General features: G+C 36.2%; 1 protein-coding gene across 1 annotated transcript; it reads left to right on the top strand.

Annotated features, from left to right (window-relative positions):
• The first annotated feature begins 625 nt into the window (after positions 1-625).
• On the top strand, positions 626-56,951 carry TMPRSS11D (transmembrane serine protease 11D). The gene is made up of 10 exons (XM_046656706.1): positions 626-695; positions 20,211-20,332; positions 22,505-22,623; positions 34,882-34,949; positions 40,530-40,687; positions 43,965-44,003; positions 46,891-47,068; positions 50,596-50,855; positions 52,256-52,398; positions 55,415-56,951. Exons 1-10 carry the CDS (start codon positions 688-690, stop codon positions 55,574-55,576), a joined length of 1,257 nt encoding a protein of 418 aa, XP_046512662.1. The 5' UTR covers positions 626-687; the 3' UTR covers positions 55,577-56,951.
• Positions 56,952-57,194: the final 243 nt, after the last annotated feature.

Raw genomic sequence — 57,194 nt, forward strand, 5'->3', positions numbered from 1 at the left:
AGCATTTTCTAATAGTCCTTGGCTTGCTGTGGCAAGGAACGAGGTGTATGATGATATAACACAGCACGTACGTCACATTCTCTTGAATTAAAAATAATGACTTTACAGGGGCCCCCCTGGTGGTGTAGTGGTTAAGTTTGAGTGCTCCACCTCTGCGGCCCAGGGTTCGCAGATTGGGATCTCAGGTGCAGACGTAGCACCGCTCATCAAGCCGTGCTGTAGCAGCATCCCACACAAAATAGAGGAAGTTGGCACAGATGTTAGCTCAGCAACAATCTTCCTCAAGCAAAAAGAAGACTGGCAACAGATGTTAGCTCAGGGCCAATCTTCCTCACACACACAAAAAATAATAATAACTTTACAGCATGTGGAGTAGTTGCAAGCTTTCGCGCAATACCTATGACCTGTTATCATGTTTAATCACAACTTACCAGAATAAATGAAATTCCTACTGATTTGTGAAATTCCCTGTCCATTTCTGACTCCGTTTCACAAGTCATCGTATTGGTTCAAGTTGTTTCCTTCAGACTTGTTTAGCAAGTTAGATTTTAATTACATGTGATTTCCTCCTTTGCCTTCAGCCCTTTCATAGATCACACATAATACATAAGAGTCATCCATTTGAGTGGAAATCTCAGAGCAGCTGGACAGGCAGAAAAAGATACCTCTTCATTATCCAGGATTAAAATGTATAGGTAAGTCCTGTTTTTGCCTCTGCAGTTTTGGAAGTTTTACTATATTGTAGAGTATGTGAAAAATACACAGAAACTTAAGAAACATTGGCTGTGTCTAGCAATCTTCTAGTTACTTTTCCAGAAACTTCACTAAAACTCCTAGATATGGATGAGATAACATGCTTGATATTGTGTAATTAAGGTGCTTGTTGTCTGACTGAATTTTTTACGAAATGAATAAACCTAAAGAGATGGCTTAGCATTATGAAACCATGTCTTTAACTAAGGAAGTGTTTTTATTTTCTCATGTTTAACTTTTCAGGAAGTTATGTGTAGATTTTAAAACTTTAATTGGTAAAAATGTTTTAAAATTTTTTGAGGATTCTGTGTTTCTACTCCCATCACAGTATCATTCTATTAAATACGCAATCCTGAAATCCTCTTTAAGAAAGTAAAGGCAGTATTTGTCTACATTTTATATATTTAATGGCATCTTTATTTTCAAGTAAATTCTTGTTGATACTTAAGAAAAAATTAGTATTTGTCTAGTTTTCTTTTCAGTTAATGAATACTTATTTTCATACGTTGTCACATAAAAAAAGCAACAAGTTGTAGCATAATCCAGAATCAGTACAATCTGAAAATCATTATATAATCTGATGTGTTTGCTGTGTCTATGAGCATATATAGCATTCATTTTGTTTTTCTGTGAACACAGAAAAATATGATACTGGTAAGTCATTTTAAAAGAGGGATAAATAGGGACCGGTCCTGTGGCCGAGTGGTTAAGTTTGCGCGCTCCTCTCCGGTGGCCCAGGGTTTCGCTGGTTCGGATTCCGGACGCAGACATGGCACCGCTCATCAGACCACACTGAGGCAGTGTCCCACATGCCACAACTAGAAGGACCTACAACTGAAATATAGAACTATGTACTGGAGGGATTTGGGGAGAAAAAGCAGAAAAAATAAAAAGATTGGCAACAGTTGTCAGCTCAGGTGCCAATCTTAAAAAAAAGAGAGAGAGAAATAAAAGCATGGACAAAGTGTTGGCTATGTTAAGTGTAGTTGAATCTATTTTAAATCTCCTGAACTTTAGAAAACTCAATCAAAATTCAAATCATTTTAATAAAATATATGGAAAATTATGTGCATTTGTAAATATATATATATGAGTGAAAAATGGGTAGCAGTCTGTTTCTGACAATAAACAATAATTAACAATTAACAATATTATAAATAAAACAAAATAAACTATTTCATATTCATATAATGGATAGTTTTAATACCTATTAAAATAGGTTAAAATCTATGAAGTAACATATACTGTGTCTGCTCTCATTTTACGCAAAAACAAATCAGAAAATTGTATTTAATCACCAACTATCACTTTGTAAAGCTATTCATGTGAAAAAGTTTAATCAGGAATATAAAACACTAATCACGTTTGTTGTGTTAAGGTGGGAAGCTTATGAATTATATTTTTTCCATTATTCTTAAACTTTCTATAACAATGTAACATTGTTTTGGTAATCACAATACACTTTGAAATGTATTTTGCTGAAATGCTTTTAATTTTACAAAGAAATTTGCTTGATTTTTAAAAAATTAACCCTTACAAGCAGCTAAACGTACATCAAAATGTCATTCAAAGGAAAATAAAGGAAGACATGTAAACAACACAAACACTGAGAGAGATGTACAATTTCAGAATGCTTTGAATCAATCTATTTTCTAAATTGAGCCAACCTTATAAGAAATATGACAATCAGACCTAAACTTCCAAAGAACTCTTCTTTGGAACTTTGGTTTCTATGGATCACACTTTGAAATATTTTATTTCTTAAATAGGCTGCATCTACTAAAAATCAATTCCTTTATTCCTTTTTCCTTTTTTGTTAACCTAAAATATATATAACTCTCAATTAGTTTTGTTCATTGGTTGGTTGGTTGGCTTTTATCAGAATGTGATCATTACAGTTACCATGTCAAACTGATGAAATTTTCAAAATAACTTGTGGACTCTCATTCAACAAAATTTGAGAACCCATGACTGGGAAACAATGCCTTCCATCAACCTAAATTGAGAGCAGAATTTTCAGTGGGAAGAAGAGAGCATATTCAAATGGCCTGGGGAGTTAAAAAAAAAAAATAGAGAAATTTTTATTCTGACAATCTTACTTCTAAGCCAGGACATCTGTTGGAGTTTAACATTGCGAGGAATGAATTAAAACATACAGTTTCCTTCTCTGCTGAAATATTCCCATCAGCATAAAGACATAGCATACTATCTCCAATTGAAAAAGAAAAATCTCAAAACTCCACTATTTTCCAATTCCTCCATATGCTTTAAGGGAGCAGGGTATCCAAATTGGGTAGAGAAAGGGAAATGGAAAGGTGTAATATATTTTTTAGATAATTCTAGGTCAATTTTAGGTAGTTTTAGGTAAATCTCCAGAAAATTCTGAGATACCTTTGGTTGAGAATGGGCTCTCTTGGATGGTTCAATTACTTTTATATATAAATTAAATTCCCAGACCTCTTCCAGGTTGTCCTTTCCTGAAGATTCCAAAGATAGTATGTTCCTTTCTTTACCCACCTTGTTCTCCCTTCCTCTCAAGGAGGAAATCCTACCACAAGGTTCAGGAACCTGGGCAGCTGTGATATCATGATATAATTGTTATTCATTTCAAATCCTTGGGTATTCCAGATGCTCTCGGGTCCACCATGAGAGTGTCTACGTCCATTCAATTACATGAAAAGTGTGAGATGAGGTTTGGAAAATAGGATGAAGAGTTATAAGCTGGAATTCAGAATATGGTTTAGATTTAAGGTAAATGAGCATATCTCAGCTCAGGAACAGACAAGTCTTAGCAGGACCCCTCCCACTATAGCAAATCTTATTTCCATTTTCTTCCCTTTTGTCTGTGCTCATGAGACAATTTACTGACTACAGAGACTTGTCAAAGCCAATCAGGTGCACTGCCTCCTAACAGCCCAAAACAACATGAGACAAAAGTGTTGGGGGGGGGGGGGGGGGGACTCATATCTGTCAAAAATGCATTCCAAACTCTGTCTGTTGTTTCAACCTGGTTTATGAATTGTTATTTTAACTTTCAGAAACCATGCTTAAAACTGTAAATATTAGGCAAAAGATATATTTCTTATTAGAAATTAGGCAAGTAGACACCAACTTATCCATACAGTCACAGAGCCCAAAACAGTGCATTTAAAGTACAAGCTTTCGCCCACAAAAACTTCGGGCCACATGCAAAAACAGTTGCCACATTTGGACAGAATGTTTTTTAATGGTGGTATAGGCTGGGGCAGTGGCGACAGCATTATAATACACAGGAGGATAAGCTGCAATCAATCACCTAAGAACACATATTTTCTAGCAAACTCTGTTATGTCCACTGCCAATTTGGCCTCTGGAAGGCACTCCTAAGATATTTCCCCTGAAATATGTTACTTTTCTAACTCTTATGCCACTCCAGCTCCCAAGATAGCTATGGTTGATATCCCTAAAATAAGTCTTGAGGACAAGAATCAATACCTACAATTGTAAGGGGACCTAAGATACCCAATCCAATTCCTTAAGCAGTATTGCACCAACGTGAAGGACCCCATTTTCTTGAACAAAGAAAACTTGCCTTGATTTCACAGTTTTTCAGAGTATTCCTTAAGTTTAAATGTAGCATGCACTCATGATATGTAAAATAAAGCATCATCCCAAGTCTAAAACCATTCATTGGGTAACTATCTTAAATGATTGAAGATAAAACTGACTTTGGAATAGTTTACATTGATGACTAACTCAGCAGAAAGAAAATGCCAGATTCTGTTGAATATTTACAATATCCATTTGCCAAAGTCATGAACAAGTGTATCAGTGATTAATAAAATGATATGCGAGCTCAGGCTTCAAGGCAGTGGACTAAAAAGAGCCACTGAAAATATTTTTTCCAGCCTAGACAAATTTTATTCTGACAATATTACTTCTTAGCCAGGATATCTGCCTGAGTTTAATATTGCAAAGAATGAATTAAAACATACAGTTTTCTCCTCCCTTGATCCATACCACCTCTCTAGCTATTGTCTCAGTTCTCATTTCCTCCCCTTAACAGCAAAACTCTTCTAAAGGTTTGTCTAGACCCACTGCCTCCATTTCTGTTTTCTTCTCCTATTCACCCTTCTACTTTTTAAGGTTTTTATTGTGAAATATATTACACATAGAGATTAGTTTAAAAAATGAAACCTTGAGGTACTTAGCATTTTTTAAGAAAAATAATAGCACCAGTAATTTAGAAGACCCTATGGGCCTCTCCCCAACTACATCCTGTCCATTAACTACCCTTCCCCACCATGCACAAAGTAACTGTTTTCTGGTGTGGTAACTAAATCTTCTTGATTTTCTTTATGGTTTTACCACTCATGGATAGATCCATAAATAACATATCATTTAGTTCTACCTACATCTGAAATTCATATAAATGGGATCAAAATTATATTTTATAAAGTATGTAGTAATAATTTATTCCTGTTCACAGCTGTATGATATTTCATTATAAGAGTATACTATAACTTACATATTCACTCTTCTTATATCTTGCCGTTACAAATATGCAGCTCTGGACATTTTTGAATGGGTGCAATGGTACAAACATGCAAGAGTTTCTCTTGGGTATGGATTTTCTGGGTCACAGAGCATGTGCATGTTTATCTTTAACCTATTCTCTCCTCTTCCATTACAAATATGTCCTCCCCACAGCTCTGAAATAGCTCTTGTGCAACTCTTCAGAGATCATTCCACATTGCAGAATCCAATGGTCATGTCTCATTTTACTTAACAGCTCCACGGCAGATCATTCCTCCATGAAACACAGTCTTCACAAAGCTACTAAAACACCATTTTCTCTTTATTGATTCCCATCTCATGGGTCAAGCTTTCTGAGTTTCTGTTACTGGATCCTTCTTATTTTCTTGTTGCTCAAATTCTGAGTAAGTTGAGGTACAACTTCTCTTCAGTAGCTGTACTTACTTTCTGAGTAATTCCATCCAGTTCCATGGTTTTCAGTACTATAGAAGCTGATGGTTCCCAATGGCAGCTAGTGGTTCCTCAAGTCCACAGTCACTCACTAAGAAACCCAAGATGCTCTTGCTTAAAAGCAACTTTTAATTTAATATGGAAAAATAAGCCATTTTGAATCCTACATATCCAAGCACTTTATTTATACCTTTTTTAGGTATTTACCTTATTAATCCTTATATTATACTTCATTCATTTATTCATTATTCGTTCATTGAAAAAAATACCTGCTTTTTGAGTGCCTAATTTGTGTGAGCAACTGTTAGGTGCTAAACACACAAAAATGGATCAGAAAGGCCTGGATCCTGCTCTCGTTGTTTATTGGGAAGACAAGTACTAAAAAAGTTAAACAAGCAAGTACCTATCTAATTATAGTCATAGTAAGTACCATGAAAAAAACGTTTAGGGGCTTTGGTTAATTAAGATGAACAGAAGCAACTGTCACCGAACACATTTATTCTATGGAAATTTCAGAAAGCAAAAGAATCTTCCTGGCCAGGAGATGAACATATCAGTGATTAATATGAAAATATGTAATCTCATTTTGATTTATTTAATAAGGTAATACTAAAATAAGCATTATAATGGAGGAAACTCTCTAGGAGTTTATGGAAGGCTTCTCCGAGGAAGTATTATTCAAGTAGAAACTTAAATGCAGTCAGGAAATAAATCATGCTGGTCTTTTTGAAGGCCATATTAAAGAGTTGGGATTATATCCTAAAAGAAATGCAAAACTGTTAAAGATTTGATGAGGGCAGAGACATTATTATATTAGAATTTTTGAAAGATCATCTGTCTCTCTCTAGAGAAGGATCCCCGTGGAGAGGGGAGATACCCACTGATGAAGGAAGACTAGTTGGAGGCTAGTTCAGTATTTCAGAAAAGGAGTGAAGATGGCTTAGACAAAAGAGGTGGGAGTTGCAATAAAAGTTGAGACGTATCTAAGAAGTAGAAAGGCTGGGACTTGGCGCTCAATCGGATATCAGGAATGAGAGAGGTGTGTCAAGTATTGTTTTCAGGTTTTCTACAGGAGTAACTTGGTGGACGTTGGTTTCATTTACTGAAAAGAAAAATGCCATAAAAGGGACTATTTGATAGGGCAGAGAGAGGTTGTGAGTGTTAAAAGGGAGGAGGCAATCGATTCAGCTTCGGAAACATTAAGTTCCAAACACTAAGTGGGGACATGTGAAGAATGCAGTCGGATATTTCAGTCGGAAAAATCACGTGTAGGTCAGTGTTTCTCCAAGTGTAATCTTTGGTTTATCTCTATCTGCACCCCCTAGGATACTTGTTAAAGCTGCAGATTTCTGAACAGCAAAACCAGACCTACCTAAACTGTCTATATGGGTGTTGGATGCAGGAAATTTTCTTTTCCAAGCTTCTCAGTTGATTCTTAGGCACGCAAAAACTTGAGAACTTAGATGGAACTTAGATGGTTGTCTTAGATGGTAACTGAAGCTCACTGAATGAGATCAACCAGAGAGAAAAGATATTACTCAAGACAGAACATGGAGCAACACCAGGCATGGTTGAATAGAGGAGAAGCAGTCAGCAAAATACATTTAAAAGGGGGAATCAAAAGGATAAAAAGAGTGTGGAATCATGAAAATCAAAAGAAAGAGAGTGTTTCAATAAAAAGGAATGGTCAAGTGTGTAAAATGCTGCTAATAAACTAGGTCTTATCCTCCCTCAGAAAGACATGAGTGCCTTAAGGCAAAGACAATTCTTTGGTCACTTTTTAAAAGTCCCCAGTGCCTAGCAGAATGGTATAGTAAGTACTCAACAGCTACTGATTTTTCCAACATTCATTCAACAAACTGTGTATTAATAGAGTATCCATCATGTCCTGGGTTGCAAAAAACAATAAGACCTCAGAGAAAGAGCACAGATAAAAAAAATCAAGAGAGCTTTCTGTGCCACCACTTAATCTCTCTGCACATCAGTTTATTCATCTGTATACTGGGGAAGTTGGAATGGATATTCCTGGAACTCCCTTCCATTGCCAACATTCAGTGATTCTGTGATTCTACAGAATGTTATCACTCATATAAAATGCCACTATAAAAAATTATATTATTTACAGCTAAACCTGGGTTCTACCTAAAAGAGGATTGTAGAATTTACCATTTATTGAACACAGGCCAGAGTTCTAAGTATTTTACAAACAGCATCCCATCTAATTCTCGTGACCCTCTGAGGCATCTAATTGTGCCCATTTTATGAATGAGCAAACTAAGCCTCAGGGAGGTTTTGTCACTTGCCAATGGTCACATGGGTCTGTCCAATTACAAAATTCAAGATTATCATTATTTTCTTTTTAAGATTGGCCCTGAGCTAACATCTTTTGCCAATCTTTTTTCTTCTTCTTCTTCTTCTCCCCAAAGCTCCCCAGTATGTAGTTGTATATTCTAGTTGTAGATCCTTCTGGTTGTGCCATGTGGGACGCCACCTCAGCATGTCTTGATGAGTGGTGCTAGGTCCGCGCATAGGATCCCAACCAGCAAAACCCTGGGCAGCCAAGCAAAGTGTGCAAACTTAACCACTCAGCCATGGGGACAGCCCCAAGATTATCACTATTATACTCTATTATCTTTCTATATTACTTATACAGTAATTAAAAATACAGGCCCGTGGACAAAACTATGTTTCATAGGAATATTTATATAAAAATAGAAGAAACTGAATAAACAGATGCATTTGTTCAGAAGACAAAAAGAAATCCCTCATGTGTGTGGCTCTTCATGCCCATGTTAGAAGCCATGGCAACATTCACTGAGTTGACAGAGCCTCACTTCCATCATCTACTTCATCCTCTCACTGTGCAGATTCACTTAAAGAACAGAAGATTGAAAACTTTGGGAGATACAGTGGAGAACTAATCACAGTCAGCCCCTGCCCTCATTTATTGGACTGATCAAGCACTGACACAGGGCCAAGTGCCAAACATTATTCTAGCTGTGCTAACAAATCTTTAACTCATTTGTCCTCACAACCATCTGGAGTAGGTACTATTGTCACCTCCATTACACAGATAAGGAATTAGAGGAGAAGATAGGTGACTTCCCAGGTTCACATAGCAAATAAATGGCAGAAGTAGAATTTGAACCCAGTTAGTCCAGCTTCAGAGTCTGTGCTCTCAACTGCTGCCTCTCTCATGGAGCTGACAATCTGCTGGGGAGCTTACAGTTTATTGTTGCGAGGATGGAGACACAGATATGGAATATGTAAGCAGACAGACTTTCTCAAGGAATAAAGTGTTTGCGAAAGTTGAGAGCGTGTCGTAGAGGTGAGAGAATCCACCTAATAGAGTAATCATGGAAGTGAGAGGGAACCATCCTTGTGAAGGAGGGAGGAGGAAAGAACAATGTGAAGGTGACAAGGAAACTCACTGATTCTTCATTTAATAACAAAGGAGGAAACTGAAGTCCAGAGAAGTGATTTGCCTCATGTCGTACAGCTTTTCTGATCACTTCAACCATGTTTTACTCCTACCATGAGTACTCCTTCCCAAAATAAAAGAGATATCTGTGGCATTTTTTCTGAGCTTCGAGGAATACATTCTATTGTATAGGACTCAAAAATATTAGTATTGGTGATCTTGGAACTCTTCATTTCATTATGACACAAAATCATCCTGGTAAATGATACTGAGAATCTCAATTCTTTCCACTGCTTCTGTAGGCAATTTGGGCAAGAAGCCACTAGGATTAAATTCAGAAGAGGTTGAGTACAAGACGTTATTTTAAAAATATACTGACGCAACTAAATATTACTCAAGAGCATTTGAAACAACTAATCTTGGGTTTGGTCCATGATTCATTAGAAGCCACCTTTTTTTCCTCTGAGAACAATTATAATTTACTGGATATAGTTAAATAGAACTAACAGTGATGATTCCAGTCTCCACTCCTCCCCTCTAAGTTACTGGTAATAACAATCAACCAGTTGCACTGAGAGAATAGTTACAGGAAATTTCTGGATTCTCTATCATGCCTGCGAACTTATTCCCTCCAGTTTGTGCTGAAATGTCTTTCTTACTTTAGACCCTTTACTAATAGATTTTTACTTCTTTAACCTATGCGTTTAATAATATACGATATTTCTTTTTTCTTTGTTCTGCCCTGTCATTCATAACACCTCCTTCTCCACCTCCCTAAGTAAACAATGTTAAAAACCTAGTATACATCCTTCCATACAAATTAAGCAGGATTGTTTCCTTGGCAACTGTTAGAATCTTTTTAGATTTGGGTCTATATATAACAATCAAATCAAACAGTGGAGGATGAACACATTTGGGGCAAAAAATCCTACCTTGTGCTTCTCTGGAATGTGAAGCACCAAATTCCTCACCTCACTGGGACATACATTTTTTAGAAACAATGAAATAGCCTGACACTTTCAATTTAGTATTAAAAATCAGGTCACATTGAACTGGGAGTAAGGGCCCCTGAATCCTTTACTCATTTATTTTCTGCAGAAAGAAAACATATTTATTTCTAGATTAGGGTCAGTATAGTTTGACACAGCAATAAATTAAGGTTTGGAGCGTCTTATAATGATCTTAGAGCAGAAGAGGATTGTTTGTGTACTTGGATTTTAGGAAAGGGAAAAGGAACTAGTATGCCTTCAATAAAATTACTCTTTTGTCTGGGAGCTACACTGATCTAATTGTACCCAAAACCTTTGTTACATAAAGTGTGGTCCTTGGACCAATAGCATCAGCATCACCTGGGAGCTTGTTGGAAATGCAGAATCCTGGGCCCAACTCCAGATTCACTAAATTAACCCTTGCATTTTCACAGGCAATTCATATATCCATTAAAATTTAAGTACTAAATTAAACAAACTACAACTAAACTAAACAGCTACGAGATAGTCTCTCAAGTATCCAAAATGAAGAGAGAGATAGAGCAAGAGGTATTTTCATGTATTTAAATATGAATAAACATGTCCTGTAAGATGGGCATGTGAAGGATGTCCCATCCCTCTCCTGCAGAAACACTAATGCCTTGGGCAAGGTAGAACTCACAGAGCAGCATTTTCTCAACTGAGTTCTGGGAACACTATGTTTCTCAAAATGTTAGGTGTTTCAGAAATAAATGTTTCTGTGCTCAAATAAGTTTGGGAAACACTGCTATCTAGTCAGTTCAGACTGCATAAGGAAAGGAAGAAATAGGAGAATTGGAGAATGAGCAAAGAACGAATGGCTTTTTGTCAATTGGAAGCCTGAATTTAATATCAGTTTTTCTCTAGGACTTCTCAGCCTTTTTTGCCACCCGACCCATGACAGGTGACAGTAATATATGTGACACACTACCGTGGATCTAATCAGGCTTGTAAGCAGTTCCCAATGCACTGCTTGTAACTCCACCCAAAACAATAAGAAAACGCAAATGAGTGAGAGGAATTTTATACACGAACTATCTGCCCTAAATTGTGTAAGAAGTAAATCATTTCAAACCCCTGACTCTTTAGCTATTATTTGTAACAAATTGCTTGCCATCAACAATAATACACCACTGTATTCCAACACCTCACTGAGAATTGCTTTCTAGGAAACAGCATTGAAACTTGAACTGAATGGATTATTGAGTCCTTTTCTGTTGCTGTGAGTTCAAGCCCACCCTCATTATCAATTATTCACTGAGAGCTTGGTAATTTTTTTATTGCAGTAAGTTAAAAATCATTAAAAGATAAATTTAATTTTAACAGCTTTGTTGAGATGTAATTACATACCATAAAGTTCACCCGCTTAAATGTACAATTCAGTGGTTTCCAGAATATTGATAGAATTGAGCAACCATCACCAAAGTCCAATTTCAGAACATTTTCATCATCCCAATAGATACATTTAACTTTAAAAATTGATTTTAAGTACTCGTTTACCAAAGAGCATTTTGACAATAAAATACTACTTCTTTATACTGTCATGAATATTTCTTTGTAATTTGCAGAAAGTTGACAAAATAATGTTGGTACTAATAAAAGTTAAAGATCATCTTTAGTTAAAAATAAAGAAAAAAGAAAATGAAGGGAAAGAAGAAAGGAAAGAGAGAAATAAAACCCAGTTTTTGAAAACTAAATCCAGATAGGAAAAAATGCTATTTGGAGGAAAATAGACAAGGAAGCAAATCTTCAACTAAATGGTTCTTTCTTGCTTGGAAACTAATCTGGGCTCAATGGCTCCGTCAATAGCTACACTTTCTAGTACTCAGAAGGAATACTACCACTGAACAGCAGTGCCCTCTAGAGCATGCTAGGCTCTCCCTAACATTAATCAGCAAGGAGATCATAACCTGTGTTGGGACTTTCTCTGTTGCAATTGTTGGTGTTGAAATACTAGGTACATATTCTTTGACAATGGTAGAGTCAACAGTATTGCTCCCATCATTTTGTGGATTTAGTGACTCCTAGAGAAATATACTTAAAATATCACCATCATGAAGTTCCAGAAGAAATATTTGCATCTTTTCTGTTGTTTTCAAACAGATTCAAGGTAGGATCACCTTCGTAGACAATGCCTCCTTCTACCGTAATGCTACTGTGTTTGTTTGCACATTGAAAATGCTCCACAGTCTCTATTATGGAAGCAAGACGCTACCCTTTGGGCAGCTGCAGAATTCCAGCAAAGATGGACTTCCTTATAAAGGCCAGGGTATATTAAGTGTAGCAGAGCAGTAACCAGAATATGACTCTATGTCTTTAACTGACCCCTTGTCAGTCAGTCATCTTTGGACATCTTCTATTCATAATTATACATGGCTGATTCTACAACATAAATCCCCTAACGCCAGTTCTCTTTCCACATCCCCTGAAAGGTCTTCTACAATGCAAGAATTAAACACCATGTTCAGAAGTTTCAAACCAATTAAAGGAATATTTTATACCTTAGATCCTTCATTTCAAAAACATGACTGATATTAGAACAAAGGAAATCTCATAAAAGAAGAAATGATCATTTTTAATTGGAAAAATTTAATGCCTACCTTACTTATTGCAGAAACATAAAGTGAACTTTATTGACCAAGAATACATTACAAAACTGGAAGTGTTTTTCAATTTAGCAGAGTCTAAATAAATTAAGATTTATGCACTGTGATGAAGCACAATCTACAACATTTTCCTTCTCTAATAATTGTTAATACAGCCTCAATCACTGGAACCCAGTGAAATGTTTTTTTAATCAGGTAATGATTGCTGTAAATCATCTTGAAATACATTTCAGTGCTATAACAATAATAATAAACTGGAGAAAGAATGTCCATGGCCTTCTAGTGTAGGAAAATGATTCCTTCAAGTTCAGAACCAATTAAACAAAGTATGAATAGAGCACCATTAGGGAAGACATTTATTTTTCTCCCAGAAGTAAAGGTGAATTTGGCCTATTGTTGCCACATCCTCTCATGGTGTTTGCTCTATGACCTAGATCTGTTAAAAAGAGCCTGAGTTCCAGAGTATAACCCAAGTCCTAGGAAGAGAAAAACTTAACTAGCCTTTGAAGCAATTGAGCCCACACTCTTAGGGGCAGCAGGTTCTCAAGAACCACCATCAACTCCCAACTCAACCACTACATACACATATACATCCTGATTAGTCATTTGTCTGTATCAACTTGCAAACTTTGTAAGAAGAATTTGAATTCTAGATTGGCTTTCCCTACCAGTAGCACATTCCAGAACTTCAACACATCATTTCAAGTTTGCTATATATAGTTGTGCAGTTTGTGCAATGCACAAAAATGCATGGCTCAGGGGAAGACTGGAAGCTGAGACAGAGTCTATGCTCCCTGCCAAGCTGTCTGTCCCAGAGCGAAGCTGCATGCAGCCCACAGAGTACCCTTTTATAATTGTCTCTGTCTCCCAGAGAAGTTGTCTTTTCCTAATTCTTACAAAAGCATTATACAGGTTAGCTCTGGTCTCTCACATCTTGCCCAGCCTCTGTATCCTCAGGAAGCATAAAGTGATGTATATTCTCAAGAAATATAAACTTATTTGAATGCTACCCAAGATAAAAGTAAATAGGAAAGTAAATCATTGAATTAAAAGAAAGTAATGTAGTGCCTTCTAAAGGTACACACACATAAAGCGTTACGTATTCGTGATTCAAGGATAGGATTCTTATCTTCCATATGAACCCAGAGTTTTCAGAATGCATCATGGTTTAATAAAACAAATAGATTCAAGAAGTCTTAAAACTGTGGCACTGGCTCTGCCACCAACCACTTGTTCAATCCTGAATAATCCTGTGTGTCTCTCTTTCCTTTTACAGTGCACCTAAGTTTATCAAGAACAAAAAAACTTAAGAATTGAAAAAATAAATAAAAGTGTTAGACTAGATCAGTGATTTGCTGGAAATAGGAGAGGATCCTTTTCTCCCATCCCAAATTCAAACAGAAAAGCTACTCCATTTTCATCTGTTTTCCATTATTAAGCTTCTAAGAAAGACCTTGCTTGAACAAAGTGTTGCTCAAATTAAAAAACATTAAACCATTGAATCAAATAGTCCCTACTGCCTGCCTAGTGGAAACTGTCTAGCGCTAATGAAACTGACTAAATTAGAGTAAGTCCCTTTACTTTGGAACTGTTTCGCATCTTCTTAATAACTCCAACATATAAAATAAACACACAACACATTCAAATATATGTGTTTATGTACCCTGTAAGGATATAAGGTCGTTAAGATCTGTAAAAATATTTTTGAACTTTTCATTTCTGAGCATAAACAATAAGGTAGTAAGTGTGATAGAAATTAATAATAACAACATGATGATTAACAGAAAATCTCCTCCCATCTGATGTGGACATTTGCAATTTGAGCTTGACAGACCTGGACTCACATTCCAGCTCTATCACATACTAGCTGAGTAACTAAGCCTCTGTTTCATCATCTGTAAACTAGGGTTATTTACAAGGATTAAACTAAACGATGTAGAAAAACTCAGCACAGTGCCAGGTAAGCACTCAATAGATGGTAGAGATTATTCTCTGATCTATATTTTACTTGTCAGTATTCAAAATGAGAATGCACAGCATACAATCCTATATGAAGTCCCTCCAAATTATAGTAAAATTATTTTTAAACCCCTCTTTGCCGTGTCATTCAGTTTTGCCATAAACAATGCCTGATGTGGACTCTGTAATGGGTATTGTGTGAGAGATGGGGCATACCCAACAGACAAGATGCATCTCTCCGTTTCACAAGTTACAGCTAAGAGGTTGGGTGCAGGCAAGAAAATCATTGTTTACCAGATGAAGGGATAAGGACTAGACAGTTCATTGGACATTATGAGACCAGATGAGGGGGAGCTAAAGGAGGGAAAAGAAAGATCCTTGAATTGTCTTAAGAATAAAATGGGAGTTTGCCAGTAGCTGAGGAATGATGATTTTTCAGGCAAAGAGTCATCACACACAGGAGCGGCTGTAATATTTAGTTTGACTGAGGTTAAGTGGGCAGGTGAGGATGTGGCAGAAGATGAAGCTGCAGAGGAAACTGTGATGGGCTTTAAATGCCATATGGAAGGTTTGGATGCCATCCTGAGGATCTTGATGGCACTAGAGATAAATTTCAAATGAGGTAGGGGAAGGGGAGGGTGTCAGAACCTAAGATTTAAATTCAAAAAATTCCTGGAAGCATTTTAATGAGTTGATTGCAAAGAAGTCAAAATCTTGGATTCAATCTAGATTCCTTTTTCCCCCCACATGTCATAAGCGAACCATCAGCAAATCCTCTAGGATCTAAATTCAAAATATATCCAGACTCTGACTGCTTCTCACTACCTCCCCTGCTACCACCTTTGTCTAAACTACCATCATCTCTCACCTCAATTATTGAATGGACCTCCTAAATTATCTCCCACTCCATCGCAGGCCCATTACTCCCCCCACATCACCCAGAGTGACCCTATTAAAGAAATAGATCTGATGTCACTCCTTGGCTCAGAACTCTCGAAGAATTTCTATCTCACTCAGAAGAAAGACCAAAGCCTTACATGCAAACCCTATGATCTGTCCCCACCACTGACTCACTACTCCTTTCTGACCTTATCTCTCTCTAATACCCCCCACCCCTAACTTGCTGGGTCCACTTCAGTCCAGCTGCCACTTTGCTGTTCCTCAAATTAACCAGGAAAGTTCCTGGCTCTGGACCTGCTGTTCCCTCTCCCTAGATCATTCTTCCCTGGTATCTTCACGGCTTATTCAACTTACTTGCTTCTGGTGTTTATTCAAACGTCACCTTCTCAGCACAGCCTTTCCTGGCCATTTTACCTAAATTTTCAGCACTCCTATACACACTCCCTTTCCCACCTCCTCATTTCTTACCATTATTTTACTCATTTATCTTATTCATTTCTGTCCCTCTCCCCCCCATCATTAGGACTGCTAGGATTGTCTGTTTCTTTTCATTGTATTCCCAGCACCTAGAACACTGCAGGCACTCACCAAACGTCTCTTGAATTAACTGATTAGTGGAAGAAAGGAGACAACTTAAGAGGCATTTTAAGCAATACAAGTAAGGGGATAACAGCCAGAATTAAGAAAGAAATACAGGATATAGAGAAAAAGACTTCGGTGGTAAGAAGCACTGTTTGGTGACCTCTTGAATGTGGGAAGTGACGAAAGGAGACAGGTATAGTTAATTCCTGGGTCTCTACCTTAGGGTACCAGGTAGATGGTAGTGACATTCCCAATATTAAAATAGTGGGGAGTGAGTGCAGCCTGGGGAAAAAGATAGCACGCTCAGTTTTCACTTGAACTGTTACATTTAAGGCGGTTGTAAAGCATCCATAAGATGTCAATGGATAATCAGAAATGATGGTGTGGAGCTCAAAGACAGAAGTCTGGGCTGAAGATCTATCTTAAGAAATATTATCTTATTGCATGCTTGCTGAAACCATGGCCTCGGATCACTGAGGAAGAATACAAAGGAGGAAAGGACCAAATCTTTGTTACTATGAAACCTGAAATCTTATTTAAATGGACACAAAATTGTCTAAAATTTCTGTATAAACATAACACGTGTATTTGAATTTGCAATTATTCTGTCACTGTTTTGCTCCATTTTTGTAGACAATGGAAAGTTATTGCCAAATGGCTCTATTAACCCACAACCATGTATTGGTTGTAATTATATGTCAGTGGCAGAGGTTAATTAGTATTCCTACATAAATCTGATAATGGAAGGTGTACTTTCAAGTTAAAACTAAATCAAAAATTCTTTTATTGCACACTTACTACATGTAAGACAAAGTTCTAGCACTCAATTTAATAAGCACTCAATAGATGTTGATTATCTTTGCTTCACCCAAGTGAGGTCGGAGAGAGAGGAGTGCCAAAGCTTTCTTGGCTCCTGTCGGTTGAGGGAGGAGGTTATGTGAGAGGAAGTGCATGTTCTTTGATTCAAACCAACCTGGTTTCCATTTCCAGCTCTATCACTCCTGAGTAATTATGAGTTATTTACTCTCTGAGCCTCAGTTTCCTTATCTTCAGAACAAGGATCATAATACCTAACTTACTTTACAAGACTATTATGAATATTGGCAATATACAAGTACAATGTCTGATGCTTAGGTTTTCATAATAAAAGTATAGAATAAGTTTTCCAACATTCATGTAATTTTCCACCTCAATGAAAGAGAAAAAGAGAGAGAGAAGCTTGTTAAACATGTCACAACTGCATATTTGTTTTGCTGTTTAAACGCAAGCACCAAAATTCTCAGTGATCAGGATCCTGCTTTAAAAGCAAAATATATTCTTGCGCAGATCTCTATTGCATTATAAATCAAACTTCAGACAGTGTTCACAAACATGTTTTCTCTAATAGTTTACAAAGTAAATACTGTGCACAATTTAGTTTCTGTTGGCATAAGATTTATAATCAGCTACATACAGAGGTTCAACGATAAGTTGCACTACCAAAAATAGAGCAGATATTTCTTCAGCTGTTTCTACAGGGTGGAACAACCCATTCTTATGCAATTAATTATGGCCTGTCAGCGTAAGGTAATTTGGGCTCCACACCCTTTGTTTACTGAGTCATGTTTCATGGTGCTTTTCAGTCATTGAATTCAAGAAGTTTTCCTTCAAGTGAAGCAAAGTTGGCTCTAAAGTCATTCTCATGGGAGGCTCATCTGAGCAAAAGCAAATGCTGACTCTCGCCTTCGGTTTTTGCTTTGGGGGGTTTTGGCATTAAATTTCGTTTTTTTTAGTACTTCTCACTCCACACTCACAAACCTTGACACATCAGTTCATCTCTGGAAAAGCCAGCCTCCGGTTGTTGAGGTGGAGGAGCAATCAGTTCAAAACTTATTTAGGTTTTAGAGTTTACACTTGCCTGCAACCCTGTCTTCTTTTGGCTCTTACACTGCTCAGCAGCCACTAATGTTTACTAAACTCATACATGCCAAACACTGTGCATTTGTGATCACACGTCATTGGCACAACAACCCCAAAAGGAAACAGATGAGTAAACTAAGGCTCAAAAAGTTAGTGAATGTCAAAGTGCCAATTTTCTCCAACGTGAAAATTACTCAGAAGTGGTTCCCAAACATTGGATTCTGGACCGGTGCCAGTGAAAGTCAGTTTTCACTAGCATACCAAAATGAACAAGTAAGAGCAATGTAGTAAAAAGACATTATAACGCTAAAGCTCAATTACTCATCTTATTATTCTGAGATTATGCCCTTCCGACTTTTATACATTTAAATGCCCTTTTATTAAATGATAATGTTTGATCATGCTCAATTTTTTAAAATTGTGAATCTGCCTATTCAACAAAATTAAGTTGGAAAGTCTCTGTCCACCTCCAATAGTCTTCTGAACTGTTACTGGTCTCAGAGCTACAGCATACAATGCGCAGGTGATTACACTGTAAAATACCAAGAGGTGCCCCATGATAGGTATGTGAGTCAGGCAAAGCCCAAACAACACAGGCAACCCTGCTGTGAAACCTAAATGTCCAGGAACCACTGACCTTCAGAGCATTCCCTTCATAGTTATACCAGAATGTCAGCAAAACAAATAGAAAGAATGAAAGACCATATTCTGACTAAAAGTAACCACTTTTCAGCTCTAAGTCTTTTAAATCTAAAACACATCCAGGAATTAACACATGCAATAAATATTTATAAATATCATAAATATTTATGAACCACTTAAATATGCTAGGCACCCTATGAAGTGTCAGAAATACAGGCATGAATATTATCTTGACTTTCAAGGTTTTCACAGCCTAATAGATAACCTATTTAATAGGAATATATACTTTAGAACACTTAACCCCACTGATCTTTAAAATAGCCTTGTGACGTAAGTATTATTATTCCCATTTTTCAGATGAAGAAAGTCTCAGATAAATGACAAAATGATCTCTAAACACACAAAGGATAAAACAGGAATTCACACTCGGCTCTTCTGGCAACCTCCTCAGTTTGAGTGTGTGTGGTGCTGGGGAGGGAGGCAGCAAAGAAGATAATAACCCGGGCTCTATGCTAATATAATACCAGATGCTGTGTTAGTAAAAGTCTATTGCCTTACACTGCAGTTGATAAATTTGTGGGGGAAAAAATGATAAATTACACAAATCCTCTGCTGTTGGTGCAGTTCTAATTCATTTCAAGTAGGAAATCTCCTGGATCTCAGCTCTCAGCCTCTGGCTACATCCCCATTTTTATTAATATGGAGAATATTACATTGAGCAATGCTACTGTTCTGGCTCCCTCTACCCCTCTTCACACCCCAAATGATCTATCTTCTGTACATCCCTGGGGATGGTGCCCAGAAAAGGGAACTTACTACAGTAGCGTCCACATAGAGTCTTAGAAAGAGTTGTAGTAAAACAGAGAAAAATTAGTTGTTATTCTGGAGAACATCATCAACTGGTAGAAGGAAAAGCAATTGTAAACCATAGTTTAGATTTCCTTATCCTTCTGTCAAACTACCTAAATGTCAACACTTTTTTCAATTTTTTCTTTTAAAGATTGGCACCTGAGCTAACAACTGTTGCCAATCTTCTTTTTTTTTTTTCTGCTTTTTCTCCCCAAATCCCCCCAGTACATAGCTGTATATTTTAGTCACGGGTCCTTCTAGTTGTGGCACATGGGACACCACCTGAGCAGGGCCTGATGAGTGGTGCCATGTCCCCGCCCAGGATCAAAGTGGGTGAAACCCTGGGCTGCCGAAGAGGAACACACCAACTTAACCACTCGGCCATGGGGCCAACCCCAATGTCAACACTTTTGTGTTGAAAAGAATTTGAAAGAAAAACCATCAAAAAGAGTGTTCAGTTCAAGTTCCTTTCCAGATCTAAATTCCTATCAAGAATTATTCAGTTTCCACTATAGAGAGCCATATGCAAGCTAAGAGACTTAGAAAGGCAGACAATCATCACGGGCACTGAAATGATGGTTTTTCTGAGTGAAATGCATGGCTTTGATCCTTTTCTCTTGTCTTAAGGCCAGCACGGGCACCATCAACCTCAAGATTCCTGAATCCATATGTAGTGTGTCTTCTTGTCGTCGCTGGGGTGGTGATCTTGGCAGTGACCATAGCTCTACTTGTCTACTTTCTAGCTTTTGGTAAGTAACAGAAGATTAAAAGTACCACCTTTCAGACTAAATAACTAAATATACTTTAAGATTAAAAGTTTGGCATTTTCTCTTTTATTGCCACTTTTATTTTTAAATATAACATAATCATGTATCTTATTCATTATATTCCTAACTATATGCTCATGTCTATATTTTCCCTCAATCAATATTTTTCTCTTGTCTTTTTGGCCATTTTAGTATGATAAATATTATTACCTAGGCATATATCTAGCCAAAGAAAAAACTCTTGATACTTTTCTGATGTTAGGATTTGCTCATTTTGCTTTTTCATTAATACCATGAGTTCCTTCTTCATTTAATAACCTGATAAAATTTTAAAAGTGAAATATTACAAAGAACCTTAAGTTTAAACATTTAAAAGTTGAATGTACCTAAGTGTTTGTTAACTCACGATCTGTCTCCTGAAAACAGTCTTAGGAGCAGAACAGTTACAATAGGAGATGAATTTGCAGTGAAGAAGCAGAAAGGGGTAAAAACAAACTTTAACAAAGATCCTGTTCTTTTATTATTTGTTTCTCTCATTTCTTTTAATTTTTTTTACTAAGTCACAAAAAAATAGGGAAGAATGACAAGATACAAATAATATAAAGAATATATATACCCTGCTCATTCATTAAAAACTTTCTTTAACATCTCAGTCAGTATTCTTTCAGATGTTTTAATGTAGATAAGATGTGTCAAATTTCACTAAATGATATATGGTATAACCTGCTTTTTTCACTTAAAAATACATTTTGAGGTTATTTTTATTTCAGCTATAAATTTTAAATTGTGTGTGACTGTGGAGAGAGAGAGAACATAATTTATTGTACGTCATATTGTAAACAGGCAAAGATACTTAACTACGCAAAGGTTGAAAAACTCCCAATGGTGCAATAAAATTACGAACATTAGGAAAAACAGTAATTAGGAGTAATCTTTTCTGCCGATCAAATTACAAATATCGTGGCTAAATTTTGCTCTCAAATCACCTGGAGTCGACTATGTCTAAGGTGAATTACAGAAATAGGAAAAAGAAGCATCAAGTTCCCCATTAAATTTATGAGTTTTTACTCTTAATGATACTGTATAGTCATGCATTGCTTACTGATGAGAATATGTTCTGAGAAGTACATTCTTAGGGGATTCCATCATTGTGCAAACATCATACTTACACAAACCTAGATGGTATAGCCTACTACACACCTAAGCTACATGGTACTAATGTTATGGATCCACCACTGGATATGAAATCTGTCACTGACCCAAACATCACTAAGTGGGCATGACTATATTGTCACACTTAAACACAAAGGGAGGAACCTAGGTAAGTAGTCTTTGAACTATATCCCAGTGACCACTTATGGCCCTAGAAAGACCTGTTCTCCACCACAAAGAACTACACTATCTTTCTCCCAAGATCTCCAACTCTTTCTTCTGTTTGAGCTATTTCTCTGCCATAAATTCTGTATATGAATGATCTAAAGGAAGCAGAGATTTTTTTCCTGAGACAAATTACGTTAGGTTACATTCACGTTCATAAAGTTTCTAAGATGAGTGCAAGTACGTTTTAAAGATTTTTATTTCCTTCACAAAGCTGAGTATGTCCACTGGAAGACCCTTTTTGATGGAAATAATTCACTTTGGACAACCAAATTAGATATCTTGTCAGAAGACTTATTTTCTAGCTTAGTCCAGAAAGACTAATGACAAATCACTAATTCCACTATAAAGAATATTATTTGAAATAATTTTTTAAACTATTCAGAATTACATGTGGTTATTCCTTGATGATAAATGGATAATAGCAAATTACAAACAATCATTAATATTTCTTGAACGAATAAATCTGAAAACACAAATCTCCCTAAAATATAGTAAGAATGAAAATTATGATACTTTTGAATGATTTTTAATTTCTCAAATAATAATGCAGCTCTGATTTTTATACATCTTTAACAGTTACAGCTTTGCCAATCTTCTTAAAAACTGAAAGAAAAATAATTTTATTATACTTACATTTATATTAAGTTTAGAGTTTTCTTTCTTTCAAGGCAAGCAAATTATTAAAAATTGTGTAATATAGCATCTCATAATCCTAAATAAAGATTAAAGTACTTAGTAACATGAGACTGATTCTGCCTTTTGTTTGTTTTACAGATCAAAAATCTCACTTTTACCGCAGCAGCTTTCAAATCCTAAATGTTCAATATAGTGATCAGTTAAATTCACCAGCTACACAAGAATATAGGACTTTGAGTGGAAGAATTGAATCTATGGTAAGTTAATATTTTATCCATATTTATTTTATGGATCATATATTTGATTCCATCATAATGAATATGATAATAAAGCTAATATTTGTGATATATTTGTAATTGCTAGATGCTCTACATATTTCCCTCTCTCAAATGGTGAAAGATTTGATTCTTTGTGTTTTTTCCAAGTTAATTTGCAGGTATACTGGTTCTTATTCACATTTCAAGTCACCAGTGAAAAGTATTAGATGGATCATGAGTAAATTTTGTATGACTATTATTTCAAAGACTGAAAGTTATTGTTTGTGCAATTTAAGCATTTATTACTGCTCACCTTGAGAATGCCTTTTTAAATCCTTTTCATTTTGTCTTCTTTCCTCCTTCTGCATTCAACCAAACACACACTTAGAAGATGTTAAAAGGTATGTTTGTATATCAATAATGCATAGTCTGGACATCACACCAAAGTGTGTTCAATGATACACATAGAAAATATACAAAGCAAGCTTGTATTTCCCCTTGAAGAGGCCAGGGTACCTACCAGAAAACCTACCAAAAGTGTACCCTTAGCATTCTTTCACCACCACAAAACAGAGTCTGCCCTTCAGCCGCACAGAGTCAGAACTGACCAGTCTCAGGGTTACTCACTTACCCTTACCTTTTTTAAGAGTCCAAAGAATATAAATTAATCCAATGGTTCTAAAATTTTAGCATGTAACAGAATCACCTGGCAGGCTTGTTAAAACACAGATTTCTGGGCCCCCATGTCAGAATTTCCGATTTAGTAGGTCTGGCGTTGGCCCAAGAATGTGCATTGCTAACAAGTTCCCAGGTGATGCTGACGCTAATGGTCCAGGGACTACACTTCAGGAACCACTATGGTAATCTATAAGAGTTATCACGGCTGGGGGATGGAATCATTTGCTTATCTAACATTTTTCCTCAGAAGAAAAGATTACTGGAAGCCAAGTTGTTAGACAACTGCTTGGTGAGCACGGAATTAGAGCAAGGGAAGTTAAGTATATCATTTAAGTGTTTAATGAGATCAGAATAAACAGCTGAATCAGAATTATTTTGGAAGAGAAGCTAGGCCAGGAGGCAGAGGTAGAGTTAACAGTGGGGAACAGCAGCTTATTATGTCAGAAGTGGGAGCCTCCTGCCCCTGCAATAAACAGTTATTAAGCATCAATCCTGCCAAATGCTGTAGACATACAACAATGGAATAGATAGTGGATCCTGCGTTTGTGGAGCTTAGTCTAACGTGGAAGATTAAACAAGCCTACAGATACTCACAATACAAGACATATAGGGAGGATGTGACAGAAGAGCAATGCAGACAAGAGTTTGTGGTGAGAGGATAAATTATATCCAATCATGGAGACCAGAGACGGCTTCTTATAAAAGATGACTTTTCAGGTTGGCTGTAAGAATGAGTACGGCACACTACCGCCAAAACATAAGCCAAGGCATTTAGGGGAGAAGGTGCTTAGCTAACAGGTTTGGACTTTATTTTGTAGGCAAAAAGTCTTGAGCTGGAGACAACATGATATGAACAGTCTTCAACAGATTCATGTTCAGAAATGTAAAACTTAGATTATAAAGAGAAGAGCCTGCACACAGACTAGCTGGAAGCTTATTACAGTGGTCTAGAAAAGAGCCAAGAAGTTAAGACCTTGAATTAGGAAATATCCCAGAAAATGTGGAATTGCAGATAAAGCTTCCACATCTTGCTCACCAAAGAAACTCTTCTCCCCAACTTACTACTTTCTCCTCCCAAAATGTTCTGAAAAAAGCAACAGGAATATTTAGTTATATCATTTGTATGATGAGACAGCATTGTTTGGACTTCAAACCAATGGATACTTTTAAATTTCTTGAAGAAGCTACTAGAGATATAGACCCCATACTTCATTTTTTTGAGCTTCACTTTATTGTGCTTCATAGATAGTGCATTTTTTTTATAAACGGAAGGTTTGTGGCAACCTTGTGTTGTGCAAGTCGATTGGCACCATTTTTCCAACAGTTTTTGCTCTCTTTGTATCTCTGTGTCACATTTTGGTAATTATTGCAATATTTAAAATTTTTCGCTATTATTATATTTGTTATGATGATCTGTGATCAGTGATCTTTGATGTTCCTACTATAATTGTTTTGGGGTGCCACACACTGTGCCCATTTGAGGCGGTGAACTTAAGGGATAAATGTTATGTGTTTTCTGATTTCTCCACTGACCAGCTGTTTCCTCGTCTTACTCTCTCTCCTTGGGCCTCCCTATTCTTTGAGACATAAAAATATTGAAATTAGGCCAATTAATCAATTAATAACCCTATTATGGTCTCTAAGTGTTCAAGTGAAAGGAAGAGTTGCACATCTCTCACCTGAAATAAAAAGCTAGAAACGATTAAGCTCAGTGAGGAAGACATGTCAAAAGCCAAGACAGGCTGAAAGCTAGCTCTCTTGTGCCAAACAGTTAGCCAAGTGGTGAATGAAAAGGAAACGTTCTTTAAGGAAGTTAAAAGTGCTACTCCACTGAACACACAAATGATAAAAAAGCAAAACAATCTTACTGCTGTTATGGAGAAAGTTTTAGTGGTCTGAACAGATCAAACCAGCCACAACATTCCCTTAAGCCAAAGCCTAATCCAGAAGAAGGCCCTAACTCTCTTCGATTATATGAAGGGTGAGAGAGGTTAGGAAGCTTAGAAGAAACATCTGAAGTTGGCAGAGGTTGCTTCATGAGGTTTAAGGAAAGAAGCTGTCTCCATAACATAAAAGTACAAGGTGAAGTAGCAAGAGCAAGTGCTGATGTAGAAGCTGCAGCAAGTGATCCAGATGATGTGGCTAAGATCATTAATGAAAGTGGCTACATCAAACAACAGATTTTCAATATAGATAAAACAGCCTTATATTGGAAGGAGATGCTATCTAGGATTTTCACAGCTAGAGAGGAGAAGTCAATGCCCGGCTTCAAAGCTTCGAAGAAGCTAAAGCTACCGGTGACTTTAAGTTGAAACCAATGTTCATTTAGCAGTCTGAAAATTCTCAGGTCCCTTAAGGATTATGCTAAACCTACTCTGCCTGTGCTCTATAAATGGAAACAACAAAGCCTAGATGACAGCACATGTTTATAACATGGTTTACTGAATATTTTAAGCCCACTGTTGAGACTTACTGCTAAGAAAAAAAGATTCCTTTCAAGATATTACTGGTCATTAATAATGTGCCTGGTCATCCAATAGCTCTGATGAAGATGTACAATGAGATTAATGTTGTTTTCATGCCTGTTAACATAATACCCATTCTTCAGCCCATGGATCAAGGAGTAATTTCAATTTTCACGTCTTATTATTTAAGAAATACATTTTATAAGGCTATAGCTGCCATAGCTAGTGATTCCTTTCACGGATCTGGGCAGTCAGTTGAAAAGTTTCTGGAAAGGATTCGCCATATCAGAGGCCATTAAGAACATTTGTGATTCATGGGAAGAGGTCAAAATAGCAACATTAACAGGAGTTTGGAAGTTGATTCCAACCCTCATGGATGAGTTTAAGAGGTTCCAAGGTCGAAGTAACTGCAGATGTGGTAGAAATAGAATGAGAACTAGAATTAAAAGTGGTCGAGCGTGAAAATGTGACTTAATTGCTGGAATCTCATGATAAAACTTTAACAGATGAGGAGTTGCTTGTTATGGATGAGCAAAGAAAGCAGTTTCTTGAGATGGAATCTACTCTTGGTGAAGATGATGTGAAGATTATTGACATGATAATAAAGTATTTAGAATATTACATAAACTTAATTGATAAAGCAAGGCTAAGGTTTGAGAGGATTGACTCTAATTTTGAAAGAAGTCCTACTGTAGGTAAAATGCTATCAAACAGCATGCATGCTACAGAGAAATTGTTCATGAAAGGAAGAGTCAATCGATGCAGCAAACTTCATTGTTGTCTTATTTTAAGAAATTGCCATAGCCACCCCAGTCTTCATTAATCACTGCACTGATCAGTCAGCAGCCATCAATATTGAGGCAAGACCCTCCACTAGCAAAAAAATTAGGAATTGCTGAAGATTCAGATGATGGTTAGCATTTTTTAGCAATAAAGCATTTTAATTAAGGTTTATACATTGTCATTTTAGGCATAATGCTATTACGCACTTAAAAGACTCTAGCATAGTGTAAACATAACTTTTACATGCACTGGAAAACCAAAAAGTTTGTATGATTCACTTTACTGCCATATTGACTTTATTGCCCTGGTCTGGAAATGAACCCACAATATCTCTGAGGAATGTCTGTATTCATAATGAAGTCCTCACACCCACACAAAGACAGCTTGTAATGTTTCAGCTGTGTACCCAGCTTAATAAAGGGAGCAAACTAAAAGGGTGTGTATCAAGAAGAATCTCAGCTTCATGATAGGGATTAGAATCCAGGTATTTGTCATTACAGCAAGATGTCAGAACTGTCTTCAGCCCCAATTAGGTCACTCAGTTCTTCCCAGATAGATTAAGCAGGTTAGGTCAGCTCATCCTTAATAGAGCATATGTAAAATTGCAAAAGGCTAATTTGGAGAGAAACGGCACAAAACATAGGTTCAGCAATGTGAAGAGGATGAACTAAATAAATTTCTTTTGAAAAATACTACCAGTACTTTTGGAAGATATTCAAAAGTCTTTAGAACACAATTCCAATTAAAAAAATTATAATTTAGCTTGTAATTCTTAAACTATTCTCAAAAATGTTCAGTAAATTATAATGCACATATAGATCTCATCAAAATGAAAGTAGTTTTAGTATTGTCTCTTGCTATAAAGATAATAAACAAATAGGCAGAAAATTCAGGGAATTCAAGAAATATAAAGAAGAAAGAAATATGCACTAAATCTCAACACTTAGATATATCCACTATTAACATTTTGATGTTTCAAGTACCTTTCTATGCAAACTGCATACATCCTACAGGCACAAACATAAAAGTTTCTGTCAGTGGAATCATACTATATATGCTGGTTTATTATGTACTTTTTTTTCAAATATGTCAGAGGTATTTAAATATCAATAAATTTAGAAATATATCATTTTAAATAACAAAGCAGTATTATAGAGTGTAGATGTACAACATTTTATTTAAGCACTCCTCTATTGACAGTTTAAATTGTTCCCAGTTTTCCACTATTATATTCAACATTCTGATGACCACCTATGTTCACACATTCTTGCACACGAGTGATTATATTTTTGGGATATATTCCCGAAGTAGAATTACCAGAGTATAGGGCCAATGCATTTTTTATTTTTCTCTAGAGATTTTTAATTTTTTTATATTTAATAAGGATTTTATTTTAGACGTATTTTAGATTTACAGAGAAGTTGCATCACCAACAGTATATAAGTACGCGTAGGTATGCTTATTTCCCTACTGCATTAACAGTAGGTGGTGTAAACCTTTTTAATTGTTGATATTCTGACAGGAGAGAAGTGATATCGCACTATTATTTTGATTCGCATTTCTTTGATTACTAGTAAGATTAATGTCTCTTCATATATTAGTAGATCATTTTTATTTCATTTTTTAAGATATGAAATTTTCATTTCATTTTTATAATTTCATTTCAATTGCTTGGTCATGACTTTGCCCATTTTCTTACTGGAGCATTGGTCTTTTTTACATGAATTTGAGAAAAACTCTTTCCATATTAGAATATTAAAATTTGTCTATAACTCATGTTGCATATATTTCTCTAATACGTGACTTGACTTTCAACTTCATTTAAAATGTAGGGGTTTTTAAATGCCAAATAGATTTAACTTTTTATGTAGCCAGAATTATTAATCCTTTTTATGATTTCTCACTTTTGTGCTAGGTTAAAAATGACTTTCTCCACTCCAAATACTCTTCAAAATGTTCACTCACATTTTCTTTTCATAATTTTATTATTTCCAGTTTTTAGAATTTTATCTTTGATTCATCTGTAATTTATTCTTTAACAAGGTAGAGATCCAGCTTTTTTCCCCCAAGTAGCTAGGTGGTGGTACCAAAACAATATGTTAAATAGTGCAATAGATTTGTTTGTCATGCCACCTTTATCATAGGCTAAATTCCTCCTTTTCTTTTATCTGTACTCTAGTCTTTTTCACTTTCTGTACTCTACTCTTTTTAATCTTTGCTTGCACCAATACTAAGCTATTTAGAGTACTGTTTATATTTTTATAATGTTTATATATTTATAATACTGTTGCAAACAGTATTACTGTTTACATGTTTACAATATACTTAAACATCTGGCAGAGCAAGATTTGCCTTGAAATTCTTCTTATTTATGATTCTCATGGTTAATCTCATTTATTTATCCTTCTGTAAAAACCCTTTGAACATTTAAAACACTATATGAATAATATTCTAATATAGTGTTTTATAGTTTACAAAGCACTTTCACATACATTATCTAACCTTCAACTCACAACAGCCATATGAATTAAAAAATTATTTTTATAGGTGGGTAAGCAAAGGTTGTGAGATTAAAAAAACATGTCAAAGGCCATTCAACTAGAAAGTGGTAGAGCCAGAATTCAAACTAAGTCTCCTGACTCCACATGCACGAATCATACCATTTCCCAATGATAACACGAGTACTATTATTATCCTTGAACCATAGACAACATTGCTGCACTTAAGGAGCAATGGAATTGTCTCAGAACTTTCCACCACATTAAGCAATTCACTTCTCTGTTCTGGTTCTCAGTTTATTCATCAATAAAATAAAATCACTGGACTAGATGATTTTTATAGTACATTCTAACTCAAAAAAATCTATGATTTTGTGATTTTAATGCAAGATATCCATGCCACCCGTTCACCTGTTTTTCTTATCCTGCCCCTCTGGCCACTCCTTCTCTGTGTCCTTTCCAGGCTCACCTTCCCCTACGCCACCACTAAATGTTGAAATTGCCCCAAGGCTTTAATCTACACACTCCTCTCTTCTAACACTATTTTCTATCTCTAGATGATCTTACCCATGACCATTATTTCAACCAACACTTATATACTAATGAGTCACTCTATCCCCAGGCCAGACTTTTTTTCTGTACTTCAGACATTTTCACCCACGTACCAGCTTGATATCTCTCTATGGATGTTTTAGAAACATCTCAAATACATTATGTCCCAAAATCAAACTCATAGTCTCCCCAGACTATCTTCACTTTTTTCCAATAATCCTATCCCCATTAATATCAATATCATATATTCAGTTTCCTAAACTAGAAACCTAGAATTCATGCTAGACATACTGCTCTCTATCATACAAGAATCCAATCCATTACCAATCCCTGTAGGTTTTATCCCCTGTATTTCCTTCAAATCCATTCATTTCTCTGCATGTCTGCTACCACCATGTCCAGCCAAGCCACCACCTCTACTCTGGGGTACTAAAATAGCATCATAACTAATTTGCCTGATTTTGTCCCTAAAATTGATTATCCGTATGCAGCAAGAGAGATTGTTCTCAAATTGCAATCTCTGATTACATTATCCCTTTTGTTTAAAGCACTTCAGTGACGTCCCATTATTTATGATAAAGACCAAATGCTTCACACACTAACAAGACCTGCATGGTCTAGCTTTCCTACCACCCTAGCATCCTTGCTCTCTATGCTACAGTTGCACTGGCCTCCTTTCATTCCTTAAACACAAACTGTTCACCTGTACCACAGGACTTTGCCTGTGCCATTCCCTCTACTTGTGAGGCTTTTTCCTTCCTCTTCAACCAGCTAACTCTGATTCTCCCTGAAGATCTCAGCTCCATAAGCATTTCCTCTGAGAAACTTCTCTAACTCATTGGCTGGATCAAATTCCTCCACTATATGGTTGCACTTATCAGAGTTATAATTTTACTTAAATGTGTATGATAATTTGGTTAGTGCCTGTCTCCTCCCAGTAGATATAAGCTCAATGATGGCAAGGATTGTTTATTTTCTCTCACTATTGTATCCCAGTGCTTGATGGAAGGGCCGTGGAGTACAAGAGGTACTCAAAAACTCCCATTGATTGAGTGAAAAAATGAACAGTACCATTTGGAAATAATGAAAGCACCTGTTTGCAAAATACATGTATCAAAACTATGAATGCATTCTGATTGAATGGGTCTCTCCAAATAAAACAAGACATTTCAATCAGGATTCCTATCTGGGATGAGCTGAATCATTCAAATGCCCCTTTGGTTAGGGGTGGTATTGCAACGGAAACTGCATATGACAGTTGCCATTTTTTCCAAAATAAACCTAATGACAGCCCTATAAACAAGCTAGGATAGAGGAAGAAAAAGAAAGCAGTATCAATCTGAAATTAATCTTATCACATCATTTATACCATCAGGGCTTTTGGGTAAAATTCATTTCAGGCACTTCCATTTAATAATCATTGATTGCTGCCTAATGCCTAAAGGGGAATTTAGCACATACCGGGCATTCAAATATTTGTTGAATGAGTGAATAAATAATGCATTCTCTTGGTTCCTGTGCCAAGTCCTAGGGACACAAAATAAACACATCATTGCAGTCATGGTGAAGCTCACGGTGCTCTCCAAAGCTGGGTTGTGCATCCCAGGGAGGGATTCACAAAAATTTATTGGAGTGATGGAAGAAAATACTCAAACATCACTCTGCATGTATTTTTTCCCTTAAAAATTTTTTTTAAAAAAGGAAGAAAGAAACTTAGCTTTGTTACTATTTGCAAAAGAATTGATATTGCCACCTTCATTTGGATTTATGTTAGCTGGTCCCACACAATGTGTGTAATGATATCTTGAGGGAAAAGGAGGAGGACAATAACACAGTAAAGCTGACTGGGCTTCAGCACACATTTCCCTGCTTTCAGTCGACCTCAACGATGTGCAGTTTTCATTGGATGAAAGATTATATTCTCTAGCTCTAAAAGTAAACTAAATCTCCCCCAAATTAATCAGGGGACTGAGAAGAAGTCTGCAAAACACACAAAAAATTAAAAACTGCAATTTGAAGATAACGCTAATACATAAGCACAGTAACGAATAAGCAAATGAACAATAAAATGATTACAGAGCTGACCCTCTTCTGCTCCCAGCTAGAGCCATATTACCAGGTGAAGCAATACCTTAAGGAAAGCCATATGCTTCTTAAGAGAGATTTATTACACACACACACAGCCTGTCCCTTCAAGGTATAAATGTGAGAAATTAACCACTTTTTAAATAAAACATCCCATGGAGAGAAGACTGAAAATATATGTTTAGCAATGTGTTCATCGTTAGGTGACTGAGTTTTTTTTTTTTTTTTACTGTATGTTATCTGTAAAAGTGTTTAGACATGCACATACAAAAATTTGGGGGAAAAGATAAACTATCATGGTTGGTTGATTTTGAACACCCTTCTTTTAAAAAAGTTTAAAATGAAACACTTTTTTAAGTTTTAAGAACTTTATTTGGTTCTCCCAATGATGCCCTTCATGCATTTGGACCACATAATTGTGTGGAAACTCCTTCAGCACTTCAAACCAAATGTTTAAACTAAACTTAGAATCATAGCTTTGAGTCATTTTACCACAAAGCGTTTCAAAAATTATAAACTCTATCCAATCATATTAACAGTGAAAATTTTATTATTGAAAAAATAAATGGAATAAAATATGTTTATTCTGTAACTCAGTCTTTTTTAATTTCTAATATTTTCAAATATTTTATGATGTACATTGTTAGTACAGTATTATTACATGTATATAATTTATAAATAAATATACATGCTTTGGCTACTCATGCATAAAGCGTTTTACCAATAGGAGTGTATAATGAAAAATATTTGGAGACCATTGTAGTAATAGATAGATCATATTTACCATATATTTTATGTTTTTCTTGAAAGCTAAGCTTTCCCAATCCTCTAATTAAACAGAAAAGAAAGTTGTAATTGGCGGGTGATTGAAATCACAAAAAAATTTATTCCTATTATTCATCTCATGAATAATATGAACAAAACTGTATCTATCAGGTAAGAAGGCACTGAAAATAAGGAGGTGATTTATCTTCATGGGTAGCTAATGAGATCTTTTCTCTCTAAAGATAAAATATTCATGACAATTATAGACAATCTATATGTAATGTTTTACCCTTTATGTGACCTATTCTATTAACAAATTTAATGATATTCGCTTTGTTAGAATTTACTGAAATCATCTATATCTCACTTCAATTCTCATAAATTATGAATATTACTGAGGTATGACGATTCTAGACTACTCTAGAATACAAAGATACTATTGTCACCTTAAATCAGTAAGGAAATATAAAATAGTTCTCTCTTTTTTCATTGTTTACTTGATTTTTGTCCACTGTCACAAAAAGCTCAATATCACAGGTTACAAAATCAAATGAGCGTGAAAGTAAACTCCTTTGACCCTTTGAACACAGTAATAATTTTGAAGGAAGGGAAAGGGCCAAAAAGTTGACTGTAAAGCTCACTAAAAGTAGATGCGTAGTTTCTGGGAGTTATAGCAGTTAGTTGTGTACAGATAAATTTTTTTAATACACTTTTGACTGCTCTCCTTTTACAGATGGAGAAGGTGAGAGGAAGAAAGGTTACAAGGTTCATTCAGGTTCTCATAGCAAGCTAGCTATCTCTGTGTTCTCCATCTACTGCCCTTTCCACTATCCCATTAGCACCCTCTTCCAGCATCTGCTAATTTTCTACCAAGCATTTGACAAGTGCTAATGAAAGAATCAGTGGCATTTTTACCCACTCTGTGAAATATGGAAACTTAACAACAGGCCTCCTCTTTTATCCCTGTTTATGGATATCAATCAATTAATCAACTCACTTTCTTTATGTTGCTTATTACCTTGATCTTCACAGTTTTCCACATAACAAAAATGTCATAATTAAAACGGACTTTTAACACTTTGTTCCAGTGTAGGCTATGCTGGTGCAATGCCAAATCATGAATTAACATACAACTACAAGAAATATTTATCCAAATTTTAGCCATTCCTTCAGCTTTAGGTCATTTTCTTTTACTTCTGTTAAAGTCAAGTAAAATTAAAGTTAAACAATTTTACTAAAATACCTCCTGTAATACACTATATGAATAAACATATTAAAACCCATCCTCCTACATAGTTAACTGAAATATAGCTCACCAAATGACAGCAACAGTTAATTCTAGATCATAGAATTTGGTGTCATTTTTTGCTTTCTTCTTAATACTTAAGAGTATTTATTGAATTTTTAAAATAGGAACATTAATTATTTCCATGAAAGCAATAGTCTTATTATTCTTAAAAACCTTCAAGGCCTTTTTGGAAAGAAATAAAATGACCATTTTTTCAAACAACTGGTTGGTCTGATATCAGCCTATAGGAATGGATATCTTAAAAGACACCGTGTGATATAATACAGATTCCACAAACTTCACAGTTTCAAGAAGAATTGGTTTCAAATCCTGACAATGTAATATTCAGCATACTACTTATTAATTTCCCCATCTTTATCTTTTCATGTCTACCTCGACTTTGTTGCAACCTCACAGTACAAGCCAATGGAATCCACTTTCCTTTATGAAACGTCAATACCTCAGACCCTGCATCTTGGAAGAGCCGTTACAATTACAGAACCAATCTTAGTTCACTGTGAAGCTGATCCTTATACCTCAAGAGGACCATCCTTGCCGAGACTGAGCAATGATTCAGGGAGATAGCTAAGGTTAAGATAGCTAAAGAAATTACCTACTGATGTTAAAAAATAACCTCTGATACTCATGCGTTAATCAGAAATAACAAGGAAAAGACTGTCCTTTGCTTCTCCTTCTCATCATACTCTCCACTGCTACTCATTTTAATCTGGTTTTACTCACTTTAAAACAGTTGTGAGGGATCACACAATGTAAGTTATACCAGTGGATTCCCCCGGTGTTGGCTTGGCTCCTGCCCCAACCACCTTGGAAACAGTCACCAAATCACATAACATGAGTTCTCACTGAATAAAATATCTGACGCGTTTGGAATGACTTCTAGCGAAGAGAGATCCTGTTCATTATTGTCTCTGTTTAATAGATGAAGAAATAGACACTGCAGCAAAAGATTACATAATGAACCTAAATCAATCCCATATGTACTGAGATGGAGTTGAACTAAACTGAACTGAACTGAAAACTCAAGTCTCTATTCCTCATTACCATAAGTCCCACGTTGTAGAGTTGGGAGGAAGGAGAGGAAGAACTACAATTACAGAGAGGTCTTTTTCCTTTCTTTCTACAGATTACTAAAACATTAAAAGAGTCAAATTTAAGAAATCAGTTCATCAAAGCTCATGTTGTCAAAATCAGGTGAGTGGAACTGTATCAAAAAATATATAAGCATAGATACAATTTGGCATATTTGACTTTTGTTCACAGCATGGATGATGAACGAGATGTTCACAAAATTTGTTGCAATATTATGAAGATAGTATAATGAACAGCTTAAAAAATGCTAAAGCAAAAATACAAATGAAACATGCCACATGTGATTTACCTACTAATGTAAATAACCATATTACTTCAATTCTTGGCGGGGAAAAGAGGAAAGGGGAGAAGAGAGGCTGGTGAACTGCAGTAACAGGGCTATCCTATTATACAAAAACAGTGGATACCATTCATATTCCAGTCTATGTAAACAGTGCCTCCTGAAGTCATGCAATGCTGTGGTGCTGATGTATTAATCCAAGATCAGAGCACTATAATCAACATCAAAAGTAGCTTCTAGTTTTTGTTTGCCTGGAATACTATAATGTAAAGAATGCTATGGCTAAATCCAAGCATGTCAGTCATGAATTAACAACAGAGGGAATAGTGGCACGCGTGCCAGCTATTTGCCATTCCTGCCTTAGTTGAATATGTGTCTATCAGTGTGATGTGATAAGACAGGCCCTCTCAACTAAAACAGTCACCCTCACTCACCCTACTACAAACATCGCAAATGCCGACATTGCTCAATCCTTCAAGTAATATGCAAAAGTTATGTGGAAGGGAGAAGAATTATATTAATTCTTTCTTGAATACTAACACCACAAGAAAATTAATTTTTCTTATTCTCTGTAGTCACCTAGTAATTACCCAAGAGCACAGAGCTCTGGTCAGGTAAGTTTTGTTGAGCAGTTAGAGGAGTAGGAAGAATCCACAGGGAGAGTATTTTGCAAAATGTATTTCAGTCAGTTCAGTACACATTTACCTTAGTACTTTCTTGTGAACTCTCTGTATTAGCCAATAGCTCGCAAAATTTGTAGGACTGAATGAGCCATGTACATTTTCTCTCCTTTTGTTCACTTCCCACTTACCACTCGATCCCCTGCATTCTCACTTCTGACCCCACCGAAAAATGCTAATTGTTCTTGCCAAGTTCAACAATGACAGCCACATCACAGACTCCAAAGAATTCATGTCAGTCCTCTGTTTGGACCTCTCAACAGTATTTGGACCTGTTGGACTTTGAATTGTCCTTGAAATAGTGCCATCCTGTGGTTTCTATGACCATAAACACCCTGATTTTCTCTTACCTTTCCAGTTACTCCTCAATTTCTTTGCTAGTTTTTATTCCTTCTCTGTACATTTCTCAAATGTTGTTGAATGTCAGGCTGTGCTATAAGCCTTTCATCTTCTCAGTTCTTATTCTCTCCTTTCAGCGGCTTCCTTGCCACCTATGTGCTGATTATTCTCAGAGTTGTATCTCTGGGCCAGTCGTCTCCTCTTATCTCTAGACATGAATATACACAACTATGTGGATATCTTGCAGACAACTCAACTTTAATATGTCCAGACCTGAACCCATCCTCTCCCCCACCAAATATGTTACTCTTCTAATGTTGCCTACCTCTATCAATGCCATCACCTTCAACCCAATTTCTCAAGAAAGAAATATGAGAATCATCTTTATTTCCTGTCTCTCCTTCAACCCACGGATCCAATAATCTAATCTTCACAATTCTATTTCCTAAATATCTCTAAGATTCATAACTTTTCTTCAAACACACTGCCGTCAACCTTCTCTCTCCTGGAGACTCCTTTCCTCCAGTCTTGCTGCACTTCACATTCTACATAGCAGCCAGAAAGATTTTTTGAAACAACAATCTAAATATATTATTCCCTTAGTTAAAATCCTTCTAATGGCCACTCCTTACCCTTATTATACGTCAAATATTACAAATAAATAAATATATATTCTCTGTATATATATTATATTATATATGTAATCGTGATACATATGTAGTGGATATGTATATATATAGATATACATGTATATGTGTATATACATTTACACTGCGACATTTACACTGGTGGGTAAAGAACAGGGTGGAGTGTAGTGTAAGATAAGCCCAGAGACAGAGACGGTGGGAGGAAGTCAGATACAGGAAGGTCTGGAGAGTAGCGAAAATTTTAAAACAAAGTTTACTAAACACTCCTTTATCTGACATCCTCCTACCATCTCCATCTCTGGGCTTATCTTTCACTAGTCTCCATCCTGCTCTTTACTCACCAGTCCTGTTAGACTACTTTGAGTTCTTCATTCTCCCTAATCTCAAGACCTTCATTTAAGCTATTCCCTCTGTCTGAAATACACACATACACACATGCAAACACACATCCCACTTTTTCCCCTTTCCTTTGTGTTTTAAAATCTAGTGTGTTAATGAAAAATTTGAGGTATAGTAAGGCCAACAAATTAGGAGATGATTACCCTTGAAAAGACAGTTTCTAACTCACAGTTCCCAAGAGGAAGGGGCATGACTCTCTGATAGAGTTGCTATGAAGATCAAATAAATTAGTAGGTGTAAAACACTTCGTCCTGTTTGAGCATCTGTTTATGTTTATCATTCACTAAGGATCCCTCTTCTTTGAATTACAAATTCATATCTTTTCCATTTTTTTCTATTATTTGTGTTGTTCTTATTGATCCATAGGAGTCCTGTATGAATAGTAGGTACCAATCATTTGTCACTTTCTGAGTTGCAAACATATTCTCCCTGCCTATAGCACATCTTTACACTGTGTTTATGGCATCTTCTGTTGTGGAAAATCAGTTGCAAAATGTCATTTAAGAAATCCTTCCTCCTCCTGTATATAAAGACATTCTCCCATATTTTCTGGTAGTTTTAAATGTTTGCTGTTCATATTCAAGTGCTTTGTTTGTGTCCAGTATAAAGTAGAGATCTAATTTATTTTTTCCATATGAGTCACTTTCTTTCAGATTTGTAATTCCACTTCTATGATATGTTGTTTACATATATCTGTGAGTCAGTTTCTGGATGATGAATTCTGTTCCTTCCTATTAATCTTAATAATTATGTCATTCACATAAAATCTACCACTATGGCTTTGTTTATTTCTCCTTGTTCAATATATTTTAAGGACATATTATCAAGTGCCTATATGTTTAGAATTGTTATATCTTCCAAATGAATTATCTTTTATCAAGGTATTAATCTTTTTTATCTCTAATGTTTTTTAATCTTAAAATCACTTATGTCTGATACTATTATGGCTACATTGACTTTCTTATGGTTCTTATTTTCCAATATATCTTTATCCACCCTTTTATTTTCAATATTTATCTATACTTATAGGTTAGATATTTCTCCTGAAGTAAGATGACAGCTAGATTACATTTTCTAATGCATCCTGATCTTCTTTACCTTCAACTGGAATTTACATTTATTGTGATGACTGTTACATTTGGATTTATTTTGTGTTCTATATAATTTTGTGTTCTTTATCCTGCTTTTTCTATGCTTCTTTTTCCTACTGTCTTATCCCATTTTTTGGTATGATTGAGTTTTCCTCATTTTCTTTTCTTCTTTGACTAGTTTGAAGTTCTACATCCCATTTATCTTATTTTAGTAATTATCCTTAAAATTTAAACAAAGAGAGTTGGCTTAATCCACTACCCTTGCTTTCAGATAATACAGGGAACTTGAAACTCTTATTCATGCTATTATTAATGATGTTTTAAGTTCCACTTTATTTGTAATGACTCCAAATTAGCCATCGTAACTGTCAATGTCTTTTTAGATTATCAGTTTTCCATTTTCTTTGCTCCTATTTCTTCCCGTACCTGTACCTTACACCCCCCTTCTGGGTTCAATTTCCTTCTTACTGAAGTACTTCCTTTATAAATTCTTTCACAAGAGTACATAAGCAATAAACTATACATTTTTTTGTTTTGCTTTGATCTGAAAACTGTCCTTATTTTAGCCTCATTCTTGACTAACACTTTAGTGTGGATATAAAATTCTAAGTAGATAGCTATTTTTTCTCAGAACTTTGAAGGTACGATTATATACTGCCTTTCATTGTTGCTATTAAGAAATTGCCCTTCAGTCAAAATGTTCTTTGGTAGCTAATATTTTCTCTGTTGTTTGAAAAATCTTCCATTTGTCTTTGGAGTTCAGAGTTTTGTGATGACATACTATTTGTGTGTGGGTTTTCTTTTATTTAGTATGTTTCAGACTCATTGTGATCTTCATCAATTCTAGATAATTCTCATTATCTTTTCGAATATTGCAACTCTTTTATTTTTGTGTGATCTTCTTTAGTATTGTATTAGGTAAACATTGAGCCCTTTCCTGTCTCTTAGCCTCTATTTGATTCTTTTCATCTTTTTATCTGTTTTTTTACCTTCCATGTGATTTCTTCATCTCTGTCTTCAGTTTTGTCTAATATTATGTGTAACCCATCCATTGACTTTTTTTTATTGAGGTCATATTGGTTTATAATATTGTGTAGTTTCAGGTGTACATTATTTATCAATTTCTGTATACACTGCATCTTGCTCAACACGAATAGTCTAGTTTTTATCCATCACCATACATATACACATACATACATCTTTACCCCTTTTGCTCTCCCCACTCCTTCTCCTTTTCCCCTCTGGTAACTTCTAATCTGTTCTACTTATCCATGTGTTTGTTTATCTTCCACATATGAGTGAAATCATATGGTCTTTGTCTTTCTCTGTCTGGTTTATTTTGTTTAACATAATACCCTCAAAGTCCATCCATGTTGTTGCAAACAGGATGATTTTGTCCTTTTTATGGCTGAATAATATTTCATTGTATATCTATATATCACATCTTCTTTATCCATTCATCGGTTCTTGGGCACTTAGGTTGCTTCCAAGTCTTGGCTATTGTGAATAATGCTGCAATGAATATAGGGGTGCATAAATCTCTTTGTATTGTTGATTTCATGTTCTTTGGGTAAATACCCAGTAGTGGGATAGCTGTATTGCATGATATTTCTATTTTTAATTTTTTGAGAAATCTCCATACTGTTTTACGTAGTGGCTGCATCAGTTTGCATTTCCACCAGCAGTGTATAAGGGTTCCCTTTTCTCCATATCCTCTCCAACATTTGTTATTTTTTGTCTTGTTAATTATAGTTAAGTATAAGGTGATATCTCATTGTAGTTTGTTTTTTTCTGAAGATTTGTGAAGTCTAATAATAGCTAATACTTACAGTACACTTACTGTATGCTATGTACTCCTCCCAAAAGTTTTGCATATATTAATTCATGTAATCTTCATAACAACCCATTTTAATGTGAGTAGACTTAGATACAGAAAGGTTAAGAAACAAATAACTTACCCAAAGTCAAACAGTAGAGGGTAGAGTTGGTATTCAAACTCTGGCATTCTGGCTTCCAAGCCAGCTATATTGAATGGTGGGTACAGTGTACTATGCACTGAAATCAAATATTTGCGAGACAGCATTGTGATATGTCATTACATATGCAAACAGTGTTATGTGAATATGTTCTAAAGTTAAATTCCTCGAGTAAAAATTTTTTAATCTTTAATCAAGAAGAGTATATAAATAGAACAGCAGAAAATTATCATAATTACCCATTTTTAAAAATATCTTTATGGTTTTCAGGCAAAGTGGTAGTGGTGTGATAGCAGATACTGTCATGAAATTTAAATTCACTAGACCAAACAGTGGAGCATTAATGAAAAGAAGAATTGAGGCTGTTTTACACCAAGTACTGAATAACTCTGGAAACTTGGAAATAAACCCTTCAACTGAGATAACACGCAAGTACCATTTTTTATATACCATTTTATTTCAATACATCCCTCAACTTAACCAGTTATAATTCACATTTTAATTTAATGAGACTGACTTTATGAAAACAATATATTATAAAGCTAGATAGATATAATATATAGCTCTCTAATATGAAACATTCCGAAGTTTATAGAATCATTTAGCATTCATATAGGAAATTTTATTCTCTAAAAATTCTTCATTAATTTCCCCTTTCAACACTTCTTTGGAAGGATGTTGTTGTGACTTGTTCAATTGTAGGTATGCTATCAGAATGGTAAACAGCTGCTCAAGGTCAGAGAACAATTTAATTTATGATTCACCTCACCCAGAACAGATCATACAATCAGAAGGTATCCGGTAAATACTTGTAGAATAAACAAGTAAATTAGAAGACTTAGGATTTTCCCTGTCTCCTCTCTGACTATCCTCTCTCCTTCTGCCTGTCTTGAATCAGTTTCCATGTTTTCCCTCCTTATCCTGTCACTCTGGTCCAAGCTAACATCATTTATTACCTGAACTACTGCATTAGCCTCCTTACTACTTCTTATATAATTTCTTGGCCCCTTCCAATTCGCTGTCCACATATTGATCAAGGAAATACAAATACAATCTTGCTTAAAAGTCTCCCATAGCTCCCCACCAAAATATCACCTGCAAGTGGGATATCATATTTTCCGGTTAGCCCAGGACAGTCTCAGTTCATGCCAACTGTGCAAGAACCATTATTAATATCGCTCCCTAAGTGTCCTGGTTTGGACAATAAATAATATGGCCATCTCATCTAAAGCACTGCATGATCTGGTTCATACTTAGCCTGCCAGCCATTTATTATAGCACTCTTTTCCTCATTCACCATAATCTGGCCACACTTTCATTTTCTCTATTTGCCAAGCTTCTCTCTTTCCTGCCTCAGGGTCTTTGCATACGTTGTTCCAGTTTCTTATAACACTCCCTAGATCACACCCTCACATCCATCAGGTCTCATCTGAATCACTCCTTTCTAGTGTAAGCCTTTTGTAATTTCATTTCTCAATCCTTTACCTGTGTCACAGACTCCTTCATAACATTTATCACAACTGAAACTACAAAATTATTTGCGTGATTTTTGTATTGTTTATCTTCATCCTTAAGCTTTCTAAAGGCAAGAACAAGTCTGCCTTGTTCATCCTACTGTCCTTCTACCACCCAGTATTTAGCACATAATAGATACTCCATTAATATTTGTTGCATGACTAAAAGAAAGGAATTACTTAACACGTACATAGAATTTAAGGACACACCTCTAATTTTGTCCTGTACTGCCAGTTTAATAAACTGTGATTCCCTCGTAATAAGCTCAAGATTAAAGGATTTTGGTAGCTCCCACAGTGGACTGGTATTCAATCAGTAGATACCGGTTACAGCTGTACTATTTGTTAAAATATTGAAATGCCTTCCTATCTGTTGGTAAACAACTCTGCACCAGCCAACAGAGTTGTTTCCCCAGCCCCTGCAAATCCGCCCATCCCTACCCTGTCCTCTGCAACTAAAGAGTTAATGGTTAGCACAACAGGGGCCTCCAAGACTGCTGCAGTTCCATGGCTGGCTGTGTCCTTTCTGACTGGCTGATGCTCATGTATTTGTTTAATACTCACAACAAATACATCTTATAGATATTTTTATTGTCCCCCTCAGAAAAGATAGATAATTGTCCAGGGTCATGCAGTCAGTATGTAGGGGAATCAGGATTTGAATTCAAGTCTCTCCTGTTGAAAGAACAAAAAGGTGTGATCAGCTCTTTTTATTTTCTGCCTCCAAAAGGATGTTATGGCTCTTCTGACACTTACAAAGCAGATGTGATACCCAAATCCTGTGAAACTTCCGGCAACAAATAATTTTGCATAAATTGATTTTAGAGAGAATGAAAACCTGTCTCAGCAGTTTAGATTTATCTTATAGGAAATAAGAAGCTGATTTCTCATTAAAAGATTTCAAGCAGGAAAGGATATCATGTGACATACATTTTTAGAAAAATCAATCTGGTAAAGTAGAGGTGGACGCACTGAGAAGCACAAAAGTGGAAGCAGGGAACCCAGTATGAAGGTTATTGAATAGTATAGGTGGCAAATGTGAAAGCATGAACTAAAGTAGTAGCCAAAGGGATGGGGAGAATAGGCCTAATTCAAAGGATAGTTAGAGGCTAGAAAGTACAAAACCTTGAATCCAATAAGATGTGGAAAAAATGAGAAAGGAGGATTTAGAGATCATTTCAGATTTCTAGCTATTGATGGAAGTGGTGCCATTTACTAAAGGAAATATAACATAAATAGCAAATTTTAGATAAAATTTGGTCAGACTGAGTTTGAGCTGGCTGTAGGACATGCAGAGAAAACTGTCTGGCAAGCAGAACGTAAACTGGAATAGACAGACCTCCGCTATCTGACCAACAGATTCTCTTTTCCTTCCCACCATTCTACTTTCTCTCCCACCATTTCCCTTCATGCAACACTTGCACTAGCTCTACCAACTTTATTGCTCCACAAATATTATACACCCCCACACTTTTGTGCCCACTATACCTTCTACCTGGAATGCCTTTTCACCTCTCATCTGCCTGAGAAATTCCTTTTAGGTCTTCAAACTACAGTTCAAATGTTATTCTCACCAAGATAACTTCTGGAATCTCTCAGAGAGCAGTAGTTACTCTCTCCCTTCTCTTCTCCTCTATACACTTAAATTTATTTGAATGCTTCCTGATTAATTTCTACCCGTAAATTGTGTGAGGGCAAACTCCCTGTATTTTGCTTACTGTTATACCTGCACTACTGAGAATAGTATCAGTAGAGTAATACAGATATACCTATCTACACACATATATATATATTAGATTAAATGAAAAATTAACTTCTTTTGTAGCATTTATCACATCGTATCTCAATGACTTGCTCATGCTACTGTTTTCCCAACTAAACTGAGTGACTTGAGAACAGGGATATCTTTTAAATATCTTTTAAGTATTTTTTTGTGCCAGATGAGAAATTCAAGCATGGACTTTAGTTTACATAACAATAAATTGGGGGAAAATTGTAAACAAAGATTTCTGGGCCCTAAGACTCAGAAACTCTTTCAGCAAGTCTGGGCTAAGCCTAGGAATTTGTTTTTTAGCATCTCTCTAAGTGATTTTAATCATGGTTATCTGAGGACTACACTTTAAGAAATTAAGGTGAAATGATACATAGTCCTTATTGTATTGATCTTACTCTCACTTTTCTTTAACACCAGAAATTACTGACCAGGATACAGTAAATATTCTCACTCAAGGTAAGTTTTAAAATTACTTTATAAATATAGTTAACCAAAATATAAAGAGTAAATGTTCAAGTCATTCGTGCTCTTTGCCAAGGCAGTGCCTATTGAGGTGGTATTTTTATTCGTAGTTCACTCATGGGGGTTGCTGTGGAGATAAGACTCTGCTGATTCCATTGGCCCATGGACTGATGGCCAAGCTAGCCCATCCTTTTAGAAGAAGGAAGAAGTAGCAATGGCATGCCACTCTGTATCAAGTTTGAACTCATGAAAAATTTGTGGCAGCTTTGGGAAGTTTTTCCTGCCCTGGTTCCATGATGGCATTTCTGTAGACTTGCAAATTATGTTTGGTGGCATCATTTATATGGCTTCTCCTAACCACTAGAATAGCTTGTTTTGTTTTGGATTTTGATTAATCATAAAGTGTAATAAGAAAAATATAAAAAGTGTTGTCAGTTCTATGTCTATAACCTGAAGGAGAATTCACTGCTTTCCAATGTCATTCTGTATACTCTCAGGCAAGGATAGCAGAAACATAATCCCTAGAAAACAGCAGTTTACTTCTCTGGCTGATAAAATGTAGTTAGAAATCAGTTTGATGTACATCAGTGGCTGGCCTATCTCAAATACTTAAGTGCTGTCACAAGGTAACGCTACTTCTGTGGGTGTTTTTCTACTTCATTCTATATCTAGTTCATGCTTCTTTTCAATGAAAATGCACTTAAGTAATTTACTAGAGAACTTGGTTGAGGATGAAGCAAAGGAAACTGTTTCATGTATATTCTTAATGGAAGTCTGGTGCTCCTCACCTAGGAAGTCTGTTAGAAAAACCGCTTTGGGATGGTTGTCCTATTGAAGGAGTGTCACTGCTTTAGAGCCAGTCCAACAATAGAAATTGTTGGTGATGATTTACCTCTAGTTTCTTAGTAATCAACTAAACAAGAGTAAATAAATCATGGGAATGGGAGTTGAGAGGAATTAAGTGATCAGCCCACTCTCTGCCCTCCCCTCCCGTTTCAGCTAGCAATTGGAGTACTCATAGGCTCTCTTGAGATGTTTAAATAAACCTCATCTAGATACTTAGAAACCCTCAGCTACCTTCAAGAACATTCTGTGGACCTAAAGTAACTCCTTTTCAAGGACACAATTGGTAACATAGAGTTAGTTATAGAGGTGAACATAAACCTCCATAATGACCTGCATTACCACTATGGAGTCTTCTTTTTTTTTTTTAAGTTTTTGGTGAGGAAGATTGGCCCTGAGCTAACATCTGTTGCCCGTCTTCCTCTTTCTTTTTCCTTCCCCAAAGCCCCAGCACATACTTGTATATCCTAGTTGTAAGTCATTCTATTTCTTCCATGTGGGATGCTGCCACAGCATGGCTTTATGAGCAGTGTGTAGTTCTGTGCCCAGGATCCAAACCAGTGAAATCTTGGGCCACTGAGGCCAAGTGTGTGAACTTAATCACTTGGCCATGGGGCCAGCTCCCAGAGTCTTCTTGATAAGAACAGTTTTCCTCCAACTGCAATGTGCACATGAATCACTCATTAAAATGTAGCCTCTAATAAGTTCTGAGGATTTAATGTACAGCATGGTGACTATAGTTAATAACATGATATTGATTCTTGAAAGTTGCTAAGAGTAGATCTTAAGCACTCTCATCACACGCACAGAAAGAGTTAGCTATGTGAGGTGAAGGATGTGTTAGTTATCATCATCTTAGTAATCATTCAACAATGTATATGCATATCAAATCACCATGTTGTATACTTTAAAAATATACAATTATATTGTCAATTATTCCTCCATAAACTTGGGGGGAAATGTAGCTTCTGATTCACTCTCTGGTGTGGATCTGAGAGTCAATATTTCTTTATTTTGTTTAGCTTTGAGATGTAATTGGCAAATAAAATTGTAAGATATTTAAAGTGTACAACACCATGATTTGATATATGTATAGATTGTGAAAAGATTCTCTGCATCTAGTTAGGTAACACACCCATCACCTCACATATTTACCCCCCTTTTTTTTCTTTGGTGAGAACATTTATTCTACTCTCTCAGAAAATTTCAATTATGCAGTATAGTGTTATCAACTATAGTCACCATGTTATACATTAGATCCTCAGATCTTATTCACCTTATAGTTAAAAGTTTGTATCCTTTTACCAAAATCTCCCATTTCCCCAATCCCCCAGTCCCTGGTAACCACTTTCTACTCTCTGTTTCTATGAGTTTGACTTATTTTTTTTCTTTTAAGATTCCACATATTAGTGATACCATGCAGTATTTGTCTTTGTCTGGCTCATTTCACTTAGCAAAATACCCTCCAGGTTCATTAATGTTGTTGCAAATGACAGGATTTCCTTCTTTTTTAAAGCTGAACAATATTCCTTTTTTTTTTTTTTTTTTGTATACACACTACATTTTCTCAATCAATTCATCCATTGACGGACACTTAGGTTGTTTCCACACAGCATCAGTATCTCCAATAGGCTCCCAGGGGATGCCCATGATGCAGGTCCACAGACCATACTTTGAGTAGCAAGGCTATAGAGAAGATGGAAATTTCCTAGTGAACCCATGGCCTGAGCTAGTACATCCACCACTGACCTATCTTAATCCTTACTCATTCCAGAGAATTCTGAAGCTGCTCCAGATTTTGAAGCCCACATGCCAATTAAATTCAGAAATGTTCTCTAAAATGCAGTCCATAGTCAATGGTAGTCACATAAATACTCTAAAAATACAACATATTGATCATGCTTTTGGAAAGATTAGCATGTCCTGGGGAAGAATACAGAAAAGACAGAAAAGTCGTAAATGTTGGAGACTTTTACAGCATCTTCCAAATGAACGAATTATGATCTACCTAGCACATTAATCCCCTTTTCTCATTTAGAATGTGGGGCCCGTCCAGACCTAATAACATTGTCTGAGGAGAGAATCACAGGAGGCAGTAGGGCTGAGGAAGGAGACTGGCCGTGGCAAGTCAGTCTACACCTGAATAATGTTCACCACTGTGGAGGCATCCTGATCAGTGACATGTGGATCCTGACAGCAGCTCACTGCTTCAGAAGGTGAGGCCATAGCTACCCCCCATCTGGGAACATCTAGGACACATACATGGGACTCCACGTATATGCCCAGGACTGAACATGATTGGATTGAGTTGGAAATAATTCAATGCAAAAAAAATAATGATTCTTTTCTTCCTATTCCTGATAGCAAAAATAATTTTCCTCCTTCAGCTTGCTAATTTACTCCTATTTCTCTGTTTCAGGTTATAATATATCATCACGGTAAAGAACAAAGATTTATATGTCAGAATGTTTCATTTAAATCCTAGCTTTGAAAGCTTAGGAAATTTACTGAACCTAAGCCTTTTTCTTTTAGGGTCAAATTAGGCACATACTCTTGTATGTATGTGTATTATTCCTACTAATAATATTCTAACACTATTGTCTTAGTGTTATCGATAGGATTAAATATGCCAATGTAAACATACATTAAATGTTAGCAAAATGAATTTTTGCAGGAAATTTGCACATTATATCATGTAAGGTAATCAGAAGGCTGATGGCTGATCTCAAACTGCCTCATGCCATTAATTTACTCTTTAAAAAAATGATTGAGGGGCCAGCCCAGTGGCGCAGCGGTTAAGTGCGCACGTTCCATTTAGGCGGCCCAGGGTTCGCCGGTTCAGATCCCAGGTGCAGACATGGCACCGCTTGGCAAAGCCATGCTGTGGTAGGCATCCCACGTATAAAGTAGAGGGAGATGGGCATGGATGTTAGCTCAGGGCCAGTCTTCCTCAGCAAAAATAGGAGGATTGGCAGCAGTTAGCTCAAGGCTAATCTTCCTCAAAAAAAAAAAAAAATGAGTGTCTACTACGAGCACAGTATTATCTGTTATAGAAGCGAATTAAACAAACACTGACCCTACTTTAAGGGAGACTACATTCTAATGTTGGAGGTACACATGAACAAAAATAATGATCAATTACAGCGAGTAGCATAAATAAAATGAATTTAAACAACTTAACATTAGGGTAATAAACTGCCAGTGGAGAGTAGGATGCATTACCTTATCACATTACCTTATCCTATTGGTATAAAGGAAAGGTCCTACTGCCCATAATACAAGGACTTTAGACTTCAGCATGACTAAAAACTGTTAGGGTCAGACATGTCTCATTACTGGGGCATCCTAAAACCCAACAGTTGCTGGGAACTGAACTCAAAAAGTTCACTCAAAAAAGTGATGGTGATCTGAACTCAAGTGTGTCTCTGACCATATCTATTCTCTTCGAGACCTCTTTCAATAACCACTGTCTAGAATCCAACCTCCTTACCACACACCCAAAGCTCGCCAATCAGATCAATCCAAACATTTCTCAAAATACGAACCTTGAGTTCCAGCCAGATTATTCTCTCCCCCTGGACTCTGCCTACATTTTCCCACTTAAAAGCATTTGCTCAATCTGCTTCTTCTCTCTAAAATGTTAATAACCCTTCCAAATATCCATTTCTTCCTATTGGAATTCTGTAAAACCTTCACTATTTCTAAGAAGTCCTCTGCAGATTTGAGGGTACTGCCTCAATACAGTGCTTGTTACAAAAAGTGTTTGTTAAATTAAGAGGGAGCAAAATTTAACAAGACTAGTGCATGATTTCTGGACAAAAGTTTTAGGAAACCGCAAATTATTTTGAATTTTTCTCATGACTATCTTATAACTCACTATTTTTTTACACAGTGAATAAATTTGAAACATTCTAAAAGATATTTCCAGAGTTATCAAATCTCTGATTTAGATTGACACATTTATTTCTGTGTCTTAGATAACACAAGAAACAAAATTCACAAAAACATTTCAATCTTCACTGCCACCTGAAAGTCCAAAGAACAGGAATAGCACTAATTGATTTCAATCACTTCTGAGTGTGGGAACCAGAAATGCAAATACCTGGACTTAGCAGGCACTTAGCATAATCAAGGATGTAATAGAAACATTACTGGATTCTAAGCCCTATTCTAACTCAATCACCAAAAGCTAAGTAAAGAATATCACTATAATGAAAGCCACGTTTATAAATATCACCAATGATTGCCAAAGGAATCCACCATTTTAAAGGCATGGAACGTCTTTGATTTTTGCCTCTTCAAATCCTTCTATTCACGAGCATGATTGATCCAGAAGAACTGACAAACTATGTGAACTTTGTATTGGCACCTTCCCTGTATGCTTGGTTGTCACTGAGAACCACTCGATGAGGATTTGTTTGAGGCATGACCGGCCTAATATCAAGCTACATAGAAGTGACAAGGCCCTCATAGAAAGGCTTCTTGAATTGTCACTTCCTCTACAAAGCTTTCCCTGATGCTCTCTTCCCTCCCCCCATCTCATTCCCACAGAAATTTGCTTATCTATATTTAACTATAGTTCCTTTGATTTATGATAGTTAATTTATCTGCCAGTCTTCTCCATTAGTGTGAGAACTGCTCAAGGACAGACATCATAATTATCTATATGTTTATTCTCAAAGACTCACACTATTCCTTATACAAAGTAGGCACTTAGTAATGGCTTGTTGAACCATAATTAATGAAAATAAGAGTTACTTTCATTGAGTGTGTACTTTGTGCCGAGCACTGCACTTGACATACTTTACTTGTCTCAATTCATACTTAAAACTGTGCAAGAGACTATCCTCAATCAGACTTTATGCAAAAGTAAACTGAGAATTAGAGACATTAAGTAACTTGCCCTGAATAACACTGCTAATATGTGGCATAGCCAAAATTTAAATCGAAATCTGTTTCCAAAACTGTACTCTCATGCATTTGCTGGAAGAAAGGAAAGGAAGGGAAAGAGGGAGGGAAGAAAGAAAAGAAAACTATCTTTAGAATGTTCTCTGTAAAGACCCTGAGCAAAAGAAGTTCAACATAAAAAAATTCATGTATTTGTTTGTTAACTAATTTTTTCTTCAGAACTTTTAACCAGCAGTCACTGTTACACAACCTAACGTACATTATAAAAGTCATATATACATATACACACACACACATATATGCAACATAATCTTTAAGTATCACACTTAGTACATAAAAATTATTCATCCATTAATAAGTCAAAGAGCCCCTTATCATCACTACTATTTAAATGGAGCTTCTGGCTAAAGGCAAAGAATGGGAAAAAAATAAGGATAAGAAGGAATAAGTTAAAACTAAAGTAAACACTATTTCAGACTTCTTATAGTTTCTTGGATGGGAGGATGTAGAGAAGGGAGAAATCAAAGGGGAGATTTGTGTTATACTAGTTATCATCAAAGTATCAGAATATCCTCACTGGAATAGAAAAATACCAAGATGTTCATCATTCCAAGATATGTTTTCTAAACTCTTTCTCTGTTTCTTTAGACAAGTGATCACTCACTGTGCCAGTAGAGTTAAACTCATTTATTAGCTATGTAATACAGAAATAAATAGCAAAGAGATATTGATCAAATAGTTCCTGTGGTGGTGGGGAACGACAAACACAAAATCCAAATATTTGAAATGCTCACAAATTCCCTATTCAAATAACATGTTTTCATATTTTTTTTAGCTCCTCTGATCCTCGTCAATGGACTGCCACCTTTGGTATTTCCACAGCATTTCCTAGACAGAGAAGAGGAGTAAGGACTATTAAAACCCATAACAATTATAGACCTGCAACTCATGAAAATGATATTGCAGTTCTCGAACTTGACAGGAGCATCACCTTTACCGCAAACATCCACAGCATATGTCTCCCAGCTGCTACCCAGAATATTCCGCCTGGTTCCACTGCTTATGTAACAGGATGGGGATCTCGAAGATATGGTGGTAAGTGTCTCAGGAAAAATAAAACCAAACCAAAACAACAACAACAAAATGTCCTGGCACCTGTTATGTAATATTTTTAATCAGGGAACAACAGAAGGACACGTTCTACGGACAGAACCATCCACTGTTCTGGTTAGCCTAAGCTCCAGTTATTCCTGAGTTTCCTCACAGAGAAAAGCAATGCCTCTGGAAACTAGGGGAATTCTCAAACGTTGTAATAGGGAAATGTAAAAGAAAGTGATGAAGAAACATGAGTTCTTCAATGATCCAGAGACTATATGTAGGATTTAAATCGCTCCCTTATAAAGAAAATGAAATTTTTAAAAAATATTTGGATAAGTGTTCTCTAAGGGTTTTAAAACCCATTAAGGTATTGACAGCCACTTAAGGTATCCCAGGAGGAAATAAATCCTGCCTCTAGAGCAAGAAACTCTGTGTGTACATAAGCATTACTCACACTTGTTTATTGAATGAATAAATGAAAATAAAAACGAGGGCAATATGAAAGAGGAAATAGGGCCAAGGGGAATATGAGAGGATCAGCCAGGGAGTGGAAGGAGAGCAGTAACAATTCCCATGGGCTTCTATCTGTGTTGCAGATGGGCTCTCCAAGGAATAATACAAAGGCTTAACATCCTAGAAAATATTTCACTGTGGTTTTACGGCCGAAAGTAATTTGGTGGAGTAGACAAAATTTGTGCCAGTCACAAAAATGGCAGTGTCATTTTGAAGGAACATCAATATAAAATAAATTAGTTCTTGAGCCTTGAAACCAGACTGATTTCTCTTTTGTTGTTTGATTAAAGGTTACTAAATATGTAATTTTCCAATTCAAAGTCTCAGTGGGGAATTTAAATGCGACTGGTCAATTTTTTTTAGGAAGATTAGCCCTGAGCTAACATCTGCTGCCAATCCTCTTTTTGCTGAGGAAAACTTGCCCTGAGCTAACATCTGTGCCCATCTTCCTCTACTTTATATGTGGGACGCCTGCCACAGCATGACTTGACAAGATGTGCATAGGTCCGCACCTGGGATCCAGGATCCGAACCAGGGAACCCGGGGCCACCAAAGCGGAACATGGGAACTTAACCCCTGAGCACTGGGCCGGCCTTGACTGGTCAATTTTAAGATAGCAGATTCACTTTTCTTTTTCTCTTAAGGTCTAACAGGCACTGTATCACAAAGCTAAAGCAAAAAAAGAAAAATTGATCTGTGTAAAGGGGTTATCCTTCTCTACTATAGGAAACTGCTGAAAAAAAAACTCTGAAGTACATCTTCAATAGCCTTCTTTGATAAATAAGAAACAATGTTTGGACTAAATTTATTCCTTCCCATATTCATCACAGTCATTAATTTATACATCCTGAAGTCCATTTTCTTTCTTCTTTTATACTTAACAGGCAGCACAGTTACAGATCTAGAGCAAGCACAGGTCTATATAATAAGTAATGATGTATGTAATGCACCAGCTAATTATAATGGAGCAGTCTTGCCTGGAATGCTATGTGCTGGAGTACCTCAAGGTGGAGTGGATGCATGCCAGGTAAGTTCAAGACAATGTTATCAATGCCATCATCCGAGCTTATAAGCACTTACTAGCATGTGATATGGTGATAGGCATAGAGATAACATAATTATAATACACAGCCCTGATCCTCTAAAAATTTATGATCTATATTTTAGAGATAAAATTCTTGTATGAACTTGATCTTTCATGAAACACTAATTCTGAGAAGCCAAATTACAGAATGGTTAACCATCCAAGCTCAAGAACCAGAAAGATCTGGGTTTGAATTCCTTAAATCTCTATAACCAATTCTTTTATCTATAAAGTGGGGATAACAATGATTGTATCTAAATTTTTAGACACTACTAAAGATTAGATGGAGATTAAATGTGTCAGACATGTACTAAGCAACAAAGAAATCTCAGCTGTTTTTACTGTTGTTGTTGTTAACCCAGACCAAGATCACTGATATTAATAACTTTAATCTCAACCTTTTCAACCACTCTGACGGTTTAAGTAAATTAATCACTCATCTAAGAGTCATAGACAATAACTGATTTTAAATTATAAATAACACCTAAATATCAGCATCTTGAAGATAGATTATTTATACAAAAAGCTTAATTACTTGAGTCACAACAGTTCCCACAATTGCAAAATAGCATAAATGAGAAAAAAACTATATAGATCTAGCCTGTAATTTTCAACCAAATATAAAAACATAAACAATAAATACGAAATTCTTACTCAAGGAATTAGAATAAGATTTTAATAATAAAATTTTAATTAAGTTAGCTAAACAATTGATGTGGTTCCATCTTTTAATAGGTATTATTCCTATGTCTGAAACCCAACTGCTTATAGTAAGCAAGAACTACTCAGTATCAGAAATTTCTGAAATTAAGAAAAATCAATCTGTTTTCTTGAGGAATCTGCTGCTGTTTTCCTGGGTGAATTTTATACACAAAAATCAGGTTTATTCTTACCTCAAACATTATTGACTTTTATATTTAGTGCTCACATTCTTGAAAAAGTGGATAAGAAGTAGTTCTTACACAGTTTTTATAAAACCCCAATCCACAAACACTTTCCCCAAAATGAAACATTTTTATTGACTGAAAGTTGTGTGCAGGTGGAAGAGAATTGTTCGTCAATTTTCAAGATACCCCTAATTACCCACTGACCCTTTATTCCCTTTAAGTGGAGATGTCTTTGTAGTAGGGAACACTTCTTGCCCCCCTTCTTGTTTCTGTTTTATTGCTAGCCCTGTAACAACAAATTCGCAGCTTTCACAGTAGTTTTCCAAAGAATTCACCAATCAAATAAGCAACATACCCCCACACTGACAATTCCAGATCTACTAAGAGGATTAATTAGAACTGACTTATGGATACCTATGAGATATAAAAGAGTGTTACTCATGCTTCACCCATGATGCTCCTTACCTTCTGTGTATACAAATTCTGCTCTTCCCTCAACTCCAGTTCAACCCATAACTTTTCATGAAATTTTCCCTGGGTGTTCCACTCTAGGCTTCACTGAATCTCAGCTGAAATACAATAATGCATAGAATTTGTCTCAAAAGAAAATCACTCTACATAAGCACTTACAAGATCCTGTTTCTGTTCATTCATTCATTCAAAAAAATGTATTACTTTCTATGTGCCAGATACTGTGCTAGCACAACAATGCATTCCCTGAACTCAGCAAGGCTGTGGTCTAAAAGAGACAACACAGCCTCAAATGTCTGACCAATCAGGAGGTGAAGCTGGCCAGATACAGGAAAAATTACATGTCCGTCTTAGTTTAACATTTGCTTGCCCACTGTTGGTAAGACATTATGCAGAGAAATTTCTAACTATAGAAGAGACAGCAGCAAAAACATAATGAGGGGAAAGTGCTGAGAAGTGGTTACCTGGGCACATATGCATGATCTAAAGGAGGCAGGTGCCAATCACCACCATGCAAGTTGGTGATTCACACGCTGAACCTTCTCCCCGTCTAGACCAGTAATTAAGTAGGTATGGAAGAACTAGCTACTAAGAGCAGTCGAAAGAAGTGTTTTACTCATATAAATTTATTTTTGATTATTCACCAAAAGAACTTCTTGATGATATACTATGCATCAGACACCATGCAGGGTACTATGAATAGGAAGATAAGTGAAATTTCTAAAAACTCATTCATTCAACAAATATTTCCTTAGCATCTCCTATGGGCTATAAGCTTAGAATACAATGGTGTCCAGAATAAGTATGTCCCCTTCCCTGGTGGACCTTACAGTATAGCCAGAAAAACAGACACTGAACAAGTATCATAGATGCAATGAATATGGCAAAGATGTGCAGCTGCTACAACAAGGGGAGCTGATCTAGTGGGAGTGAATTTGATCAGGCACACAAATGTGCTTGTATAAAACAATGAAGAAGAGGGGGCCAACCCAGTGGTGCAGTGGTTAAGTTCGCATGCTCTGTTTCAGTGGCCCAGGGCTCACTGGTTCAGATCCTAGGCACAGACCTATGCACCACTTATCAAGCCATGCTGTGGCAGGCATCCCACATACAAAATAGAGGAAGATGGGCACACATGTTAGCTTAGGGCCAATCTTCCTCCAAAGAAATAAGAAAGAAGAGAAAAAAATAAATAAATAATGAAGAAGCCGTAAAAGAGATACACACAGAATGTGGGACCACAAGCAGTAAAAACCTAATCTCCCCCAAAGCTAGAAAGGGAGGAAGTGGGGAGGAAAGGCACAGGTCAGGGAAGCCTCCTCGAACAAGTAAAGCCTGGGATGAGTAGCAGTCAACCAGGCAATTGATGGAGTCTGCAAACTGTGCTTCTCACCTTCTCACACTGTGCTGAAGGTACTACGTGTGTACTCAGAGGATTTCGGTAATTTTCACATGACTTGGTATAATAGTTTGACAGGTAATGTCAGACTAACTTTATTTATTGTCATGATGGATATGCCTTCTACTGCCATAGAAATAAACTCCTTAATACTTTTGGGTTGTCTTCACACTTAAATGATCAATCCTTCTGTTTCCTTCAGGGTGACTCTGGTGGCCCGCTTGTACAAGAAGACTCCCGGCGGGTTTGGTTCCTCGTGGGGATAGTAAGCTGGGGGTATCAGTGTGGTCTGCCAGATAAACCAGGAGTGTACACTCGCGTGACTGCCTACCGTGACTGGATCACTGAGCAAACTGGGATCTAGTGCAAGCAATGCATCTCTGTTGCGAAGTCTGTGCGCAGGTGTGCCTGTCTAAAATGCCAAAGCTTTATTTTCGGCTGCAAGAGAAACTGAAAGTGTCCCATTTTAACATCTTGGTACATACACATGGTTTCACAAACACTATTTAATCTTTCTTTATTACTACAGATTTTATATATTCTCAAATATATACATATATATATATATATGCTCATATTTATATAGGAACATGACCTAGCACTGTGGCCACGTGCCAGGGAAAACAGCAACCTAGTGACAGAGATAATTTTATTACAGTTGTGAGAAGTGCTAATAGTGAGAAAAACAGGTACCCTAAGAGTGGATCCTAGAGGAACCTCGACAAGTCTTCAGGGTCAAAGGAGTCATCTCGGAGGAAGTCTCATTGAAGCTGATAAGTGGGCAAAGTATAGAAACTTCCAAAGGAAGTGGTGGAATAACATTCAAGACAGAACAGAATGTGGCAAGAAAAATACTATTTGAAATTTATGGTTACTCAATATTTTATAGGTGGTATAAGTCCTAAAATAAAAAATATATGAAGTCATTGTACAGTCCTACAGCAATATTAATTATCCCATAAGAATACGCTCCCATCAGAACTAAATGAATTTCAGGCATTTAAGATCAAAGCTAAAACATTCACTCCTCAACTGAGACCCAAAGAATTATAAATAATTTTCACGATAACTTTTATTAAAAGTTAACTTCACCTACATGGAGAGAATGTATCTCCTCCACAGGGAAGCTGAGGAAATACACCTGTACAACCTTCTCAGGCTACTTACAACTACATAATGCTTTTTAACAACTAAGATCGCCAGTGGCAGTTATTTTTGAGGGTCTAAGGACCCTCAATAGCTAAATCCAAATAATGAATTGAAAGTCATGAGGACAAAAATAGGAATAGTTGATTTGTAAAAAGAAAGGTTAAATGGCTTAACTTCAATAAAATTATCTTTGAGAGAAAAGGAACTTCTTTCTCTTCCTCTGTCTTTCTCTCTCTCTCTCTCCCTCCTTCCTTTACACACACACCACCAAATAACAAATTCAATAAAATCCATTAAAATTTAATGGCACGGAGATTTATATAGTCTGAATCATGAATGTTACTGAATTTTTATGGGATCCTAACACAACTAAAGCTTGGTTATGTATGACATCTATGTGTCAGGGCTTCCTCCTTCTAAAAGCTAACTCACAACTCCTGAGTATCAGCCTGACTACATCCATTGTGATGAAAACGTCTTGTATTTTCTCCTGTAAAATTGTGAAGAGACCTACCCTGAAGTCATTCACTTTTAAGAAAAAGAAAAGAAAATTTAACCACTTCTTGGTGAAATGTGCAAACAAATCATTGGTACACCTTATTTCAAATAAACTCTTTTAAAATCATTTTCCTGCTTAAGTATTTGTGGAAGTTATGATTTATGAAGGACAATCCAAAACAATTTATTTAATTGCTTCTCCAACAAGAGAACTGCCAACTAGATTCAGGCTTGGTACTTTCTGCTGCCTTATAATCAACCTCTATAACTGAGGCAAGCTTCCAGCTTGAGACTCTCTGGCTGCACCCTGTGAGGACACCATTAAACTGATAATT

The sequence above is a fragment of the Equus quagga genome, chromosome 3, assembly GCF_021613505.1.
Source record: "Equus quagga isolate Etosha38 chromosome 3, UCLA_HA_Equagga_1.0, whole genome shotgun sequence".
NCBI classification, from domain to species: Eukaryota; Metazoa; Chordata; class Mammalia; order Perissodactyla; family Equidae; genus Equus; species Equus quagga.

Coding starts and splice junctions, on each gene's coding strand:
- TMPRSS11D (XM_046656706.1), top strand. Junction 34,950..40,529: donor GCTCATGTTGTCAAAATCAG/GTGAGTGGAACT, acceptor TATGGTTTTCAG/GCAAAGTGGTAGTGGTGTGA. Junction 40,688..43,964: donor CCCTTCAACTGAGATAACAC/GCAAGTACCATT, acceptor CTTTAACACCAG/AAATTACTGACCAGGATACA.